Genomic DNA, 72089 nt, shown 5'->3' with positions numbered 1-72089 from the left:
TCCCATGGTGAAATTTTCCAGTGATAAGAACTGGTGTATAATCTCACATTTTCTTTCCATGGGAACTGGCGACATTAACAATTAGAATCAATTTAGTTTAAAATACACAAAATATATGAAATATATGAATACTCATATATTGAGAGCATAACTTGAGGTGAAGGCAGACTTTTAACCAACTGAGCCACCCAGGTGCCCTCTTTGCCACGTCTTAGAACATCTAGAACATTCTTTCCACTTCATCCTACACCCATCCTTAACTCTCCAGAGAATGGGACTTCTGCTGTTTGTTGGATGAGAACCAGAACCTAACCTTGGCATGCTGACATTGTGGGCAGAATAGTTCTTTGTTGTGGGGTTCTTCTGCGCCAGTAGGGTATTCATTAGCATCCCTGACCTCTACCCACTGAATGCCAGTAACATCCCTCTTCGCAGTGGGACAACCAAAATGTCTTCAGACATTGCCAAATGTCCCATGGGGGACAAAATGGCCTCCAGTTGAGAACCCTGAATTAACTGGTCAGATGTGAGGGCCAATACTCAAAACCCAGGGACCCAGCTCCCACTTGTTTCCAACCCATACAAGTTTCAACATCCCCCTACTGATAGCAACTGAGAAGGGAACAGGAAAATATGAACTCCATGACTCTGTGATTGTCACTGGGTGCAGTGTGGGTAGAAACATTTAGATATAAGAAAAGAAGAAAACAAAATGCAAATTTCATGATAATATTCTGGTGTCCAGGACATCTTTTGCCTGTAGGCAGGCCACAGAGAAATCACAAAGGATTGTGGAGTTGGTGAGACCAAGGAGTATGATGTTTCACAAAATCTTCTTAATCAAATCTAAGAGCTAGAACATCTTGGTGGTTATTATGTTATAGAAAGAAGGGGGAACCTAAGAGTTCCCTAGTGAAATGTTTTCTCTTCTTAGACTTCAAAGACTACCCAGGGTTTCTGCAATGCCCACATATCCATAGGGTATGGGTGAGGTGGCAATGAGGTTGCCACACATTTGGGGTGTGGTGGCAATGAGCTCAAACCACGAGATGGTCCCAGCCCTGTATCAATTGCACATTTCCTTGGCCCATTATTGCCTACTTTCACTACTGCTTTATGTCCGGGAGTCTCATCTTGCCGTAATGACTGTGTGGTGACTTGATTTTGTCTCACACCCCATCCTCTCTCTTTCTCATAAAGGCCCCTACCTATGTTCCTTAGCTATAGAGGGAATATAGTATCCAGGATGAGTCCATCATAAAACTTTATGTCTGGCCCTAGTGAGTAGTAGCCAAAATTCTTTTTTTTTTACATTTTCAAAGTTGGGAAAGAAGCTCCCTTGCCTCTCTGGTCATGGACTAGGTGAAAGTCATAAGTGAGACTGGATATACCAGGCACCATGTGGAAAAACCCATCCACACCAGGAGACACTAAAGCAATGCCTGGAGAGAGGAAGCTCCGTTGACTTTGAGTCCCTAGTTCTGATCTTCACAGTTCCCAGAATCCTGGTTCCCGGTCTTCTTCACTTATATATTTAGATCTTCATCTGACTGCATAAACTTCCTGGATGACTCCGTTAGGTGTCCCTCCATTTTCTTATCCTATGCAAGTGTGATTTGAAGTCTTGTTCATTGTAATAAGAAAGTGCTGGCAATTATAGATTGTTAGGATGGACAGGATGCTGTCTTACCATTTTTGTGTATTACTTGAAGTTTCTATCACAGATGACCTCAGCACAGGTTTCCAAGAGATTCTTGTTGATTCATTCTAAATACTGAAGTCTGAATAACAGTAAATCTTAAACAACAGTCTTCACATTGTTGGATAAGCCAGAAATTTTCCTGCTTTACTAGCCATAAAACTACATGCCTTTAGCTTGGCTGAGAGGGATTGCACTGACATAAACCATGTTCACGTTTAAGGACGATGGGTCTGAACATGTCCCTTTGTTCATCACCAAGGTGATTTGGCCAATATCCCTGGGACATAGTGTCTTTCCTGCTTTCATGAGTGTCACTTCTGAGGTTGTTTAGTCTAAGAGGATAATCTTTAAAGCATGGAAAGACTGATTGTCTGAAGCAACTTGCTAGAGCCTATATTCAACGGATAATACTATCCTTTTAATACCTCTACTGGTATTTGATCAGCAGTGCATAAATATATACATTTAATATAATTATATTATATATAATTATGTCAGGAGATAGCATATGGAAATTGAGAACTTAATCCAAGACTTATATCACTCATAGAGGCCAGTAAAATATGGGGGTTATGGGGAGGAGTTCTCTCTCCCATCTGGCCCCCTCATCCACTGAAGGCCTACCAATGTGGCTCCTCTAGGCAGACCTTTTTCTCCACTATTGTGATCTTTGCCTCTAGCCCTGTAGGGATAGAAAACTCGACATTCTCAGTCTCAGTCTCTGTGGTTAGTTGGGTCCTCTGAATTTCTCTAAAATCCACAACTCGCCAAAAAATAAAATAAAAAATTTATTAATTATCAGGAGAAAGACCAACTTCAGTGTTCTTTTCCATGGGCCGCCATCTTTGTTTTTCTGATATGTGCATCTTACTTTTTTCTTGCTTAATGCAAAGGACAGGCAATTGTAATATCTGTACTTCTGAACTATAATCAAATTATAAATTGTTGTCAACGGGGGCAAGAAGAAAAATGACACCTTGGAATCCCATATTATCACACCTTATTTCTCCTTTGTAATCCAAAGTACAACTGCTGGGTCATTTGGGAAAAGGTGGGTGTGTTTTAAGAAACACGCAAGAACTCACCCAAACTTCCACTGTTTAAAACCTATTTGAGGGATGCCTAGGTGGCTCAGTCAGTTAAGCGTCTGCCTTTGGCTCAGGTCCTCATCCTAGGGTCCTGGAATCAAGTCCTGCATCAGGCTCCCCTGCTCAGAGGGAAGACTGCTTCTCCCTCTGCCCCTCCCCTTTGCTTGTGCCTATTTTCTTTCTATGTATCTCAAATAAATAAATAAAATCTTAAAGGAAAAAAAAAGCCTAATTGAGAATTTAGTTCGTTCTGATTCTTGGCTCAAAAAAAAGATTCAAATAGTTTTGAGAGACAGACAGTTTGCCACGTGGGTAAGATGACTGTTCTATAAGACAGAGGGTTGGCTAAGAGCCAGTGACAAATGCATAGAGAGGAAAGGAAAATAAAAGGAAAAAAATAAGAAAGAAGAGTGAGTGAAAATAAAAGGAGCAGATGAAAGAAATTTCAAAATATAGGTCAGAAGATTTCTGTTTCAAAGAAATATTCATCCTTTCTCCCTCATAAAGTTCTCATTAAAGATTTTTAAGAACTATAATTTCATAAATTTTCTGAATCATGAAACTTAGAAGCCCCACAGCACAGCAGAGCTACTCTCAAAACACAAACAAACAGAAAGTGACAAGTGTTGGTGGGGACAGAGACCCCGGGACCTGTGCGCACCGCAGGTGGGGATGGGACATAGTAAAGCAGCCGTGGGAAGAGGTGTGATGTTTCCTGGAAAAATTCAAAATAGGGTTACCATTGGATCCAGGAGTTCCACTTCTGGCATATACCCCAAATAACAGAAAGCAGAGACTCAAAGAGATATCTGTACACCCCTGTTCACAGCGACATATTCACAGAAGGCAGAAGCAACTCAAGGGGCCATCAAGAGAGGAGTGGATAAACAGTGTGATGTATGTATATGCAATGGAAGAGATATATGCAATGGAATATTATTCACCCTTAAAAAGGAAGGCAAATCAAGGGCTCCTGGGTGGCTCAGTCGTAAAGTGCCTGCCTTTGGCTCTGGTCATGATCCCAGGGTCCTGGGATCGCGTCCCGCATCGGGCTCCCTGCTCTGTGGGAAGTCTGCTTCTCCCTCTCCCCCTCCTCCTGCTTGTGTTTCCTCTCTCACTGTGTCTCTCTCTGTCAAATAAATAAATAAATGTCTTAAAAAAATAAAATAAAAAGGAAGGCAATTCTGACCTGTGCTCCAACATAGATGAACCTTGAGAACATAGTGTTAAGTGAGATAAGCTAGTCACAAAAAGACAAATGCAAATATAGCAGTATGATTCCACCACTTTCAAAAGAGAGAAAGTAGAATGTTGGCTGCCAGGGGCTGGAAGGAGTGGACCATGGGGAGTTAGCGCTTAATGGGTACAGCATATCTAGTTTTGCAAGATTCAAATAGTTCTGGCGATGGATGGTGTTGGTGGTGGTGTAACGTACTTCACACTACCAAACTGTATGCTTACAGTTGGTTAGGACTTTCTGTAAATTTATGTTATGTGTGCATTATCATCATTTTCCAAAAAAAGGCCATAGCCCAAGAGTCATGGTCTTTTCCTGGAGTCCAGCACCCCACTCTGCCCAGTCTCCATGCATTGTGCTGGAATGCAGCAGGTAACATCTGGGACCCCATTGGAAATGTGTACCATGGGTCCCAGCTCAGACCTCCTGAATCAGAAACTCTGGGCTCTGGAATTGTAGTCTTAACAATGCTACCAGGTGATTCCAACATCCCTCAAGTCTGAAAACCTCTTCGCTAGAGTAACTGAAGTGGAGACAGAGGGGAGATGTTTTGAAATTCAGGATATGTTCTGAAGACAGAGAAAATATGATTTTATGGGGGACTGGCTACAAAGTAGAGAAGGAGAAGAATCAGGGGGGTAACAGTGAATGGATACCTGTTGGATGAATGAACACTTTTCAAAACTGTCTGTCCTTAATTTGTTTTCCTAGAGTCAGAAGGGAGGATGGGGAAGGCATGCTTTCTTAAAGCATTGGGTTGGAGAACAGGAAATAGGCCAGGATGTTTGACCTGTAATCTTCAGAAATCCATGTAAGGTAGGTTTTACCCAAATGTATACTTAACTATACACATGGCAATTATGTAGCAGGTGAATGGTGGCGTCATGAAGCTTACCAGTAGCCATAAAGTCACACACAACACCCTCCCATACCCAACAACCTACCCCAACCAGAGAGCGGTGAACACACCTCTCTTCGTTCCTGTTGTACCGATGTCAGAGGGGGAATGATGGGGCTCCAACCTAGGGTTTTCTGGGACAGGGGACTTTCAGTTTTAAAGCTGGGACAGTACTGGGTGAATCAGATGGTAGGTCACCCTGCTTACGACACAGATTCATAGAATCTTCAAATTTCAGGAAAGCAGAGTTCATCTGGTCTATTGTTTGACACTTTGGCTACAGATTAGAATTACCAGGAGAGCTTAAAAAATCTATGATCCCTGGGCTTCACAGTGGACCAGTTAAAGTCAGTCTCTCAGGGGCGCCTGGCTGGCTCAGTCGGTAGAGCCGGAGGCTTTGATCTCAGGGTTGTGAGTTCAAGCCCAATGTTGGGTGTAGAGATTAATTTAAAATAAAATCAATATCTCTGGGTGACATTCCCAGGTATCAGTATTTTTTCAAGTTCCCCAAAGGAACATGGAGAACTGATCTAATCCAACTTGTTTTACTGGATAGATAAGGACTCTAACACCACTGAAATTAATTATCTGAGGTCACACAATTAATTAGAGGCAAAACTCGGGGTTCCTGATTCCTAGGCCAATGTCCTTCGCACACACCACAATCTTTTTATAGATAATTAATGATTAATTACTTGCAACCGAGCCCCTGCCCAGTGCTATTAGGACAACTCACACACACACCTGTCTGGCTCTTAATAAAACAGACCTTTGAACTTCCAGCTGGGTGCACTCATGGCTGAAATCCCCAACTCTCTTTTCTTGCTCCCTTCTAACTTTCTTCCCTACCACCTGTTCTGTTCCTAAGTCCCTCTGACTCCTGAGAGATACAGCTCCGTTTCCTTGCCACCCAGGATCCCCTTTGCTCCTGTTTGCTGATTTGGCCTCCACTGTTTTGACCCCAGCACCCTCGCACTTCCAGCAGCCCCTTCACCCCTGTGCGGTGGGCACCCAGCATCACTCCCCTGGGTCCAGATCCCCCCCCCCCCCCCCCCCCCCCCCCCCCCCCCCGGCAGCAGCAGCCCACTTGACCAACACTCCCACCAGGAAAGGCTAAGATGAAGCTCCCTTAATCACAGAGCTCGTTCTGTAGAACAGGCTAAATGCACAGCAGCCGGCCATGTACACCCGTCCTCCCTGTCTGCTACGGGAGGGGAGAACCTGGCTGCCTGACCACTCGCCATCCAGCATTAAACAGGCACCACGGCTGAAGACGAGTCCAGAATGAAATGAAACACCTCTGAAAGGTTAGGGCTGGAAACCCAAAGCTCAGGCCTGGCAGTTCGTACCAGGAATGGCTGGACTGTGTCCCTGACCAGGAAAAAGTACTGAAAAATGATGGTGGTGAGTTGACTGCAGCAAAGGAAGCTTCCATCATTCAGGTAAGACACAGTCAAGTCTCAAAAAGGAACGAGTACAGAATCAAGTTGAAATAGGGGCGCCTGGGTGGCTCAGTGGGTTAAGCAACTGCCTTTGGCTCAGGTCATGATCTCAGGGTCTGGGGATCGAGCCCCGCACTGCGCTCCCTGCTCAGTGGGAAGCCTGCTTCCCCCTCTCCCTCTGCCTGCAATTAAATAAATAAAATTTTTAAAAAGAGAGAAAGAAAAAGAAAGAAACTGTTTTTGAGATAAATTTCTAGGCTCCAGATGGAGTCGCTCGTGCCCAGAAGCAAAGAGACTCTGGAGTCCTTGCAAACGGTCCCGCGTGGCCAGGCGTCCCACGGACCAGGCAGCGGGTCCCCACGTGGCAGCCACCTGCGGGCCTCCTCACCCCAGCAGGACGGCCAGGCCGATATGTGAGGATGTGGCTCATCCTTGGCCTTTTCTCTTTACCCAGTAAAAGCTTCCTACCTCCCCCTCCCATTTTGCTCCGACAAGCCTGACCACTTCGTGACCTGTGACAAGCACATCAGCGAAAGTGTCTTCTGTAATCCTGTTTCTCAGACGAGAGCAGGAGCAGCCCCTCCTCCGCCGGGGTCCTCTCTGGCCCTGGGCAGTCCTCCTGGGGAGGAAGGGGGGACCCTGGGGCCTCCGGGGGCCGCCCCCACCGCCGCCCTGGGCACCCCGCGGCCCTCCTCCCCACGTGGTGGTCTCATGCGGTCGCGTCCACTGTCATTGAGGGTTTCCTCCCGGTCCTTGTGGCGGCCTGACTTGGAGGACGATGCTGGCCCGTGGTCTGCGGCCGTAAACCCGGCTTCTCGCCAAAACCACGCGGGCCCCACTCCAGACCCCGGGTCCAGAGTTCCCGGGGAGAGCGTCCAGCGGCGTGAGCTCCTCAGACGCACGGCCAGGTCTGGGAAGCGCCGCTGTGTGCGGTGAGGCTGGCGATGGCTTCTCGGGGCCAGCCGGCCTCCCCACGGGGACCGCCGAGGTTGCCCCGCGGCAGGCGCTCCCAGCGCCCCTGGGCCTGACCCCCAGCGCGGGGCAGCCTGCAGCTCGTTCCAGCAGCCTGGGGCGGCCTGCACCCCCTGCCTGTTGCCTTCTGGTGCTTACGTTTGAATTTAGGCAGGATGCTTTTTTTTTTTTTTTTTTTTTTTTTAATGTGTTAAATTGAAAATTTAAGGAACAAGTAGTATGTAAAGCTCACGTCTTTTAAAAGGGAGCAAGTCGGCCTAAGCCCGCAGTGTGCCCGATCGGCCACCAGGGGGCCGCCGAGTCCCGCAACGCACCTCGGTCGCGGCTAAGTCCTTTCTCGGGCTCTAGCGACTGCCAAACCTGGGGAAAAGCAAAGCATTTCCCGGAGCCCCTTGGCTCCTGGATTGATCTCAGGAAATAATTTGACACGTGTTTAAAAGCCGTGAATTTCAAATCTCTGAAGAGGACGAGAAATGTTCCTATTGGGAGGATGTCTCACAAACCAGGAGAGCAAAGGAAAGAAAAGGGTTGAAACTCTTTGTATTAAAGGGTGGTGCATCCCAGGCTCTTGGAATTTAATAAGTTTGAAACCGAGAGAATTATCTTTAGAGTGAAAAGTGACCCATCAAAGGACGGGAGATTATTTGCGGGGGGCGGGGGCAGTGAGACTTTCAAAGTCATATACTATGAAATTCTAGACCTTTCCTATGAATATGAACACCCCGTCCTGAATCCGTCCCACAAAACAACCCCCTGGAGATAAGAGTATTCGAAGTTGTAGTAACGCTGGCTAGATGGAAAGGCAGACAGGCAGCAGCAGGTAAGAAGTAGGGAGGAGCCAGAAGAAGAGGGTGTGATGAATCACGGGGGAGAGCCGGAGGTGATGAACCTGTAAAGGCAGGGTGTGTGTTCTCTCCACCCCCATTTCTCTATAGATCAATAGAGTCTTGCTAATGGGTATCTTATTAAGTGGCACGTACATGATTCTGGCCCTGCTTCTACTATCATCCAGCTGCGAGCCTCGAGACCACGACTCCGCCTCTCTGGTCTTCCCTTTCCTTGCTTGTCGTATGATGCTGGTGTCCAGGGGTTCAGGTCACACAGCAAGACTTTTCACGGCAAAAAGAATTCCCTAGGACTCCTTCCCCCCCAACCCCCTAATTGAAACTCCATGCTCTTTAATCGTTACTCATAAGGTGTACTTTCTAGACCCTGGATCTCTGGACTCCTCGAGATGAGTTTTTTAAAGCATGTGGCTCTCCGTGAGGTGGTTCCAGGTGCTTGGGGCAAGGCAGAGCTGCTCTGGACATCATTCTCATCGCAACCAAGATGTTGTCAGTGTTATGAAATTGTAATAAAGGCAATTCATAATGAACACCTCAAGATATTCAATGTTTCCAAGTGTTCAAAATTTTCTTGTAGCAATGCACATATTTTGTCCCAATTAACATAAATGTCATCTGAAACCATTTTACCTTGTCAGTATGGGCTCAGCATCCCAGTTTTTTGAGGTCGTTCTCAATCTCGACTCTACCACAACAGTGGATGACAAGGTTTTACGGTTTAGTATTGCAAGGGACCTTGGCAATCAAGTTGATCCTCACATTTTTGTGTTAATTGCAACTCTGATGGCATATCTTCCATGCCTTTAAGAAAGCATGGGAAAGATGTTGAATGTGTCAGAACCATGTTGCCAGAGGAGAAAATGTCACTAGAGACCTTCCTTTCGGTTGGCATCCACTTGTTAATCAACACCCTGTCTGTGGTTGTTCAGTTAGCTCTGAGTCCACTCAACTGTACTCGAACCATCCATAATTCTCCCTTTTGTCTTCCTGCAGGTCATGAAATCATTACTAAAAGTGTGTTTTTTTTCTCGAAGTTGATATTAACACATTCTCCTTTTTAATGTATTTTTATTTTATATTACAAGTTTTATATTACAAATAGTAACAGTTCTGCTGAAGGATAAACTTGTCTATCAGGTAGACAAAAAGTATGCAATATTGTATGTGTGCGTGTGTGTGTGTGTGTGTGTGTGTGTGTGTATGTAGACCAAGATCTTGATGGTGGTTAGATTAGGAAAATGAATCATAAGTGTTCTTAAGTTTACAGTTAGGATTATACTACTTTCACAGTGAAAACAAGTACTGATCGGAGGCACCTGGCTCAGTCCACAGAGCACGCAACTCTTGATCTTCAGGTTGTAAGTTCAAGCCCCACATTGGGTGTAGAGATTACTTAAAGAAATGAAATCTTTAAGAATAGTAAATAAATAATAAAAAATTCTGATCGTAACTTTTCAAATCTTCAGTTGAAAACACATCTGCTTTCTCTCATGTTCAGTTCTGGTTTTGTGACTATCATGAGTATGTGTCTGGAGAGCATTCCAGAGCCTCAGAATGAGTGAGCTCACTCTTCCCTTGGAGCACATTTGGTCAGTGATGGATGAACAGGGGTTTTGCTTGGGGTCCTACGTTGCAAACTTAAACTCCATGGATAATGGAGACCTCTGATTATTTCTGCTTTGATAGACCCAACACCACAGCCCAGGCAGCTGCCTGGCTCATGTTTATTTTTGGTTACAGAATGGTTGAGAGAACATGGGCACACTGGTTCAAAACAGGATGATTTTTTGAGGTAAGGATTTGTGTTTTGTTCTCTGTAGATTTTATTCCTACATTTTCCAAGAAAGGAGCTGGGCTCTGGGCTCCTTATGTTTGCAGGGACCCAAAGCAGAAGCTGCTTAAAGACAGCTTCTCTTCTTGTTTATTCGATATCTGCTGTCACTCAGTCTAAACTCACTGAAGAGATTATTTGCAGTTTGTAGAACGGGACAGAGACAAGAGGACTGTCTTTTTTTTTTTTTTTTAAGATTTTATTTATTTATTTGTTAGAGTGAGAGAGAGAGCACAAACAGGCAGAGTGGCAGGCAGAGGCAGAGGGAGAAGCAGGCTCCCCATGGAGCAAGGAACCCAAGGTGGGACTTGATCCCAGGACACTGGAATCATGACTGAGCCGAAAGCAGCTGCTTAACCGACTGAGCCACCCAAGCATCCCAAAAGGAGTGTCTTTTCCGGGAGAAAGGAAGCTGCAAGGAGAGATAGGTGAGAACTTTGCAAAAGTACAGGAGGAGTCCGGGGCTGGCTAGTTTCTCCGGCAGCCAGGAACATGCTACAGTGGAGGCCCCAGTGGAGGTGGCCATCCTCGGGAGGCAGTGGCTTCGTGGATGCTCCGAAAGGGGGGCCTCCTATCACCCAGACTTCCAGTCCTGGCAGAATCCTGGGCATTCAGCCAAGCAATGTGTAGTAGAAGTGCCACTTCCAAGGGACCACATGGGCTGGCCACCGATCCATCTGCTGTGGTCAAGATGGACTGGAGCCAATAGGGCCTGCCCTGTATCGAAGGCACCACATAAGCCTTCCCAATTCTTGTGCTACCCTAACGCAAGAGGATTGAGACTGATTTTTCTGCCTGCTCCCTGGAATGGAAGGCTTCATTTTATTTGATTTACTGACATAAAGAAAGGTGATACTTTCTGCACCTCTGGGTTAGTGGCTAATTTATTCCTGAGACAGTTGTAAATTCACAGCAGGCCCGGAACACGATTCAGATGCATAGGAAATCAATGTCTGATTGTTTCCTTCCTTTCTTCCAAGAACAACGCTCTTCAGCATTTCGTGGGAAAGGCACCGGAGATAAAATGGTTATATACAGGGACAAAAGAACACAGCCCCATCCTCGGGCATTCTCAGAGAGGATCAGGGAGGTGGGCATAAGGAGGGCTCAAGGCCCCCCCCCCCAGCCAGGGCCCTTTTGATTATATATTGGTACCTTATCGAGAGGCAGTGGTGTTTGAAAGTTGCTAATGGCACCTAGTGGGAACCTAGTAAGATGACATCAAGCAAATTCTAAATTGGACTAAGTCAGTGTTAGAAGGGGAAGGAGGGTCAGGAATATGCCCTCCAGACTGAGAAGGCACTTCAGTACTGAAAAACAAAGCAAGCCGCTCCACGCACAGAGTTTTATTCAGGGTCGCTTAGTGACAGGGGCAATCCGGGCAGCGAATGGACCAACCATCCAGGCTACTACGCTGCTGTCCTCCACCCCTACACTCAGCCTCGTCTCTGAAGCTACCCATTTCTTCCTCCCCAGATTTTATGGCGTGAAGGGCAGCGGGTGTGGTCAGAGGATAGTTATCAAAGACGGAGCCCCGGCACCCAGATGGAGTCACTGTTGTCCAAGTGCCGTTCCCAGCGCCCTGGAGCCGGTTGCCCCACGCTCTGTCCCCAACCACGCACCTGTTCCCACCTGCGTTTACACTTGCTCATTCATTAGATTTGCATTTCTGAGGGGCCCACTGGTTGTGGACAGCCCAGAACTCCATGAAAATCTGATCCGCTGTGAAGAAAGTGAATCAGAGGAAGGGTGACATTTTCAGCCTCCAAGTTCCGTGAGGGAAACAAAACAAGACCAAGCACTGAGCACACTTTCTTCCATAGAAGGATACTCTGACATTAGACATGCGAGAACCATGAGATGTGGGAGCTAAAGGACACACTCATTCTTCTCTCTCTTTTTTTAAATCGCTGTGTAATAGACATCCAACATTATATTAGTTTCAAGTGTACAGCATAATGGTTCAGTATTTGCATGTATTGGAAAATGGTCACACTATGTCCCGTTACCATCTACAGCACACACAGTTAAGACTCCTTTTCTTGTGACAAGAACTTTTTTTTTAAAGATTTATTTATTTATGTGAGAGAGAGAAAGAGAGAATGAGAGGGAGAAGGTTAGAGGGAGCAGCAGAGTCCCTGCTGAGCAGGGAGCCCAATGTGGGACTTGATCCTGGGACTCTGGGATCATAACCTGAGCTGAAGGCAGTCGCTTAACCAATTTGAGCTACCCAAGTGCCCCATGACAAGAACTTTTAAGATCTACTCTTCTAGCAACTTTCAAATATGCCACAGCATTATTAACTATAGTCGCCATGTTGCACGTTACATCCCCATGAGTTATATTATAACAGGATTTTGTACCTTTTGGACCCCCTCATATTCATTATTCTGAAGCTCCAAGTCCAACATGAAGACACAGGAAGGAACACTATGTGCGAGAAACTTTAACGTCTATGCTGCCTGTGATAAAATGCAGTCTTTCTCCTTTGCTCAGATCTCCAACTGTGAGAAAAATACCACAGAGCACTCAGAAGTTGTCTAGCTTCATCCTTTCTCTTCTGCCCTGCATCTCTTGTGAGAGAGCAAATTAATAAGTCAGGAGTTAGGACCCAGAGCTATGTTTTAGACTTACACAAGCTGACAGCTGACTGGAAATCAATGAAGTGGAGTTTGAGAAACATCGCCCTGATGTGAGGTGGTTTGAGACTCCCTTATCCCACGTCAGGTGTCTACTTTCCCCTTGGGTTCCGCTTCGGATTTGAACCCCCGCATTTCCTTTTCAAAACCTTCCTTTTTTGATGGAAATACTTGTTTAAAAGGAAGGAGTTATCTTTCCTAAACTGACATCATGAGACTGGCAAGCTTTCTCCTCGCGTTCATCGTCCTTGGTGTCACTCCCTCAGGTAAGCTCAAGTTAAAGTAAATTAAAACTTCACCATTGCAGATTGATTTAAGCATGGGAGGTGGAAATATGGTGTTGATAATGTTAAAATTACAAAATGTAATGTATAGATATCTTTCGGATAACCTCTAGGATGTGGCTGTACTGAGTAATTCTAGGAAATCTGTATATATTGCTAAAGAAATCCTACCTATGGATTCCAGCATATTTAAGCTGTTGTCATTTTCTGGACTATTCTTTTTGAATCATGGACTTGGTAGGAAGATATGAAAGCAGGACAAATATTCTGAGAAACACTGAATGCTTCTGAGAATTGTTAAAATATTTGGCACAGAAATTTACTCCGTCAGCATTTTTTATATCATGTCTACTAATAATCATTTTATCTGTGTGTAGGTACTTAATTTTATCTAATATAGCCTATAGATCTATACTAACCTTGGTGAATTTGTGTGCAGGTATACTTAGTATGTTTGTATAACACGATTAAACAAAAATCGACATCAAAAGTCTATGAACATGTGTGAGTTTTCTGTGACTATTATCCACCTGCAAGTCAGAGAATTGTGAATAAAGAAAGAGGACAAATACAAGGAGAGAGGGAGAGACAGACAGACAGAGAAAAGAGGGAGAAGATGCCAGGCTTAGGGGAAAATGGTCATTTGTACCTGCCAGCTAGTGGGTTCGGGAATCATTTCACTTTTTATGTAACTTAAGAACATAAAGCTCTTTGCTTCCCGGTGGAAACCATTTGGAGCCAGGAGCCAGATGGTGAGAAAACCCTGCTGTCCCATTAGCAATTTGCATTTATTTCTCCCTAGTATTTTTGCCATGTTTCACTATTGCTACTTTCAGATGGGGAACCAGAGGCACCGACTGAGATTCACCCAAGTCCTGAAGTAAATCTTAGATTTAATAAATCCTAGATTTCAAATCTAGGCACACACACCTAACAGTATCATATCTTTAAAAATGTAGCCTTTCTTCATACTGAGGACTTAAAAGCAGCCCTTTCTAAGTGCTGATGGCATCAGAACGACTTTCAAATATCACTAAATTTGATCTCTGGAGTCTGAAATGCAATTTGTCAGTCATAAAAATGATAATCAACTTCTGTGTGTTTTAGCATACAATTAATATCCATGAGTCTAATGTTTTTCTGCCTTTATTTACTGTTCTACTTACTTTGAAAGAATGGATTCTTAGCATCCTTTCCCCCAGGGAAATCATCTCACTGGTGAGCAGGGGTGGTCGCATAAACCCTCTCGCTCACCTGTGCACCCTCTTCCTTGCACAACAATGGTTACATAAGAAAATTGGGAATGAAAGGGAGCCTGAGACTTGTTCTCCATCAAGTAGGGCAAGAGTTTGGGAATGTATACTGTGCTGTATGCATCTGTCAGAGATCTATAATAAAGCAATAACCTGTAGTCACTCTCACATTCGTGAACATTTCTAGATCTATTTCATAGAAATAGAACATTTCATAGAGTCTATGTCTGCTCTTAGATCTGTGCCACCTTTCCTGAGGATCTTTAACTTTACGGCTCCTTGCAAAGGAAATAGTTTCTTTTTGTTCCCCAAAGCTACCTTTTCCAAATTTCCAGAGGCAACCCCTCATTTTTAGATTTCTGGCTTTGGTGAAAAGGATGATTGTGTATGGGCATGTGACATTTCCTGTGTTACTAATTCATGCTTTGTGTGTTTGTGTCTGCTCCCAGAAATAGGGACTGTGTCTTAGTCATCTTCCCATCACTCTTACCGCACGATGACGTGTATGTGTTCATTCAATAAATATTTATTGAGGATCTACTGTATCCTAGGAATGATTCCAGCATGGGGGTTGCAAGAGGGGAAAAAACAAGGTCATTATAATAAACTCTCACACTAGCAAGAATCCATTCAATATTTATTATTTATTTCAACCCGAGGGCTAGTTCTATGTGTTGACAGCAGAGGCCAACATATTTGTGGTATGATTTTTTTGGACAAGGTGGTGATAATGGAACGACAGAACCAAAATATACCAAGAGGCGTCAAAACAAAACATGGGTCTCTCCCAGCCGTATTTGCTGAGGTTTAAAAGTCTTCAATTCCTTCTTTACTCTCTTAACTAAGGATAAACAATGATGTTGTCATCAGTGAAACTATAAATAAGCATGTGAATTATCATCAATTAAGTCTTATCAGTTATTTATACCTCTACATGTATGAACTTGTCAAAATTTTGCAGAAAGTGGTTTTGATAATTGGGTGAGGAAAGAGCAGAAGGTCTGCGAGCCTGAAGAAAGGAAAGGAAATATGGTTAAGAAGAGTAAAGATGGGGCACCTGGGTGGCTCAGTTGGTTAAGCAGCTGCCTTCGGCTCAGGTCATGATCCCAGCGTCCTGGGATCGAGTCCCACATCGGGCTCCTTGCTCCGCAGGGAGCCTGCTTCTCCCTCTGACTCTGCCTGCCACTCTGCCTGTGCTCGCTCTTGCTCTCTCGCTCTCTCTCTGACAAATAAACAAATAAAATCTTTAAAAAAAAAAAAAAAAAGAAGAGTAAAGATGGGGCACCTGGGTGGCTCAGTGGGTTAAAGCCTCTGCCTTTGGCTCAGGTCATGATCTCAGGGTCCTGGGATCGAGCCCCGCATCAGGCTCTCTGCTCAGCGGGGAGCCTGCTTCCCCTTTCTCTCTCTCTGCCTGCCTCTCTGCCTACTTGTGATCTCTCTCTGTCAAATAAATAAATACAATCTTTAAAAAAAGAGGAAGAAGAAGAAGGAGGAGGAGAAGAAGAAGAAGAAGGAGGAGGAGGAGAAGAAGAAGGAGAAGAAGAAGAAGAAGAAGAAGAAGAAGAAGAAGAAGAAGGCAGGAAGTTCAAGTTGTAGGTTCCAAAGAAAAATTTCTTGTCTGAAGCTGGTATGGGTACCCTATCCAATCTCTTCTGACCCCACTTACAGAGGTTGAGGGAGTCTTAACCTCCTCGTGGGGAGTAAGTCCTGTCTAATCCCTTCATAGCATTAGTTTCCTTGCCTGATGCCTCCTCTGTTGCAGTGAGTGGCAGCCGGGAGAGAAGTTCTTGAAGTTACATCTTAAACGTTGCCTCTGTTTTGTGTTCAGAATAGCAAATATTGGGCGTAAGAGATCACATTCTGTGGCTGTTTCATGGACGTGAAATCCTAGAAGTGTAGGGCATGTGAGTTAGTAAGTGTTTACCAATCATCCACAAACTATTTTTACTAGGAGAGGTTAAATGCTTTGCTTAATTAAGATTGCCTGGATTGGAACAAAGACCAGAACTCATGTCTCTACATCTAAGTCCGGTGGCTCTCGATGTTAAATAAATATTTGTTGGATTCTCATTCTAACAGTAACGACTTTGGCCAGTGACTGAGCGTCCAGAGCCAAGAGCAGAGTGCCCTCCTAGAGCACTTTCCCGGCCTGAGTTCTCCATGGAAAAAATTACTCGAATCAGGCAGGGGGTTCTCCTACCTGATCGGCTGCATGTGCTCTCCCTCTGGGTCTCCCTCTTCTTGTCCTCCACCTGTGGAGTGGCTTATGTAGTCCCAAGAGACATGTTTTGACAAAGAAAAAAACGAGGTGAAGATTAAGTAGAGAGAACGAAGGGGGGAGAATTGAGATTTTGGAGAGCAATGGTGACAAACTTTAACAGCCAGCACATAACCTCTGGGGATGTGCTTTAGACTGTGTGAGTGTGTGTGTGTGTGTGTGTGTGTGTGTGTGTGTGTGTGTGGTGCAAAGCACGACTTAATGCAAGGAGATGTGAGGAGACCATGATCAAGTCTGAAGTACAACTACTCCCACCTAAAGCACCGGGTGTCCACCTCCAAGGAGAGTGACCACAGTGTCCATCCAAGAGGCCCCTGGGGCCAAGTTCCACTGCAGCAGAGGGAGCTTGCATAGGATTACGGGACACCATCACCATTGCTGAGTGTCTCCCTACCACCAAACATTACCTGTGACCTGGTTTTAGGATATCATTCTTCCCGGCAATAGATCGCTTTCGACAACAGTATTTTGGTAAACGTAATGCTAACAGCAGCACAACAGCAGAAAAACAATAACAATGAAATTATTGGAAGTTTTTATGTAGCTGTAAAGTGAATTGTTGGAAGTTTGTTGTTTTTTTTTTGTTGTTGTTGTTGGAAGTTTTTATGTAACTGTAAAGTAAGGAGACCACAGCACAGGGAATAGTCTTTTGCCTCCTCAGTCCTCCAAAGGACGAGCTGGTGGCAAAATCGACAACGTGGGAGTCAGAAAACTACACCTGACCTTCATTAATTAGGTTGATGTTGGAAAAGTCACTGGCCTCTCTGCAGCCCAGGATCTCCATCTGTAAAATGAGGGACCTCGCTCATCGTACAAGTCCTTCCCAACACCACTGCCTTCACTTCCTCCTCATTTCTCTTGTCCTTCCTCTTTCACGCTGAAATTACTTCTGTATACACATGGTCTCCCTCCCCTTGCCTTCTGGAAGCTGACTTTGGGAAATGCAAGCACCGGCTCAGGGAGTCACTCATCTTCTGAGAGAGAGCGTCTTCTCAACTCATCTTCTGAGAGCGGTTTCTCAACTCGTCGGTGTATTGCCGAGATAGATCTTAGAATATCAGTCTTGTCGAATTTGTTTAAAATACAAGCCCATTTGCAAAATTTTGGCTTACACACATTTCAAGAAACCATTTGTTCCTTAAAACAGAGACTGCTTGTCCTGGAAATCCGGAGAACATCTGTGATTCTACACCCTCCAGAGCAGTGAGCCGGGCTTGCTCTGCCTCCTTGCTCTATGCATGGAAAGTGCAGTTAAAATGTCTTTGCATTTGTTCCTTCCCCTAACATCATCAGGTGTTTACGGAGGCCCTAGGCTCAGCAGGAGAAACGCTTTCCCTTCCTTACCACATTCTGTTTTACAAGAAGGACAAAGCAGAAACATCTGCAGGGCTAGTCTCTGCATCTGCTCCAATAACACCAATGACTTCGGGCTTTATTTGGGGAAGTGGAGGAAGGTTGGAGATATTGGGCAGAAAGTATTAAACCTTTGGCTTTCTTTCTTTCTTTTCTTTTCTTTCTTTCTTTTTTTTTTTTTTTTTTTTGGTTTGGTCTGTTTCAGTCAGTACAGATTTGTGCTCAGGCTGCCGTAACAACACAACAACACAGACTGTGTGGGCATAACAGAAATTCATTTTCCCACAGTTCTGGAGCCAGAAGCCCACGATCATGGTGTCAACAAGTTCAGTTCCTGGTGAGAACTCTCTTCCCAGCTCAGAAACAGCCGCCTTCTGGCCACACCTTCACCAGGCTCTGTCTCACACACACCTGGAAAGAGCTTCTCTCCTGTCTCTTCCACGTATTCTAAGGATACCGGTCCTTTTGGAGTAGAGCCCTACATGGATGACTTCATTTAACCTAAATCATGTCCTTAAAGGCTCTGTTTCCAAATACAGTCACACTGGGGGGACAGAGCTTCAACACAGGAATTTGAAGGGCTGCAAGTATTCGGCCCATGACAGGCAGCACAGATTTTCCCTTTCCGTTCCCTGATTCAGACAGGAGCTCACCCTCTGACGCGGGCCAGAGTGGGCAAAACATACAAAGGTCCCTGAAAGAGCGGATCTGCTCATTTCCCTCTGGAGCCCAGCAAAGAGCAGCGATCCCGCCATTGTCCCCGAGGGTGTAGCTTGGAAAGTGGCAAGTGCTGGGGATGGCCAAGGTCAACCTTTTAGAAGATGTCTCCCTGTGGGCAACACCAGCTCCCTGCAAATTGTCAAATCGTCCTGCCAGGAAAGGAAATTCAAAAGTACAGTTTCTGTTGTCAGGACCCCTCTCTCAAGTCCAGAATCATAACGGCAGGGTTGTCCAGGCTATGACGTCCGTGTGAGTGTGCGTGGATCCGTGTGTGTACACATGCACACTGGTTCAGACATTACGCCTCAGTTGTTCTCAGCCTTCCTGGAGGGTCTCCGTCCATTGTGAGATGGTGTCTTAAGTAATTAGTTCTCACTGGCCTGAGCGGGGACACAGGGTCTCTCGGGGAGGGCAGAACTCTGGTGCTCAGCCCTTAGGACCACACTCAGATGGGTGTAACAGTGGCTATAACAGCCAATCCTGAAAGGAGGGCCGCTTTCCTCACACACCAAGAAATTTGGAGGTGGGCAGTCCTGGGCTGGTTGGCCGTCCTATAGTGCTCTCAGGGACCCAGGCTCTGACGGTCTTTCTGGTCCGCCATCTTATGCGTGGAACTTTCATCAGGCTTGTGTGTTCAAATCCCTAGATGCCATGTTCCAGCTCCAGGCTGGAAGGAGAGAGAGCAAAGGGTAAAAGAGGAAATGTGAATGCTGCAGGTCAGACGGAGTCTGTCCTCTTCAACAGTATTTCCTACAAACCTCGCCCCCAGCTTCTGCTTGTATCTGAAGTAGCTAGTGTGTAGGTCACATGGCCATCCCTAGCTGTAAGGGAGCCTGAGATGGGATCATTTTAAGCTAGCGCCATGCCATCCTGAATAAATTTAGCAACTGTTGCAGAAAAAGAAAGGGCAAATGGGTTGCTGAGCAAAAAACCAACAGTCATTGCCACGGTGCCCACGAAACAATATTCTTCTTCTTCTTCTTCTCTTTTTTTAAGATTTTATTTATTTATTTGACAAGACAGAGATCACAAGTAGGCAGAGAGAGGCAGGTGGAGGGGCAGGGGGTGGGGGAAGCAGGCTCCCCAGTGAGTAGAGAGCCCGATGCAGGGCTCAATCCCAGGACCCTGAGATCATGACCTGAGCTGAAGGCGGAGGCTTTAACCCACTGAGCCACCCAGGCATCCCAATATTCTTCTTCTTACTGGAGGTCTGCTCACACAAGGGAAGGCCAAGGGAGGACAGCTGTGGCCTCCCTGCCTCTCTCTTCTCCTGAGTAATTCATCTCTGGCCCAAACTCTCCAAATATCACTCAGCAAACAAAAACCAAGTAGCTCACTGCATTGCTGCACAAGTGTTGGCTCAGCAACCACAATGTGCCAGGCCCCACAGAGCTGGGGGGCAGTAGTGGGGAAGGTTTCCCAGAGCTGCCATTTTCCCATGCGACAGACAATAAGCAAAGACACATAAAATACGTCCAAGTGCTCCAAAGCAAGATAAAGTATCGTGAAGGGGATAAGTTGTGAGCAGGGATGTTTAGATTTCATAACCCAGAATGACCTCTTCAAGGAGATGACATGTGAGCAAAAATAGGATAAAATGAAGGAAGGAGGGTGGGGTTATGGGGTCTGTACAGGGCAAGAGACTGCCCCAAACAGAAGTACACGGACATGTTCCGGAAAGAGCAGTTGGGCCTGAAGCCCTGGGGAGGAGGGCTGAGGGAGGAGTGGGAGAGAATAGGGACCATACACAGCCTGAGAAACAGCAGTAAGAACATGAGACATCTCTTCTAGGTTTGTTTTTTTTTGTTGGGTTTTTTTTTTTTTAAGTATTTTTAAATTAGGGGATCTACATTTTTTAAAAAATATTTTACTTATTTGTCAGAGAGAGAGAGAGAGATAGCAAGCACAAGTGGGGGAGCAGCAGGCAGAGGGAAGAGAGAGAAGCAGACTCCCCACTAAGCAGGGAGCCCGACGTGGGGCTCTATCCCAGGACCCTGGGGTCATGACTTGAGCTGAAGGTGGAGGCTTAACTGACTGAGCCACCCATCTGTCCCTCTTCTGGGTTTGATGGGAAGCCATTTGGAGGGTTTGGGCAGGAACTGAAATGGTCTTCTTCTGCTTGTAAGAGATGGCTCTGGAGCTAAGCAGAAAATCGGCTGTGAAGGGGTCACGAACGGAAACGATGAAGCAACACATGAATCCAAGAGATGACCCTGTGACTTGGGTGGGACCAGTGGGGATGGTGGAAAATAATCAGAGTGCAAAGGATTTTGAAAGAAGTGAAAACAGATATGGGGGAGGGAAATTCATGAAGTATATCCCGTCCCTCAGAAGGCTTCAGGGAATGTCAACTCCCACCCTCTTCACTTCCAGTAAGGTTTTAGGGAGTTTACGGAATGCTATCCTGGCGGCCACCCAGCTGACCTGCTCCTTAGTGGAGCTCTGCTCGCTGAGAACAGCTCAAGTTGCAATGTCTCAGAACAGCTGGATTTTTTTTTTTAATTTTTTATTTTTTATAAACATATATTTTTATCTCCAGGGGTACAGGTCTGTGAATCACCAGGTTTACACACTTCACAGCACTCACCAAAGCATATACCCTCCCCAATGTCCATAATCCCACCCCCTTCTCCCAACCCTCCTCCCCCCAGCAACCCTCAGTTTGTTTTGTGAGATTAAGAGTCACTTATGGTTTGTCTCCCTCCCAATTCCATCTTGTTTCATTGATTCTTCTTCTACCCACTTAAGCCCCCTTGTTGCACCACCACTTCCTCATATCAGGGAGATCATATTATAGTTGTCTTTCTCTGCTTGACTTATTTCGCTAAGCATGATACGCTCTAGTTCCATCCATGTTGTCGCAAATGGCAAGATTTCATTTCTTTTGATGGCTGCATTGTATTCCATTGTGTATATATACCACATCTTCTTGATCCATTCATCTGTTGATGGACATCTAGGTTCTTTCCATAGTTTGGCTATTGTGGACATTGCTGCTATAAACATTCAGGTGCACGTGCCCCTTTGGATCACTACATTTGTATCTTTAGGGTAAATACCCAGTAGTGCAATTGCTGGGTCATAGGGCAGTTCTATTTTCAACATTTTGAGGAACCTCCATGCTGTTTTCCAGAGTGGCTGCACCAGCTTACATTCCCACCAACAGTGTAGGAGGGTTCCCCTTTCTCCGCATGCTCGCCAGCATCTGTCATTTCCTGACTTGTTGATTTTAGCCATTCTGACTGGCGTGAGGTGATATCTCATTGTGGTTTTGATTTGTATTTCCCTGATGCCAAGTGATATGGAGCACTTTTTCATGTGTCTGTTGGCCATCTGGATGTCTTCTTTGCAGAAATGTCTGTTCATGTCCTCTGCCCATTCCTTGATTGGATTATTTGTTCTTTGGGTGTTGAGTTTGCTAAGTTCTTTATAAATTCTGGACACTAGTCCTTTATCTGATATGTCGTTTGCAAATATCTTCTCCCATTCTGTCAGTTGTCTTTTGATTTTGTTCACCGTTTCCTTTGCTGTGCAAAAGCTTTTGATCTTGATGAAATCCCAATAGTTCATTTTTGCCCTTGCTTCCCTTGCCTTTGGTGATGTTCCTAGGAAGATGTTGCTGCGGCTGAGGTCGAAGAGGTTGCTGCCTGTGTTCTCCTCAAGGATTTTGATGGATTCCTTTCGCACATTGAGGTCCTTCATCCATTTTGAGTCTATTTTCGTGTGTGGTGTAAGGAAATGGTCCAATTTCATTTTTCTGCATGTGGCTATCCAATTTTGCCAGCACCATTTATTGAAGAGGCTGTCTTTTTTCCATTGGACATTCTTTCCTGCTTTGTCGAAGATTAGTTGACCATAGAGTTGAGGGTCTATTTCTGGGCTCTCTATTCTCTTCCATTGATCTATGTGTCTGTTTTTGTGCCAGTACCATGCTGTCTTGATGATGACAGCTTTGTAATAGAGCTTGAAGTCCGGAATTGTGATGCCACCAACATTGGCTTTCTTTTTCAATATCCCTTTGGCTATTCGAGGTCTTTTCTGGTTCCATATAAATTTTAGAATTATTTGTGCCATTTCTTTGAAAAAGATGGATGGTACTTTGATAGGAATTGCATTAAATGTGTAGATTGCTTTAGGTAGCATAGACATTTTCACAATATTTATTCTTCCAATCCATGAGCATGGAACATTTTTCCATTTCTTTGTGTCTTCCTCAATTTCTTTCATGAGTACTTTATAGTTTTCTGAGTATAGAGTCTGTGCCTCTTTGGTTAGGTTTATTCCTAGGTATCTTATGGTTTTGGGTGCAATTGTAAATGGGATTGACTCCTTAATTTCTCTTTCTTCTGTCTTGTTGTTGGTGTAGAGAAATGCAACTGATTTCTGTGCATTGATTTTATATCCTGACACTTTACTGAATTCCTGTACAAGTTCTAGCAGTTTTGGAGTGGAGTCTTTTGGGTTTTCCACATATAGTATCATATCATCTGACAGCTGGCTTTTTAAATAACTAAGCACAAACGTAAGTTACAGCTCTCTCCATCTCTCTCTATCTCTTTGCACTTTAATACGCTTTATAACATTAAGAGTGGGTTTCAATTCATTATTTTGTAACTGGAGGGACAGACTTCCAATGGCAGAATAAAAAGGTCAGAGAGATGAAAAGTATGGCATAGGGAATATAGTCAGTAAGGTGGTAATAATATTGTTTGGTGACAGACGATGACTTCACATATGTTGGTGAGCCCTGAGTCATGTATAGAATTGTTGAGTCATTATTTGTACACCTGAAACTGCACATTAATTATACTTCCATCTAAAAAGAGTGGATTTTTTAAAAAAGATTTTATTATATATTTGACAGAGAGATAGAGAGAGGGGCCACAAGTAGGCAGAGCAGCGGGCAGAGGTAGAGGGAGAAGCAGGGTCCCCACTGAGCAGGAAGCATTCCAATGCTGGGCTTGATCCCAGGACCCAGGGATCATGACCTGAGCAGAAAACAGCTGGTTAACCAACTGAGCCACCCAAGTGCCCCGAAAGAGTGGGTTTTTAATGGCTACTCCCTGAGAAATTGAAGGTCTATGCACATACAGGGGATGTACGCTCTTCTTCCTACTAATAATTTTTACATTCTGATCGGGAAACTTTGGGGTGTGTCTTGCATGGGATCACTGTCCATCATGTGTCTCTCAGTGGGAAAAAAATTCTCTTTGGTAAACCACACAGTGCAGAATGGGTTGTTTAGGAGATTAATAGGGTACTGAATATACAAGAGGGGCTATATTCAAAATGACAACCACAAAGCTTCCTTGCTTTAAATTTGATGGGAACACTGGAAAGATACGAAACTTATCTCTAGACTCTAGACTCTTTATTTAGCCTGTGGGTCAAAGCTTGAAACTAGGGTGTTTCTTAGGCCCTCAGTCGTGGAGGTGTAGAGAAGAGTGTTAGAACCTGGTCGTTAGCCAGGGAAGGTCTTTGTAAGGGAAGACGTCTCAGGAAGATGGCAAGGGAATGAATAACACACAGGATGTGGTAGGTATTCCATGGATATGTGCCAAATGCGTGGAAAATGGCTCCAACGTATTCCTTTCATTGGTTCATTCATTAAATAGATATAACATGGGTATGTGCTTGGGCAGGCACTGCTCCAGGTGCTGAATAAACATCATCAAGTAAAATGCATACCGTGCCTGCCATCATGGAGCTCAAGGAAAGGACAGACAGTGACAAATTCACAACACATTGTGGCAAGGGACATGAGGGAGCCAAAGAGGGTGCAGTGGTGGACAATCACACATGGGCAGAGACCATGTCTGTGAGGAGGTGGCATCTCAAGTGAGATGTGAGGTAGAGGGTAAGTGGGTGGTTGTAAGTGATTCTTTGGTGCTCAGGTCATGATGGGAAAACCCTGTGAGAGAGCCACGTTCTGGATAAAGCACAGAGTCAACTTTCAGCCCTGTGTTGTGGGCATGGAGAATGGTTCAAGAACCCCTGTTCACTCAAAGCTGCCTTTGCTGCACCGGGCTGTGTAGACTATATGATGATTCCGGCTGTGGGATGCTAAGCCAGCTATTATGACTTCCCCATTAATTCGGGTTTCCCTCATGATTCTTACAGCCGCCGCAGGATTCCAATCAGTTGCGGAAAGTGAAGATGCCCTCCTCAGACACTTATTCCAAGGTTATCAGAAATGGGTGCGCCCTGTATTAAATTCTAATGACACCATAAAAGTATACTTCGGATTGAAAATATCTCAGCTCGTAGATGTGGTGAGTGGTCCTTGGCACGAAGCTGAAAAGAACGTGCATTCCTTAACCTGTTTGTGAGTCTGAGATTTCATTTTGATTTCTTTCCCCATGGCTGCCATTTCCATTTTAAAAATAGCTTCCTGTGAGAGAAAATCTGCCCCAAGAGGCCAGTGAAATGACCCGAGGAAGGAATGTGAAGTGTCGTGGAGTAAATTTTCATTGCGGCACTATTCGTGTGGAACCTTTTGCTGGGGGTCGGATGTGGTTGCTGGGACAGGCACTGTCCCTGGCGGGTTGGCTGAGCACCAGAAGGAGCATCCAGGGAAAAGCGAGGGGCAGGAGAGAAGGCAGAACCGAGCCCGCCCAGGGTTCATCATTGTTCCCCAGGCCAAGTCGGTGTCACCTGGACTGCATGAGGGTGTTGGGGGGCGGTGCTGGCAGGGAGAGAAGGCGGATGGTGCTGGCACCCGAGTAAGTGCCCAGTGAGCTCATCACCCTCTTGAATCCCCTCAGGACCCTACATTTTCCCCTGCCCCACCCATACCTTAACATTCTCCACTCAAAGTGTTCCTGTTTCCCACTTCTGCCATGATTGGCATCCTGGGAAATCAGTGAACTTCAACAAGCCCATGACTGCAAAGTCATCCTGCAAAGTCCCATGACTGCAAAGTCCCCAGAGTTCCAGAATAACCCATCTTGCCCCAATCCCTGTCCCAACACTCACACACTCACCCACCCCAGCTGATTCAATGCCCAAAGATTCCTTCTAGAAAATCACACAAATCCAATCTCTGATTTAGTTCATATTCATTCTGCTTTGCCACCTTACCATGCTTTCTGGGTTATGCAATTTTAGATAAATATCACCACAATGAACTACTACTTGCTTTAATTATTATTTTTTTGTTTTAAAGAAAATATGCATAGTATTTTAGGATCCCAGGCTGTTTAACTGTTTCAGTTGAGAATCCTTTATACTTTGAATACTTCAAATGTATGTGTCAGAGAGGTCTTTCTGACAAAAGAAAAAAAAAATCTAAAAGACAACTTCATTTACTTGAATTTACATCTTCCTAATTGTCACTTTCTTAGGATGAAAAGAATCAGCTGATGACAACAAATGTGTGGCTCAAACAGGTAACTGTCAGTGCAAGCATTATATCTGCTAACCTAATTATTTCCATGCTTTTCTATTTAGAAAGACACCCATTTGAAAAACAATTATTTTACAGAGCATATTGGGTTCCTTGGGGAGATATTTGGGAATGGCTGGGAAGGGTCCATTACTTAATTTTCTTTTGCGGGAGTTGGAGAGCAGAGAACAGGTGCTAGAAGCCCAGAGGCCTGCCTGGCGGGGACTCTCTGACACCGAGGCCTCGGCCCTGCTCCCTGGCTACCTGGAGAAGGAGGGGGGGGAGTTCCAGATTGCCACTGTCCCCCTCTTTAAGGTACCACATCTGGAATAGGCAATCAGCGATCTTAAATTCTCCCTCATCCCTACGGGTCCTCGGTGGGAGGAATGTTTCCCATGGCTCCCTAGAAAGAGAAACAGGGAAGGCCGAAGGCCTCTCACCGTCAATTTCAGAACAAAGTGAAGACAAACAAAATGACGATATGTTTTCCTCATATAACTAAAAAGGCATTTTGAATAGGTTCAAATCCCTGCTTAGAGAGCTCGCGTTTAGTTCAACTGGGCCCTGTTTCCTAAAACCAGAAGCATCCGCTCGGAGGAGCTCGTCCTAGAATGATCAGGAAGTAGCTACCCTTCAAAGCCCAATTTTGCATAGGTAATGGAAAGGAGAAAATATTGACACTTCTTTGATAGGAGGTGAAAAGTTTGGTATCATTGTTTATTTTTGCTTGTTGTTGCTGTCGTCAGCAATTACTTGTTTGTTTGTTTGTTTTTTCCCTGAATGTCCAAGTAATTGTCTAACCTGATAGACTTAAATCTTCCTGGTGAGGAATCTTAAATATCTCACTGAATTTTAACATACATACACTCTATTTTTGTTCATTTTTATTGAAATAAGTTAATTACCTTCAGGTTCAGGAGACATTGTTCCATTCTGCTAAGGGTATAGAAGCAGAAGGAGATTCCCTGGGCTTCCTTTATGTCATATTTCTCCCACTCAAAAACTTTGGTCAAAGTTAAAGAATTATTATCATCTTTACCACTCTCTATTCTGCTGATTCTTTAATTGGTAGATATCTTAGCAAGTTATGAAATGGATCTTTATTTTACTTGCGAATAAAGATGTCTAGGAGAAAATAGTAAGCTGGTAATACAGATAGTAGAATACAATTCAAATAAACATGTTTTTCTGTATACCCATCTCCTTCTTCCATGACGTAGCTTAGAGGCTGTGGAATTCAGAAATATTTTGAGTTAATAAAAATCAGTAAGAAGTGCTGTATTTGAGTTTGCAGGAGAGAGGATAAAAACTTTTAGAGTGCAAATGGGTTTAGGAAGTTAACAAAAATAGAGCAGACAAAAAACCTCTCAACTGCTTTACACACAAGTCCTTCTCCAACTGCTCCTTGAGATTAATCTTCCGTTAAGCTGTCACATAAAACAGCAATCCAGGGACTCTTGGCCTTCGAAATTTATACTTTTCACTTTGCCTGAGATTTTGAAAGCACGAGGTCACTTCAGTGGAAGCAAACAAGAAGCCACGGCTCCTCAGACCTTAACTACGACTATGGAAGTGACTTCCAGCAAAGCTGGGCCACGAGAATCCCAGGGGCCTGGTGAAGGCCTCAGGTCAAGACAGGGTCACAATCTAAGCATCTCCGGTACCCAACACAGAGCAAGAGAAATCCATAGGAATGGGGCAAGCTGATGCTTGGAAAAGCCAGCCTGGGGACTCAGGGTCCCATTTTCTAGAAGTAATGAGGATAACAGATTTTTTTTTTCATTAAATTATAGTTGGTACACAATGTAACATTAGTTTCAGGTGTACAACATGGTGACCTTATGCCGCACTCGCACAAGTGTCGCTCCCATCTGTCACCGTATACGCTATTACAATACCATTGACTACACGTCCTACGCTGTATTTTTCATCCCCGTGACTTCTTTTTTTTTTTTAAGATTTTATTTATTTATTTGACAGAAAGAGATCACAAGCAGGCAGACAGACAAGCAGAGAGAGAGGGGAAATAAATAAAATCTTTTAAAAAAAATGGGTGTGTTATACAGATCTCAGTTTTAGAGTAGCTAATGATAATACCTAAGGATTATTAAAGCACGTCCTAAGTGTTAAGTCGCCGTGCTTGGGTGTGTCATAGGAATAAACTCAGTTCATTCTCACAACCACCCTATGAGGTAGGTCCTATTAGGATTCCCACTTTGCAGATGAGAAAACTGAACATTGGAGAACCGGAGTGACTTGTCCAAGGTTGGGCACTTAAGTGAAGTTGGGCTCAGATGAAGAAATCCTTCCCTTGCCTCGCACTAGGGCGTGCATGGAAGATGTCCAGTGCTCCGCTCAGTGCTGTCCCTGTGGAGACTAGCTCCTTCCTAGTCCTTGTCTTCTTCCTCTTTTCTTTTTTAAGATTTTTTTCATTTATTTATTTAACACACAGAGAGAGAGAGACAGCAAGAGAGGGAGCACAAGCAAGGGCAGAGGGAGAGGGAGAAGCAGGCCTCCCACTGAGCGGGGAGCCCGATGCGGGGCTCGATCCCAGGACCCTGGCATCATGACCTGAACTGAAGGCAGACGCCCCACGACTGAGCCACCCGGGCACCCCCAGTCCCTGTCTTCTAAGGTTTTGGTGCCTCAACCTCTGCGACATCTGGTCTAAAAAGGCATTTAGGAGGGAATGAAGTAAGGATTACTCCCTCTTCCATTCATTCCACAAGGTTTATTGAGAACCTACTAAGTGTCAGTCACTCTGCTAGATCCCAGGTATATGAAGAGTAAGATACAGCCCTGCCTTCACGGAGAGGACACAGCGGAACTTGTGTGAAGAATAATGATGGCGATATAATAAACAAACACCCTAAGGAAAATCTACATAAGTACTGGGTCATTACAAAAATGACAGCGAGAAAGGGAGAAAATCAGGGAAAGCCCCCAAGGGAGGAGGTATTTAAGTTAGGTCTTAGATGATCAGTAGAGGTTCCACAATCCAAAAAAGAAGAGAAGTTGTGAACCCCTGTATGCCCTTCCCAATCACTTAACTTCCCAAAGCTCTCACGCCAGAACAGACCTACAGGAAACTCTTCCCAGCCACCCTTGTATGCCTCAGCCAGAGCAAAGACCAAAACGAGAAACCCCTGTTCTTTTCTCATTTCCCACCCAGACACTGTAAAATGCTCCCTGATTCGCATCACAGAGAGAATAAAACTTCGTATTGAAACAAAAACGTGTTCCACACAGTTTCCGTAACTGAGATGCTCGGTTGGTTTTTTTTTAATGCAATTCTTCTGTCTTATCCTCTATTTCCATAGTTCTTCTCTGGTATATTTAGATGTTCTTCCTCCATCCTCTTAACCAAAGACTTTATCGAGCACAAATTTAGTGACATCCTGAGAAAGTCCTCTCTGTGGAGCTATTTTTATTTTATTGATCTTATTTTGGAAACTCATTTGTCTTCCTCCTTCCTACTTCCAGGGAGTAATCAAAACCCCATAAATCATAAATAGATTATTAACACTGACTCACTAAAACTACATGAGAAAGTACTTAGTGCCTCACTGCTCAGATTCTGCTCCGTCACGTTCAAGGTTAGGAAAACTGCATTGCAAACACCTTAAAGGAAAATGGGATATGAAACCACCCTTTCTTTGATGATAAAGGGTTGAACCCCTGGCCTAGAGACTGTCATGTGAGCAATCTCTAAGACAACAGATGTCAAAATTACTCACTCAACAGCATTTACTGGGCACCTACTATGCACTGGGCACGGCGTGTAAGACGCTGGGCTAGGCACCGTCAGGTGTTAACACCAATAAGACAGTAAGATTCTGAGCAACCGCACTTCATTACAGCTGAGAGCACGTTGCTGTCCTACCCCCTTCATTTTCCCCAAGGAAAAGAAAACTGCCTGAATGTCTGCCAAGGCCAGCATCTCAAAGTAGCCTTGTTTCTCCAACAGCTGGTTCCCCTTTTACACCAACCAAAAGTTCAGTAAACATATGCAGGCCTCAGAGGCTAGACCCCTGGAGCTGGTCTCGAAGGAGAAATCAGAAACAAACCTGCCATGGAAGGCTTGGCCTTGCTCTAAAGGTCAGGGGGATCTTCGCTCAAGTCTAATTCCTTCCACCACCTGTATCTCTGACCTTTACTCAGCATCTTCTCCTTTCTTCCTTTCTTCTCCCAGCCTCATGCAGACCTTAGCAAAGGAGGCCGGTTGGGTGGACCCTGAGTGAAAGTTGAGGAGGAATTAGGAGTTAGGAATCCGAAATCCTGCTATGTAAATCTGGGCAAGTCATTTTGCCTCTCAGACCCTCAGTCTCTTCATCTATAAAAGAGCGGCGATGCCTAGCTCACAGTGTTGTTAAGAGGTAAAATGCGATCGTGTGTGTGAATGCGACTGGTATATTATCTGGTGTGTAGTGGGGACTCAATAAATGTCATTTCCTCCTGCCACCTTTGGAGGCTTTTTCATCCTTATTGACAAATCTCATTTCTTGGCCCTGACCACTTATGGTTATAATGTGAATATGAGATATATAATATGGCATGTTGTTGTCTTTAAGAACCAACTTTAACTTGTTTTAAAAATTTCACACTTGAGGGCACCTGGGTGGCTCAGTCAGTTAAGTATCTGCCTTTGGCTCAGGTCGTGACCACAAGGTCCTGGGATGGAGCTGCATATCGCACATTCGGACTGCCTGCTCATCAGGGAGTCTGCTCCTCCCTCTCCCCCTCTCCCCCGCCCGGCACTAGTGCTTTCTTTCTCATTCTCTCTCTCAAATAAATAAATCAAATCTTAAAAAAAAAAAAAGAAGATTTTCACACTTGATTTTTAGATAACTGAAGATCCCAGGGAGGTCCCAGAGGCTACAAATCAAGGCACTACTTGTTCCTTACCATCTTTTGGACTTAGTATTAAACTAAGAATAAGTAGGAGAATTTTTTTTTTTTGGTTTTTTTTTTTTCAGTGAAAAGTCTTTGATTTCAGTTTAAGTGAAATTTTATTCTGGATATTAGCCAGACATCTATGAGTGATATTTCAGATAATGTATGTAAGAAAAATAATTTAAGGGAATATAAATAAATAAAAATTAATAATAATTTAAATAAATAAATAATAATTTAAATAAATTAAATAAAAATTAAGGGAATATATATGATGTGGATTTGAAATTGCACTTTTCACAATTAAGAAAGCTATTTTCCCCTCTTTTTCTCAGTCACAGATTAACTTTGCTCTTTGGCCCCTGACGTAGCCTGTGCTCTCCTGTTTCCTGCAATGACACAGCTCTCCACCGGAGAACTGCTTCGTGATAGTGCTGATGTTTGTCAACGGCTTTGAGAATGTTGGCTGGAACATGCTATATGAACACAGGGTATTATTTGTAATCTCTTACTTGAAGAAGGGAGAGACAGGAGATTAGTCTCCAGATGCCCCCAGGCTTTCAAAGAGAACAGGAAGTAACCAGAAGGTCTCAGAGCTCCTTAGCCAAGACAGAGGTTGGGGGCTCAGAACCCTCACCCTGACACTCTGACCTAGCACGTGTTGTGGTCCCGGGACATGGGGCTCTGTCTGCATCATGATGGATGTGTATGTTGGTAGAAATTCAAGGAACCCCTCTGGACGGATGTGGCAGGGAGAATCTCTGATTCCCCAGGTCTGGTTCTGAAGGACACCTCAGAAAGGAGTACAGTCAGTAAAGGACCATACAGGTGGAGGACTCAGGGATTCTGACTCCAATTCAGTACACTTGCTCTTCTGGGTACTCCAAAGTCAACAGCATTGACCAAAGCCCCATTTGGCCTCTTTCTCTTTACTGGTCTGGGATGAAACCTAGGGGATACCTGGGTGGCTCAGGTGGTTAAGTGTCTCTCTTCGGCTCAGGTCATGATATGGGTCCTGGGATCAAGCCCCTCATTGGGCCCCTTGTTCAGTAGAGAGTCTGCTTCTCCCTCGCCTGCTGCTTCCCTCTGCTTGTTCTCTCTCTCTCTGACAAATAAATGAATCAAATCTTTAAAAAAAAAAAGAAAGAAAGAAACCTAAATCCCTGTAGATCTCTTTATGTTCTCCTTGAGGATCCAATGCACCCCTCCTTCATGTTCACTCATTTCTGCCCCAGCACCTTCCCAAGCCCCCTTCCTTCTCCCTGCCTCACGCTGCCACTCACTGCCCCTCCTTACCATTCAGGGCTCAACTTCTGAAGGTTGTCTTCTCAGAACTACCTTCCCTGTCCACCCTAATGTTCCCTGCCATTATATCCAAATGGCACCCTCTTCAGAGCAATGACCACTAGGTGTGCTCATTTGTTTCCGAGGTGGCCCCAGGCCAGGAATACAGAGCAGCAGCGGTAGGCTCTGTGTGAGTACATGCCTTGCATACTAGTGGAATGCATCATTCCCCCCCAGACCGTGAGCCCAATAAAACACCACCGCTCTGTTCTCTCTGGCTGCAGCTGTTCATTCTGCAGTTAGAGATCTGGTGAGCAAGGCAAACCTTTCTGACCCAAAAGTCCCACACCCTAGGGCTTGCCCTAGTTCCCTTAGAACAGCTTGTAAAACCAGGTATGTATTTGCTGGGATTTGCAAAAAGGCAGGAGCCCCAGCGTTGTAGCTATCCACCCTCCCTACAGGGTGGAACCAGGCATGGGAAAAGACAGCTGTGCCTGGAGCGGAGAGGACACTGTATCCAAGAAGCAGGCAATTTTGTTTGCAGCAATCTTCACATTCCAAATGGAGGAAGTATAAGATTGTACTCTGTGGCTGAACTCACCAACATTGTCCATTCAAGACAAGCCAGTTCATAAGCACACAGTTCCAGCCAATCTGCCCAAGTCTGTGTCTGCACCTGGGGCTCACCACCTGCCTTCTGGCAGCCCACTGCTTGTTTGAGAGCTACTCAGATTCTCCCAGGATCACTGAGAACTTTTCAGTTGCGCATGACAGAGAACGCAACCCAGACTGGCTTCAGCAAAAATAGAATGTATTGGCTTTCACAGCCTAGAAAGTAGAGGGACAAGGCCAGCATTACATGCAGCTTGATCCAGGGGCTCAAGCACTATTTGGTGTTCCCTGTGCACGTCTCTGGGCTCCTCGTCCTCTGGATGACCCCAATCTCATCTCAGCCCTCCTTTAGTGGCTGTATCAGCTTCAGCCTCAAAGTGCTACCTGTGTTCAAGTTCAGCAAGAGAGAGAACGGCCAACCTCTTTTCCAGTTGTTCCAGAAGATTCATGCTATCCCACTTTTTTGTTTCCCATTTGGTCACCTGCCATCTCTGAAGATCACAGTGGGCAGGTGTGAGGTACAGCCCCCTTTCTGGGGCAGAAGGAAGAGTTAGATCCACCCACATCTGGTGAGTGACAGTGCAGTAGGTAGTTCCCCAAGAGGAAACTGGGGTGCTCTTACCAGCAGCAAGGCAGGTGAACTTGAGGCAGCAAGCAACATACATCCACTTTATTTCTGAATTCATTTTTCTCCTCTTTCTATAAAGAGCTCTTGACATGCCACTTTCTTCTCGAATGAAGTCTTGCCTAAGTGGAGGTCAGCTGAAGGCTCCTGTCATTAACAGTTCCTCTTCATCTTGTAATTTCTCTTCCCTTGGTTGTCCACAAACTTAGACACAGTGTAACATGTCTATTTGCATAATTCCTTCACCTTTGGACAGATATTTTACCATTAAGGCCAACCAGATTTTCTGTTGTTATTATCTTCATATTCTTTTTTTTAACAGAGGAAAAGATGGAATAAGCTACTGTTTTAGCTTGAGTACAAAGTTAATAAGCCTTACAACGTTCAACACTGGAAACATCCTTGAGAGTGGAGCCACCGAAAGCTTCAACAAACCATTGACATTATGAAGAATTTTAAATCACAAATTTTTTCACCCTAAGGTAGCATGGGAAGAGGGAAAAGAGTACAGGATATGGCTTTTGCTGGACCATGGCACACCTCCAGGGAGTTCCCTTCATGTCCTAGTCAATGTGGAAGGCACTTCCTGGACTTAAGATGCCCTTAGCATACCCAGTCATATACAACAGACTTGATCCTGTTTTCCCTACTGATCAGCTGTGTGGCCTGGGACAAGTCACTTGAACCCTCCGAGCTACAGGTCCCTCATCTAATATAGCACTATTAATAGGTCATTGTAGGTTATTAAAGAAATCAGCATTAATAAATATAAAGCACTTAGGTCAATGCCTGGCACATCATCGGCACTTGGTAACTTCTCTACTTTGCCATTTTTATTCTATTATCAGCACAGCCACAAAATAGGTTTTTAATGTATGTTACAGCTGTACTGAAAAATCATAGAAACACTCCCAAAGAAAAGAACTCCCACTGCTAAGAGGGTAATGTATGTGTTGCTTTCCTCTCTTGTAATTAGCCCAAATTTGTGTTAGATATTTGGTGAATTATTGGAATGTAGTTTTTACATCTACAAACAAATGTTGTTTTAACAATGCTTTAGTAGCAAAAACATAAAGGTGCCTGCCACCTATTTCACTGACTTTGTCTTTTCTCAAGGAAACCTCACTGTATTTTTATTTGAATTCAAACATCAGGAAAACAGTTAGAGCGACACCCTCCTTGCCAGGGCATCCTTATTCTTTGTAAGGCAGTGGTCTACCTATTTTTTTTTTTCTTATATAACAAGAAGAAGTATTACATAAAACTGTGATACATTAAGACTATGTGGGGTGGATCCAAAGAATGCAAGGCTGGTTCAACATCTGAAAATCAATCAATATAGGGGCACCTGGCTGGCTCAGTCGGTTAAGCATGTGACTCTTGACCTTGTGGTCTTGAGTTTGAGCCCCACGTTGGGTGCGCAGCCTACTTAAGGGAAAAAAAAAAAAAAGGAAAAGGAAAAGAAAATCAATCAATATAATTCATTTCATTAAGAGACTAAAGAATAATCTTGTAATTATCTCCATAGAAGATGGAAAGCTTTTTATTTAACTGAGGATCTGTTTGTGATTAAGAAAAAAAGAATCTTAGGGCTCCTGGGTAGCAGCTGTTGAGTGTTCAACTCTTGATTTTGGCTCACATGTTTATATCAGGGCTGTGGGATCCAGCCCAGTGTAGGGCTTCACACTGGGCTGGGAGTCTGCTTGGGATTCTCTCTTTCTCCCTCTCCCCCTTTCCTCACTCACACTCTCTCTCTTTCACTCTCAAATAAATAAATCTGTAAAAAAAAAAAATCTCAGCAAACCAGAAATAGGAAGAATCTTCCTTAATCAAATAAAAGGCATTTAAGAAGACCAGCAGCTAATGTAATACTTAATGGTGAATAACTAAATGCTTCCCACCCAAAATTAAGAACAATGAGAGGGAGCGCCTGGGTGGCTCAGTGGGTTAAAGCCTCTGCCTTCAGCTCAGGACATGATCTCAGAGTCCTGGGATTGAGCCCCACATCAGGCTTTCTGCTCCGCGGAGAACCTTCTTCCTCCTCTCTCTCTGCCTGCCTCCCTGCCTACTTATGATCTCTGTCTGTCAAATAAATAAATAAAATCTTTTAAAAAAAATTTCATAAAAATAAAAAGAACAATGCGAGGATATCTACTCTCCCACTCCTATTTAATGTCATACCGAAGGTCCTAGCCAGTGATTAAACACAAGGAAAATACAATAAAAGGCATTCAGATTGGGCGCCTGGGTGGCTTAGTGGATTAAAGTCTCTGCCTTCAGCTTAGGTCATGATCCCAGGGTTCTGGGATCGAGCCCTGCATCAGGCTCTCTGCTCAGCAGGGAGCCTGCTTCCTTCTCTCTCTGCCTGCTTCTCTGTGATCTCTGTCTAATAAATAAATAAATAAAGTATTTTTTAAAAAAGGGCATTCAGATTGGAAAAAAAGAAATAGAGTTTTCTATTAGTAAATGATGTAATTGTTGACGTAGAAAATCTACCAAAAAACTTCTAAAATTAAATGAGCTTAAACAAGGTCACAGGATACATACAAGGTCAACATACAAAAATCAATTATTTATTTATATTCTAGCAATGAACAATTGGATTTTTTCTCTTGATGTCAAAGTACCATTTACAATAACGTCAAAAAACATTAAATACTTAGGTATAACTCTAACTGAATATGTACAGGGTCTAATAAGCTGAAACTACAAAACACTGATTAAAAACATCAAAGAAGACCTAAACACATGGAGTGAGAAATGATTTTCCTAGGTCAGAAATCTCAATATTGTGATGTCAGTGCTCCCCAAACCAATCTATAGATTCAAGACAACCACAGTTAAAATTTCAGAAGGATTTTTCTTATAGATAGCAACAAACTGATTTAAAATTTTATGGAGAAAAGCAAAGAAACAAGAATAGCCAAAATGATTTGAAAAGGGGGAATACAGTTGGAGGACTCACACTACAGAATTTCAAAACTTACTGGAAAGTGATGGTTAAAAGAGAGTGGTACTGGGAAAAGGAGGGACACAGATAAACAAGACAGAACAAAGAGCCCATAAATAGACCCACACAGTTAACAGTTAGTTGATTTTTGACAAACATGTATAGGTAACCCAATGGAGAATATTTAGTCTTTTCAACAAAAGGTACAGGAACGATTGGACAGCCATATGAGAAAAAAACCAAAAACCTCATTCACACCATAATTAAAAAATTAACCAAAATGGATTTTAGATCAAAATGTACAACCCAAAACTATAAAATCTCTAGAAGAAAACATGGAAGAAAAATTTCTGTGACCTTAAGTTCAGCAAATATTTCTTAGGTATGAGATAATTCATAAAAGATAAAATTGGTAAAATAAACTTCATCCAAGTGTAGAACTTCTATCTTGTGAAAGACACTGGTTAGAGAATTAAGAAACTACAGACTGTGGGAAGCTATTTGCAACTCAAATATTTGATGAGAGGCTTTTATCCAGGATATATAAAGAAGTCTAAAAACTCAGTAATAAAACAAACAGCGTGATTTAAAAATATGCAAAAGATTTAACAGCCACTTCACTAAATAAGATATACAGGTGACAAAAAAGTACATGAAGAAATACTCAACACCATTAGTCATTAGGAAAATGCATATTGGAAACCGAGAATACAATTTCACAACTCTTCTAACCAAAGTAAAAAAAGGAGACAATACCAAGCACTGGAGAAGGTGCCAAAGAACCGGGTGTCTCGTACGTTGTTAGTGGGAATGCAAAATGAGACAGCTACTCGGGGACACAGTTTCATATAAAGTTGAATGTACACTTAGGATATGGCCCAGTCATCCCACTCCTGGGTATTAACCCAAAAGAAGAAAAGAATGCTTTCTACTCAAAAAGCTGCACAAAATGTTTATAGTGGCTTTGTTTGTAGTCATTAAAAACTATAAGAATCCAAACATCCTACCCAGAGAATGGATAAATCAATTGTGGTATATTCATACAAGGGAAAAACTACAACTAATAAAAATGAACAAATTACTAATATAGAAGAATCTAAGATGCATTATGGTAAATAAAAGAAATCAGGATCGAAAGGCTGTCTACCTTATGATCAGTTCTATTTTTATGACCAAAGGCAGCATTATAGGATCAGAAAGTAGATCCTGGTTGCCTGGGGTGGGGGAGGGGAGGAGTTGATTACAAAGGAGCAGCACAAGGAAAACTTTTTTGGGCAACAGAGTTGTTCTTGTACCTTCACGGTGGTAGAGATTACACAAATGTTTGCGTATAGAACCATACGCAAAGAGTGAACTGTATTGTATGTCAATTTTTAGAAAGTAAACAGAATGCAAGGGAAACAAAGAGTTCCTTTCCACGTTTCTAAGATTGAGACCTGCTGCTGGTAGTACAAGTCTCCTTAGCAGGAGACAAATTATTCATAGAAAGGAAAATGTATTTGCTTTTCAAAATGGGCAGAGGAGGAGGAAAAATGAGAGAAGCCTGTGAGTACCAAGTAAACATGATAAATACTTTATAAGTTTGGGCTCTTAAACTGTCCATCTTCATGTGCGTGCTTTTCCATAAATAGGCATGCAGTCTTTTATCCTTTAGATCATAGCTTTTTAATGACCCATATCATTTTCAATTTGTTTTTCCAGGATCAAGCCTCACAAATATTGTCTAGGATAGACAACGTCATATCTGGGGTGTACGGTCTCGTACTTTTTCAGGCATCATGCATATTTCAATACTTCACCATCTAGTGAAGTTACCCATCTGCTGACTCCTGATTTTTTAATGACAGGAAGGCTTGCACTGGGCACACTCTTCAGACTTTCTGAAATGTCACTTAATATTATCCTACATCATTACTCAGCTGTCTACATGAGGGACAGTAGGATAGAAGAATTTAATTTTCAGGTCAGATTTCATCAGATTCTGGACCCAAATCTTTTTAAGAAAGTCCATCCTGCTATAATTGGATCATCCATACATCATCCTCTTGACCTTCATAATCCAATCAATTAGGGGTCAGGTTTGTTAACCTGGGTCCATTAGCTCCTGTAAAATATGCTAAATGATTTCATTCTATTATGAGGAAAAATATGTAGGTATCTGGAGGCTAACAATATTAGGGATATAATTTAAAACTATAATTGGGTGGTCACAAAATAAATTCAGATTAGAACTTAAAAGGAAGTTCTTGGAAAATATTTTTTCATTGGATTAAAGTTATAATGTCATCAAGACTAGTCAGTGGATACTGAATGTTTCATAATAACATAGTGGGTGGATGTTTGCTCAAGACTCTTGAGTGATATTCAAAATTGTTTGTGCCCATTATCATGAGATGAAAATATTACTGGACCAACTCTTCTAGAATAAACTGAGTTAGAATTATCATTGCTTTTCTTTTGCTTCTTAAGAGAAAATAGGCTGAAAAAAAAAAAAAGAGAAGAAGCTGAAAAAATAGATCACAGATCAGTGGTGTTTGTTGCCAGGACTCTTCATTGGGAGGTAGATATATGGCAACTTTGGAAATCCCAGGTAGGATGGCCGTGTGGGCCAGGCAAGATTGGAGGCCAGGCTAGTTCAACCTGTATCTTGAGAAGTGTAATGAACCACAGGCAAGGTCGTAAGATCTAAAATGGATGGATTTCCTTTTTTAAATAAAACACTAGGATTTGGTAAATAAACATAAATTTGAAGATTCCAAAGTCCAATACACTGAATTTTCAGAATGAAATGACAGTGCGCTCCTTTGATGCAGGAATGGACAGACCACAAATTACGCTGGAATCCTGATGAATACGGTGGAATTCGTTCAATTAAAGTTCCATCAGAATCTCTCTGGCTTCCTGACATAGTTCTCTTTGAAAAGTAAGTATCCCAGAAGAAAAATACCCTGGTCCACTGAGGACCAGAGATGGAAAAGCCTGACTTTGGCAAAATAATTAAGAGAAATGTACAACTTTGAGTAAGAGGAGAACCGTTTCTTTTCTAAAATATTGTTTTGATTCTGTGGTAGAAGAGTAATAAATGTGAAAAGTAGAGGGACGGGTGGGCAAAGACTCAACTCATCAGTGTTCAACCGCTTTCACCACAGTGCCGATGGCCGGTTCGAAGGCTCCCTCATGACCAAAGCCATCGTGAGATCCAACGGCACGGTCATCTGGATGCCTCCCGCCAGTTACAAAAGTTCATGCACCATGGACGTCACGTTTTTCCCATTCGACCGGCAGAACTGCTCCATGAAGTTCGGGTCGTGGACTTACGATGGAACCATGGTTGACCTTGTTCTGATCAATGAAAATGTTGACAGAAAGGACTTCTTCGATAACGGAGAATGGGAGATCCTCCACGCAAAAGGGATGAAGGGCAACAGGAGAGACGGCGTCTACTCCTATCCGTTCATCACATACTCGTTCGTCCTGCGCCGCCTGCCCCTGTTCTACACGCTCTTCCTGATCATCCCCTGCCTGGGGCTATCTTTCCTGACTGTGCTCGTGTTCTATCTCCCTTCTGATGAAGGGGAAAAGCTGTCCCTGTCAACCTCAGTGCTGGTTTCCCTGACTGTGTTCCTCCTGGTCATTGAGGAAATAATCCCGTCTTCCTCCAAAGTCATTCCTCTCATTGGGGAGTACCTGTTGTTCATTATGATTTTCGTGACCCTGTCGATTATTGTGACTGTTTTCGTGATTAACGTTCACCACAGATCCTCTTCCACTTACCACCCCATGGCCCCCTGGGTGAAACGACTATTTCTGCAAAAACTTCCTACATTGCTTTGTATGAAGGACCACGTGGATCGCTACTCTTTCCCAGATAAAGATGAAAGGCAGCCAGTGGTGAAAGGTAAAACTCTAGAAAAAAGGAAACAGAGACAGGTGAGTGATGGAGAAACCGTTCTTGTTGCTTTCTTGGAAAAGGCAGCTGATTCCATCAGGTACATCTCAAGGCATGTGAAAAAGCAGCATTTCATCAACCAGGTGAGTCCATCCCAACAGGGCCACCAAGGTGTGCAAGAACCAACATTCCCACATCTCTTGACAATACAGTGTTTAGACGTGACACTGTTAACTCTCTGCTTTTCACATGTACAATGTTAAGCGAGCCCTGACATCAGTAAGAATCTTAATATGGATTTTTAGGATGCATTCACAGAAACAGAAGGAGCAAAAGTGAAGGAAGTGTAAATTATGCACCATTCCTTATAATTAGACAGGATTCTATTTAAAATAATTTAATTTTACATTTTAAGTTGGTTATCCCGGTCTCTGGTAATATATCTCTCATTTTTAGTGCGATGATGGTTATTTCCATCTGTAGTATTTGGAAATAAAGGAACAGAATTTGGGGATTAATATACAGAAGAATAGAATAGATTTGGGGATTAACATAATCCTAAAATAGACAAATGATCCCAGTAATAGACAAAGAACCCCAACAAAAGGCAAAGACTACAGACAAAATAGACAAAACAAAAGACAAAAAAATTCCAATAATAGACAAAAGAACAGAATAGATTTTGGGATTAATATACAAATATAGTGTGCTAACAGATAGAATACTGTTCCTTTGGTGAGAGAAAAGGGCATAGTTATTTAGCTTACAGATTAAAAAAGAAGAAGAAGAAAGAAGTGTGGTGAGACTGTGGATTTCAGACTCAAGGCAATTGTGGACTCAGATAGTATCTGCTGCTTAAAACAAGTTACAGACCAATTTAGAGCGTTCGATTACTTTACTCTAAAGTCAGTGAAAATTAGTGCCAAGAGCCTGATCCCATAAACAAAATTATGAAAGAATTTCTTATTTTTATTTATTTATTTATTTATTTAAATTTAATTAGCCAACACATTGTACATGATTAGTTTCAGATGTAGTGTTCAATAATTCATCAGCTGTGTATAAGGCCCAGTGCTCATCATATCATGTGCTGAAAAAATTTTTATAAAGAAATATCCTTCTATTATTCTATCTAGATGCTACCTAGTATATTGTCTCTCACTATTTGTTCTGTTTTTCATCTACTGAAAAACATTTTTAAAGCATTAGGAAAAATGCTGGTATAGAACAGACATTTCGGCTTTTCTTAGGGTTGTTTGTTGTTGTTTCTTTACAGTGTTTAAAAATTCTAATTCCAAGATTCAAATAGCCTTTTAAAAAATTATAGAAGTAACATCTTATCAGGGTAAGGAATTTGGAAATTACAAAAAACATAAACAAGAAAATTAAAATCATTAACAATCCCACTACTTAAGGTTGACACTTGAAACATTCCCATGTGTCTTCTTTGTGTTTTTCCCCCAGAGTTTTACTCCTAAAGCTCTATGTGTGCTGAATACTTTCAGGCTCTCCATCAGTACCTACGCCCCTTCAAGAATTCCTGTTCGGTTCCATCTTTACAAACTCCCCACAGAAGAGAAATGGAACATTTCTTTTCCTTCGAAAGGGAACTAGCCCCTGTCCTCCACACCTCTCAACTTGTTCGTGCTCTGACCTTGTTCTGATAGCGTCCTGCCCACTGTCCCCTAACTTCCTTTCCTCCAAAGGGACCCAGTCTCCCCTCTCCCTTATGGATTGCCATCCTGTCCTGATCACCGCTGTCCTTGGTGGCTTCCGGGCATTCCCGAGGTGCAGCAGCCACACTCACACATGCGTTTTTGAGAACAGAAGCCCTGCACATCTGAGTATTACCCCTTTCTGATCCCTGGAAGTGAGTTCAGAACAGTTGCCCTGCATCTTGAAAGGAAGGCATCTTTTTCTCTTTTGCAGGTGGTTCAAGACTGGAAATTCGTAGCCCAAGTTCTGGACCGAATCTTTCTGTGGCTCTTTCTGATAGTGTCAGTTACCGGCTCTGTTCTGATCTTTACTCCTGCTTTGAGGATGTGGCTCCACAGTTCCCACTAGCAATCCAGAGCCGTCTAAAATACTATAAAGACAAAATTACACCTTAGGACTGACCTCCAGCTAGCTGTACATACAGTATCCAAATGCATGAGCTGCTTAGAAGGGCCTGGGTGGGACTCAGGGAAACTAAACATTGGCAAATGTGGGTTTGCCCACCGTAAACTCATTGCCACTGGAGCTCCTCAGGGACCCTGCCTTGGCTTCCCCAGACGTTCAGGGACTCGTAGGTTCCAGGCCTGACATCACAGCCAGAACGCACTAGGCGTGTTGCTGGTGGACTGGAGGAGCCCCCAGAGAGCCGCACTGAGGCCCCGCCAAGGACGCACACTGGGAATTCAAGACTGTCTCCTCCTGGTCAAGCTCTTTGTTTGCTCAGACCTGGGCCTCCTGCGTCCGCTGGTGTCCTGGGTGGTTTTGCCCGAGTTTGCAGACTGGTGCTGTGTGTCATGTTGCTGCAAATCTCAACAACCATCAGGGGGAATTGCCTCGCTTGGACAGACCTGGCACAGCACACTGGTTTTCACGAAGATTCCAAGATGTCTGGTAACTGAAGTCCCTCTCCTCTCCCTACAAACATGGTATTTGTTGAAAATAATCTCTCTTGTGGCACCTGGGTGGCTCAGTCGTTAAGCAGCTGCCTTCAGCTCAGGTCATGATCCCAGAGTCAGGCTCCCTGCTGAGTGCAGAGCCTGCTTCTCCCTCTCCCTCTGCCCACCATTCTGCCTCCTTGTGCTCTGCCTCTCTACCAAATAAATAAATAAAATCTTAAAAAAAAAAAAAAAAAGGAAGGAAGAAAATAGTCTCTCTTGAATGTGGTGGCCTCTCAGGTAGGTGGTATTCATGAATTATTCAGAACATTATAAAGGTTTTCTGATGCTGAAACAAGAGCCTACTGTGAGTTGCGACTTGCTTAAAGGGTCATATCAAAATAACTGACAAGAGAAACAGTGCCGTCTGTTACCGGGAGTGCAGCCATTAATACCCGTTACCTTTTCCTAGAAAATACAAGGACCAAACATTCTCTAATGATGGGTTTTTATGTCCCTGAACCCAATCTAATCCATTTCAACAGTACACTCGAGGCTTTCCATTCTCTTTCTTTTCTTTTTTCTTTTTCTTCTTCTTCATTTTTTTTTGATGAGAATATTTAAGTTCTACTGTCAGCAAATTTTAATTATGCAATGTAGTGTGACCAGCTTGTCACCATGTTGTGCATCAGATCCTCAGAACTCATTCATCTCATAACTGACAGTGGATACCCTTTAACCAACCTCTTCATAACTTCCCTCTCCACCGGCCCCTGGCAACCTCTTTTCTACTCTCTGTTTCTATGACTCTGATCTTTTTTTCAGCATTGTATTTCTCTGTCAGATTTTTTTCACTTTTAGGCACAATACCCTCCAAATTCACGTGTTGTTGCAAGCGACAGGATTTGTGTCTTTTTTAAGGCTGAATCACGTTGCTGCGTGTGTGTGTGTGTGTGTGTGTGTGTGTGTGTGTGTGTGATCACATTTCCTCCATCCATTCATTCATCAACAGACACTTCGGTTGTTTCCATACCTCGGCTATGGTGGATAATACTGCAGTGAACGCAGGCGTGTGGATATTTCTTTGAGAAAATGATTTCGTTTCCTTTGGGCACACACAGAAGTGGATGGATGACATCGTAGTTCTATTCCCCATTTCCTGAGAAACCTCATAACTTTTTTTTATAGGAACCATACCAATTTCCATTCCCACCAACGCGCCAGAAGTTTTCCTTTCCTTCACATCCTCACCAGGGGTTTGGCACCTCTTGTCTTTCTTACAACAGCCGTTCTATGCTCTCTCCCTGTGGTCTTGATTTGCACTTTGCTGATGCCGAGCACTTTTCATGGACCTGTTGACTGTCTGTGTGTCTTTGGAAGCATGTCCATTCAGATCCTTTACCCATTTTTTCAGTTGGGTGATTTGGCGTTTTCCTGTTGAGTTGTGTGAGTTCCGTATTGTTTGTATACTAACCTCTTATCAGGGACATGGTTTCCAAATATTTTCTCCTGTTTCACAGGCTGTCTTTTCATTTCGCTGATGGTTTCCTTTGCTGTGAAGTTTAGTTTGGTAAGGTCCCATTTGCTTATTTCTGCTTGTGTTGCCTTTGCTTTTGGTGTTAAAAAAAAAATAAAAAAGCATTGCCAAGACTCTTGCTTTCATGGTTGTGAGTTCAGGACCCATGTTGGGCATAGAGATTATGCAATAAAAAAACGAGGGAGCTGTTCATCCCCTCCCTGCCAACTCCCTCTTGAAGATTCATCAGGGAGAATAAACTCAAATGCTTTTTGCTCTCCAAAATTGTTGCTGCCAAATCCTGAATCTTAGCTTGAAGCAATTGTTCTTTTACCCCAGATTTGTTTTGTTTCGTTTTGTTTTTTAAATATTTTATTTATTTATTTGACAGACAGAGATCACAAGTAGGCAGAGAGGCAGGCAGAGAGAGAGAGCGGAGGAAGCAGGCTCCCTGCTGAGCAGAGAGCCGGATGCAGAGTTTGATCCCAGGACCCTGGGATCATGACCTGAGCTGAAGGCAGAGGCTTTAACCCACTGAGCCACCCAGGTGCCCCAACCCAGATTTAAATCTTAATCCCTCCTAGATTATTTTTGGGGGGCTATGTTTCCCTTAAATAGTTTACAGCTGAGATGGAGTTTCACCCGTTCACATACCTTGTTATCATTGATATGGTTAGTCTCATTCATGTCCTTTCGTTTTGTGTTTCCTGTGTAATGTCTTCTTGATCTTTTTTTTCTTTGCCTCTTTTCAGTCCTGACTGATTTGTCTGTTGTTCCTTCTTCTCTATTGGTTTGAAAGCTATGCACCCATTTCTATTAATTTATTAATGAACATATTCAAGCTTTTTTTTTTTTCTTATTCAGAGAGAGAGTATGGAGGAGGAACAGAGGGAGAGAATCTTTTTTTTTTTTTTTAAGATTTGATTCATTTGAGAAAGAGAGAACACATGAGCGGGTGTTGGCGGGGAGGGCAAGAGGGAGAAGAAGAAGCAGACGTCCTGCAGAGCAGGGAGCCTGATGTGGGGCTCGATCCCAGGACCCGGAGATCTTGACTTGAACCAAAGTCAGATGCTCAACCGAGTCACCCAGGCACCTCAAGAGGCAGAGAAAGAATCTTAAGCAGACTCCATGCTCGGTGTGGAACCCCACATGAGGCCCTATCTCACAGTCCTGAGATCATGACCTGAGCTGGAACCAGGAGTCAGATGCTTAACTGACTGAACCACCCAGGTGCCCCCAAACTTCTTTTAACTGGCATTGGGATTTAATGTCCCAGACACCGCTCTTGAAATGAAACAATTCCTTTAGCACTTTCACTTCCCCTCTTCTTCTACTGCCTTTTATATTTTATCTAAATCACTAGAATTTTAGTTCCAGGTTATTAATTTTTTATAGTATGTGTTTCTTTCTTCTGAATAAGTTACTGACAATATATTCTGTCCACGCCCGCATTATAAACAAGTAATTATTTTACTCATTTCTTGATTCACCACTTTTTTTTCTCCTGTTTTCCTTCCCCGGATTCATTTTATTATCTCAGAGGAATACATCCCCAAGCAATTCTTTTAGATAGTTTTGAGTGGGTTACCTTTCTGAATCCTTGCATTTCTAAGACTTGTTAGGTTGGCCCTCATAGGATAGGTTGGTTGAGTGTGGAATTTTGAATTCAAAATCATTTTCACTCAGAACTGTGAAGATAGTATTCTACAGTTTCTTATTATCTTTTTTCTTTTCAATTTCCCACATTCTAGATGAGAAGTATGGTGAGGGTTGATTCTTATTCTTTTTTCCTGTAGATTCCTGTTTTTCTCTTTATGAAACTCTTGGACTTTTCTTTTTATCTTTGGACTTCGGAAATGTCACCTGAATATGCTGTGTGTATCCAAATGGAGGGCTTGTACTCTCTCTTGCTCTCTTTCTCCCTCTCTGGTTTTATCTTGGCACTTGATAACTAATGTCTTTCTTCACCTCATGCAAATTTTCTTTTCTTCTGTCTTTTATTATTTCCTATCCTCCATTATCCTCCTCCTTTCTTTTTGAAATTTCTAGAAGGATCTCAGTATTTCTGCCTTCCATGTTTATTAACTTATTAGCTTTTGTTTTATACTTTTTATTTCTTTAATTATTTACATTGTCAGCTTGATAATACCACTGACTACTTTGAAATTCAGTCATTATCTACTTTGCAATGCAACGCACCTACCAAGGTGAGGTTTTGTTTGTTTGTGCAAGAATTATGTATTTGATTTCTAAGAACTCAGTTCTTCTTTTTGGATGTCATATGCTCTGTAATAACTTGGGGGGAATACTAATTGTGGTTGTTTTTAAGTCTCCTTCTGTTGTCTGGATTAATAATTTTTCTTTGGTGGTTAATTCTTTTACTGATTTTGTTTAATGCTTTGTGTGGTAGTTTTACCCCCAACGCTTGTTGATTTTTGATATTGTTTCTATATCTGACAGTTATAGGAAACCAGGCTCCAGGTGTTTTCCTTTACTGTCTGTGTCCAAGGAACCATTTCTCTAAGGTGTGTGACCAGTTCGTCTTCTACATTCGAGGAACCCCTTTCTTCTTGGCAGCCATAAAGTATCTGGGGCACAAAACTATTTCTCTGACTCCAATGCCCACTCTAGTTTCTCCTGTCAGAATGTCCACCAACTGGGGCAGACCACAGAAGCCATGATAAAAACTGGAAGACTGCTGCAACTGCTCTTGTCCCTTTACCTGATCACTCAGTAGTTATACCTTAAGTCTCGCCTGCGTATAATCTTATAATTACTGTGGGGTTTTGTTAGAAAGAAAATAATTTCTTTGGTGGTCCCATCTTTCCTTCAGGGAACCAAAATTACCCTGTTCTTTTAGGTTTTTATACCAAATCTGACCTCCTGTCTTAACACATTTCAGCCATTCCCCACCACTTTGATCTATGAAGGTATCTCAGCCGACTTTCCAATGCTATTATGGTTGTATTTTTTTACATTTCTTTTGATACATCAGTAGGACTTGATATATCAATAAGATTTGGTATATCAATAGGAAAACAATTTTAGGAAGAAAAGGAAACATATCAGCCAGCCATTTCATGATCTTTTCTAAATCTCAATCCTTATAGACATGTCCAGTTGTATATGGAAACCAGGACATTATCGTTATATCATGAGAAAGAAAATCTCATGATGTTCTTGATCCACACTCTCCTGAGAAGAGTGTGGATCTCTTTTAAGGACTCTGATTCATCTTAACTTTACAGACTGGTGGATACTGGGCATGATGAGACTGGAAAGATGATTCCGTGGGGGATAAAATTATTAATTATTGACCCAAAAAAGTGAAGCATGTCTTGAAGTTAATGGCTCACATATGTGTTAGTTTGGCAGGAGGGCTGATGGGGTTCTTCACACCTGGCTGCTTACAGTCTCCTGGACATCTGCACTGCCTTCCAAACTGCCTCTCCTGCTTCCAGTCCGATCTCCATCCTGTTCACACCAACTAGGTCCTTCTCGTACCTTGTCCTTCTCGTACCTTGTCCTTCTCATACCTTGTCTCTCCTTCCCTTGTGCCCTTGATCTCTCCTCCTGGAAATGGTGTCTTTAATTACCCTGTCTGTCTTGTATGGCTTTTTTTCCTAGGTCTAAAATGTGCTTAGATCAGCTTTCATTTTACAACAGACACAGACCATAGTGAAAAGAAATAATAGAGTTTGTTTTCATATAGCCTGGAATGCTTTCAGTAGAGAGATTCATGCCATTCAAATCATCCTCAAAAGCAGTTATAAATTCCAAAGCAGAAATCACTTTTATGTATTTTTCAGTGTTTCAGGAATACTTAATGTGGTCAGTACATTTTTCAATAGACACCAAATTTTATACCATAGAATCTTACTTTTCTGCACATTACACTGGATTTTTAAAAGGGAAACAACATGGTGAAGGGGAACACAGGGCACTAGGACCTGTGTGTTCTAGACCAGCCATTACCTAGCTGTGCGGGCTGTGGGGTCTTAGGTGGGTCATTTGCCCTCTGGTTTTCCAGTCAGTTAATTAAAGGTAATGACTCATGGCTCTCTCCTGCTCTAAAATACTATACTTTGGAGATTTTCACAATTTTTAAGCCACACAACTTTTAATCATAACTTTGTTCCTTTGGGAAATGTCATCTGTTTTATCACGGCCTTAGAACAGGATTTGCAGGGATACATTGTGATGAAAATCAAGGCTTCCCTGCCTCAAATCCCTGATCGGATTGTGGACTTAAAGGGCAAATCACTGTCCTTCTTTTTATTGAGAACACTATTGACTTTAACTCATTACTTAACTTTATCTAACTCATTAGTTTGCTAGGTAAATGACAATTCTAATCCTAGAAAAATGCATTTAAATTCAAATTCAGTTTTAAATTTTGAAAAAATACCACATGAAACACTATCCACAGCAAGCCTTTCTGACCAGACACAAATACAGCAAAGGTCAGACATTTGTATGTGTACACAAAGCTTAAGGTGGGACGCAGCAACTGTTTCAAATGCCGGAAAGCATAAATATTTATACATCACAATAACCCAAAGACAGTCACTACAAAAGATTACTTTAAAGCAAAAACAAATTTAATTTCAAATGTATTTCAAGAAAAATCTTTTGTGGGCAAAACCTCCCAGCTATTGCTACCGGAGGGAGGGCAGGGGTCCAAGAGCACCTGGCTCTGGGGGGCTCAAACAGACCAGGTTTGGCCACTCTCTGCTGACAAAACTCAAGGGCAGAGAAATGAGGTGCCTGGGTGGCTCAGTTGGTTAAGCATCTGCCTTTAGCTCCAGTCATGATCCTAGGGTCCTGGGATCGAGGCCCACATCAGGCTCCCTGCTCCTCGAGGAGTCTGCTTCTCCCTCTGCCTGCTGTTCCCCCTGCTTGTGCACGCTCTGTCTCTCTCTCTCTGACAAATAAATAAATAAAATCTTAAAAAACTAAACAGAACAAAGGAATTCATTTCAGTGAGGGAAGACAGTGGATTAAAGTCTCCAAGACTGTCTCCAAAGTGCTGAAAATGCTTCCGGGTTTATATAAGGAAAGTGTGGGACAAGTGTCGGTGGGTACGTGCAAGTGGGCAGAAAAGGTAAAGTCGATCATTACCTTGGGGTCAATCATCTCGAGTCCTGCTGGCATCAGAGCAGCCGCCATTGTTGCTGGAGGGGCAGTGGTTTTGGTCCCCATCAGGGGATGCTTTGCCCACAGCCGAGTCTTCTGCCTGAATTTAGAGATATGCTGGAAAGAAGAACTTAATCAGTTAGAAAGAACAAATGGAGGTCAGAGTAGCTGTAGGTGGTTGAAGTCCTCTTTGACTATTTCCAACAAGTGGATGTTGTGAAACCCATACAACTCTCTATCACAAGTGTGGGCATGTGGGACACACACCCGTGTGGACACACAGAGAGCTGTCCTAAATTGTCCTCATCTTTCAGATCCCTGTTCACACCCTACCTCATGAAGCCTTTACAGAACACATGCCCTCAACTAAGCTCCCTGTCTCTGAAAGCCTATGGTGTTTTCAACCTCTGCTGGATAGTGTAGAATGTATTGTCCCTTATTATTTTATTAAGTGAATTTTATTTCCTTTAGTTACAGCATAGCATATAATCTGTCATATCTCCAACGGCGTCTAATAGGGCTGAGTGCATGGCCAAGGCCTAATTAATATGTGTTGATGAATTAAACCAACACCAGAAGATTTTATTAATTTGTCCAAAATGAGGACACATTTGTTTTCTTGTTCAGCCTCTCTCCTTCTTTCCAGCTCTGTGTCTGGGTTCAGGCAGGTGTAATTTTCAGTACACATCTTAAAGAAACATTTTCCTACATTGAAAAATTTCTAAAATACTCTCAATCATATTTAGAAAAATTAATTATTCCATATTCCTACCTATCCTAACCATAGTTCCTAACTGTCTCAGGAACAGCTTAAATTCACAGACGGCTTGTTTAAAAGATGATTCAACCATAGTGTTAATGCCTCTTAAATGTATTTTCTTGTCTCTGACTTGTTGAAAGGACCAGGTCAATTTTCACCAAGAATGTGCTCATTTGGGGGATTTACCTGGTCACTGGCTTTTGGTGTCATTTTGCTAATTCCTCTGTTTCCTGTATTTCCTACAAATTGGAAGTTACAACATAATCCTGGTTAAATATTTTGGGCAGAACATGTCATAGATTGTACTGTGTGGTAGTAGAAGACATACTGTCAGGCTATCTCAACATTAGTGTTAAGAGTAATCTCAGATCAAGATGATAACTGTCTGATTTCTCCCCCTACCCAGTGGTAAATATTACTGGTATAGCCTATGACACACAGCAAGGTTATAAAGACTCTCACCTATCACCTTGGACCCCTTAAAGCTGGCCTCCAACCAGCTACATTAGAATACCTTTGATTGAGTCATAATTCTTTCTCAGAGCACCTACTATTATGTATTGAAGTGTTTAAAGAACACCCTGGTGACTACAATTTATGTTTAACTTGGTATGGATTCCTCCTTTGTATTAAGACTTTCTGTTCAGTGTGTCAATAAAATAATTGTGAAAATAAAAGCACCATTACTCCTTTGATTCCTACACAGTCTTGGGTTTGGGAAAGTTAGCTGAGACCAGCAGTATACCCACTGGTATAATACTGGTGTATCATCCACTCCAGAGTGACCATTTTCAGGGCAGGGCAGCCTGGCCTGTTGTAAAATCAGATGTACCCCTGAGCTCAAAAGTGGTCCCAGCTTTGGGTAATGAAAGGAGACCCACTAGGCCAGAAGAATGCTGCATGAAAAGGGAAATCATACCAAAAAAGAATATACATTATGAAGATTAACTCAGATAGACTTCTAAATAGCCCTACGAGGAAAGCACTGTCTTCATCCCTGCTTACAGGTCAAGGTCTTCTTCACAGGCAGAAGATGACCCTCCTGGGAAAAGAGTGGGAAGGATCAATCTTACCATTTGTCCTGCAGAAAGGAGGTTCTTGCCACCAAGAGGTACCAGTGAGGGTGTGCCGGCAGTGGGAGGTGTGATGTGTGTCTGCCCAGGCCTGTGCTCCAAACAGAGACCCTCAGGAGGCCTCCGCTTTTTCGTAAGGGGCGTTCACGGGTATTTTGATAATTCTACACTGGTCTGTCCCACACATTGCAGGACGCTTCGCATCCCTCGCCCCCAGGCCTTAAGTGACAATAGTCATTGTGACAAGCAAAAATGCCCTTTTAGAGATTTCCCAACACCAACTGGAAATAGAGTGTGTGTGTGTGTGTGTGTGTGTGTGTGAGTAAGGGGTGCAGTAGCATTTCTGGTTCAGAATGCTGGAAACTGCTGAAATCGCCAGAGGACATTTCAAAGTCAAAAAGAGGGATGGGCAAAGGGAGATGCTCAGACGTTCCCCTGTTCTTGATGCCCTGTCCCCTCCCTGCACACAAGAGGCCCATGCTCGGCCCTGTGGAGAGATGGGGCTGGATGGAGGCATCCCAAGGAGACGCTCCCTAGGCCCTCAGAGGGTGTCTCCAGGTTCTCGAAGTCCACCTTCTCCCTTCCCGCTGCTCACACTTCCCTCCACCCAGACCTCGCCCCCCCTCATAGGACCTCACCCAACAGAAGCAATCACCCAACGCTGCAATGCCTGGCCCAGCACACTGGGCTTGTTTGGTTAACACGAAGACTTTATTCTTGTTTCTTTTTTATTTTTTTAAAGATTTTATTTATTTATTAGATAGAGATCACAAGTAGGCAGAGAGGCAGGCAGAGAGAGAGGAAAGGAAGCAGGCCCCCTGCTGAGCAGAGAGCCCGATGCGGGGCTCAATCCCAGGGCCCTGAGCTGAAGGCAGAGGCTTTAACCCACTGAGCCACCCAGGCGCCCCGACTTTATTCTTGTTTCTTAACTTAGTTGGCATACTTTAAAACTAGGAGACTTTATATAAAAACTGGATTTTCGATTTTTCTTTAAAAATCAGAAGCTCAAGCATCCAAGCCCATACCGGTATCCCCTGCCACTGTTAAAATAAACTTTGACACTAATACAACTTTCCCCAAATAAGAGAGTATGGGTAGCTTCCTCTCCCTAACCTGATTGACTTCTCACTTACATTACATGTCTTCCTCCTGATTCCTGTCAGTGCGAGGCTCTCCCCACCTTGTGAGGCAGAGGTGGGGCTGTTGATGGGAAGAGATGGGCCAGCTCAGGTGATTCCCCTCCCACAAGAGCCACTGAACTGTCCTGGGGCCAAGGAAATGAATAAAGAGTCAAGAGATGTGGAATCTGTTAGCTGTGTGATCACGGGCAAGCCACTCTACCTCTTGAGATTTAAAAAAAAAGAAAGAAAGAAAGAAAAGAAAAGAAAGAGATGAGCTAAACAATCTATGTGTTCCATTCCATCCCTAAAAGTCACTGGTCTTATAGTTCAGGTACACAGACACTCCCACGTGTGTGCACTTGTGTGAGTGTAAGGACAAGCACCGCACACTCCCTGCCCCCCACGGTTATTGATAATGTAATCATAACCAGGATAATTTCAAGCCAATTGTAAAAATTTAAAACATCAGTTAACAAATAATTATTTCTTTCTTTTTTTTTTTTTTTAAGATTTATTTATTTGACAGAGAGAGACACAGCAAGAGAGGGAACCCAAGCAAGGGGAGTGGGAGAGGGAAAAGCAGGCTTCCTGTCAAGCAGGGAGTTCAATGCAGGGCTCTATCCCACAACCCTGGGATCATGACCTGAGCCAAAGGCAGATGCTTAATGACTGAGCCATCCAGTTGTCCCAATAAAGAGTTCTTTAATGACCTACTGTCTTTGTGACTGTCTATGAATTTTCAATCCTTCTTCCCCTTGTTCTTCTGAAAAAACGCTGAGACTTCCCTTTTATTCACATGTTTATCTCATTTCTTTTAAATTCATATTGCTGGCCGTGCCTACCTGTGAGTAAAAGATCCTCTCTCCTCTGAGGATCACTGAGCAAATTCTGGAAAGTCTGAGGTATATTCATGTATAAAAAATGTGTAAAGAAGCCAGGATTGGGGTTTTCTGCTCCTGGCTGAGAGCAGTTTCCTCCCATCTTCCTATTTTGTATTTCTTACAAGTCTTGTTTTTATATCTAATACGCAGTTAATGTCCAGAATACATAGGAACTCCTACAACTCTACAAAAACAACAAAACCCCCTGATTTTTACAAGTGTAGAGGACTTGAATATACATTTCTTCAAAGAAGGTTTGCAAAGAAGGAAGAAGAAGGGGAAGATGAAGAAGGAGGAGGAAGAGGAGGAAGAGGAGGAAGAAGAGGAGGAGGAAGAGGAGGAGGAGAAATACAAATGTACAGTAAGCACATGAAAAGATGCCAATGATTAGGGAAATGCAAATTAAAACTGCAAGGAGATATCACCCCGCACCCATTGGAATGGTTACTATAAAGGGGGAAAAAGTGGAAAAGAAGCAGAAAATAGCACATGTTGACAAGGATGTAGAGAAAATGGAGCCTTTGTGCACTGTTGGTGAGGTTGTAAAATGGTGCAGCCACTGTGGAAAAACAGCATGGCAGCTCTTCAAAAAATTAAAAACAGAGCTGCCATATAACCCAGCGATTCTACTTCTGGGTATATACTCCAAGAAACTGAAACTCAGAGACGTTTGTACACACCTATTCTTATCAGCATTTTTCCTGATAGCTAAAAGGTAGAAGAAACATCCATCCATTGATGGATGAATGGATAGACAAAATGTTGTAAATACATACTGCACAAAATGTTGTAAGGAATATTATTCAGTCTCAAAAAGAAAATAAATTCTTATGTCAGAATTAAGTGTGTACTTCATTAAAATTATTGTTTTTTTAAAGCAAAGAAATGCTAACACATGCTACAGCAAGATGAACCTTGAAGACTATACTTAGTGAGATTAGCCCGTCCGGAGTAGACCAATCTTGTTATGATTCTGCTCAGATAAGGCGCCTAAAGTAGTCAAAATCATAGAGGCCCGAGTGGACTGGTGGTTGCCGGGAGCAGACCATGGTAGGGGAGGATGAAGAATTGCTGTTAATGTCTACAGAGTTTCAGTTTTATAGGATGAAAGAGTTCTGTGGAGGGATGGGGGTGAATAGGCTTAAAATGGTGAGGATGGTAACATTTGTTATGTGCATTTTACCGCTATAATAACTTTTTAGAGGCACCTGGGTGGCTCCGTTGGTTCAGTGTTTGACTTAACGATCAGGTTATGATCTTAGGGTCGTTGTGAGTAAGGATAGCTGGAAGGCAGGCAGGCAGGGAAATGCCCCCCTCCCCAAGAGGAAACCACCCTTAAAAGGATTTTACACCACCCTGGAAGGAGCCCTCCACCCTTTCCCATTGGGTGACAGGGTTCATCAGATAAAAAAAGTCTGCCAACAAGCCCATAGAAACCCCAGACTTCGAAACTCCAGTGGTAACCCTCTGGGGTCCCTTCCCGCCTCGGGAGCTTTGTGCTATCACTTTCCTATCGCTCAGTAAACCTTGCTTTGCTGCCCACCACTCTGTCTGGTCTATCTCTCCATTCTTCCAAGGACTGTGGAAACCGACGGAGGAAAGAATCTTCTAACACTGGGATCCAGCTCAGGGCTCTGTGCTGTGCTGCGTTGAGCTCTGTGCTCAGTGGTGAGTCTCTTTGTCCCTCTGCCCCTTCCTTGCTGATTCTCTCTCTCTCTCTTTCAAATAAATACATAAAATCCTTTTAAAAATAAACAAAACTTTGTAAATAATGATATTAAATATCAATTCAGCTTACTAGTTTTTTAAAAGTATCAAGTAAACCAAACCATTGTAAGACAGATAAAATCTAGATATGATCGCAAATAGGAGAGGCAGTCAGAATACTTTAAAACAGAGCAATTCAAGTTCACAGTCTCTGCCTGGTGTGCCGCAGAATGCCTGAGGCCCCCAGATGAGCTAGACAAGGAAGGAAGAGCATGAGGTGACAGTTCTGGTGTAGCAACACAATGGGGAATATGCAATCATAAAAAGTACACATCAGTGTAGAGGCTGCTGGAAAGCAGCGGGCTTGAGCAATGGAAACTTGAGCAAGGAACAAGGGCCCACTGTGAACTTGGGGCTGAGCGTAAGCAGGCTCTGGAAACAGCATGTCCCCAAACAGCCATAGGCCCTCGTTGACCAATGGGCTTCTTAGGCCCAGGCACGGTTACCAAAAAAGGGAAAATTCCATTCATTCCCATACCTCCCTCATTCCGCCCTGTACCTGTACCCCTCCCCACCACTTCATGGCAGACCATCTGTCCCTCGCTGTCCTGCCTGCTGCTCCCTTGCAGTGTAGTCAATAAACTTCAATCTCCTTTGTTCTGCCTCCCGTGAATTCTCTCACCACCGGCACCACCATCCCTGACCAGCAGGGACACCCCCCCATTCAAGCCTCTGTAACATCATGGAGAAATACTGCGGACATGTTTTGAGAAAACAGCAAAATACAAAATTGAAAGGTAAAAGTGAAGTGTAAAATCGTGTGCGTGCACAGACAAGGACGAGATGGGGAAACGCAAGAACAAAATTAGTTTCTTTGTTAAGTGGATTTATTTTTTTCTGCTTTGAAATACATTTTTTATTACAATAATATTTATACAACAAACATGAAGATAAATTAGAGTGGAATGAAACAGAAATCCCAAAGTGTCCCTCTCAGAGATGGTATTGCTCCAAAAGGTACCAGAACACAATTTCTTACAGAAGAAATAACTTTATTTGGAGCCTTAGCTACAACTAACAGACAGAAACAGCGGACAAGAACAGCCACATCTTTAACCCCCAGTAGAAGGTCCTTCACAGCCACAACACATCATGCTGTCCCACTCTGGCTGCTCTAGGCACATTCCCCATGCACTGCCTGGTCCTAGAGATCTCTGTGTTTATGACTTTTCTGAAAAAGCTGCAAGCACTTGGGAATGGCAGGCTTTGCCATGCCTAGCACAGTGCTGGGTTACCACTTAAGTTTCTTGCCAGATGAAGGCTAATTAATGCAGCCTGCTGGGTTAGACCCTGATGATCTCTTACTTTTTGCCTATTAATATATCAAATAATGTTGACATGTTTAAGTACATCCCAGAGGCATGCCTAAGGAAGCAAGCGTGTAATAGTTCCCCAGAGCTGCAGGAGCTCGCAAGGCACAAGCTGGAGCTTCATGTCCAATGATAAGCGGTGGAAACTGGAGGTACAAGAGTACTCTGTTCTACTGTGGTTTGATGTTGATTACATGGTTGATTTCAGGGTCATTCATGCTCCTGGAAGTCAGACGTATCCAGAAAAGAGAAGCCTGTGGATGTTGCCAACTCTGGGCTCCAGGATTATAAAACATCTTTAGGCACTCCCCTGTGCTACAAAAGAGGGCATTCAGCCTCCTGATTTGCAATAAAGTCCTCTTTCTCCATCTAGCCATCAGCTTCAGTAAATGGGGGACTTGGACAGAAACCTTTACGTCCCTTTCCTGATGGTCGGGAGCATGGAACAAATACAGCATCTGTAAGTTTCAAAAGCTAAAAGGAAAATACATCCTTAAGACTTTCCCGTGTTCCCCAGCAGCGGCTGCAGAAAGAGCCCCGCAGTTCCAAACACACAGACAATTATAAATACCCAAAGAAAGACCCTGTCCACCACCATGGCTACGTATTTCCAGTCGTCTTCTACCTGAAAGGCAAACAAAAAGTTGAAACGATTAAAAAATATATACGGAAACCTTAGAAAATGCACTCATAAATAAACTGCTTCTTTTTCCAAGAAAACTTCCCTGGCAATTTTTAAAGCAAATATTAGTTTTATCCTGGTTAAGCCATGTTGCCTAGAGAGTTCACAGAACTTTTGTCCAAAGAGCGTGGGTATGCAAACCCTTCCACGCCTCATGCGGATGGTAACAGAGTTAGCAGGACGCACAGGGCACAAAAGACTTTTCCTGCAAAAAAAGCACTCCCGAGATAGCTCAACCTTTGCCATTGGCACTGAATATTCTGAGTTGTTGGCAAGACTGGGCACCAGGTTGGAGGCAGGGAGCGCAGGACATGAGGAAGGATGGAGGGCCCCCTTCTCAGGCATAGGCAGCCCTCCAGCCCGCAAGAAATGCTGCTGTGGAGAGTTCATTGCATTTCTCATGTCTTTCTGATGAAGGATAGTTGAAGGCAGGCAGGGAACAGCCCCGGCCCGAGCCTCTCCCCAACCCCCCACCGCCCTAAGAGGAAACCACTACTAAAAGGACTTTACATCACCCTGGAAGGAGCCCTCCATCCTTTCCCCTATGACAGAAGCCTGATTGGGTGACAGGCGCAGGGGGGGCTCATCAGATAAAACAGCCCGCCAACAAGCCCATACAAACCCTAGATTAGAAACTCCCAGGGCAACCCTCTGGCGTCCCCTCACTCCATGGGAGCTTTTATGCTATCACTTTTCTATCCCTCAATAAGCCTTGCTTTGCTGCCCACCACTCTGTCTGGTCTACCTCCTCCTTCTTCAAAGAACTGTGGGCACCGAGAGAGGGAAAACATTCTGTAACATTCCAGTTTCTGACCTCCATGTATTACGCCTCCAGCTTACGCCTGAGACCTAGGTCTCGGGTTGTGTCTTGACATCCCTACCTGGTGATGTTTAAATCAACAACTCTTCCCTCCATGTTATGAAGGTGTCACCATGAGAGCACAGTTCTGGGCTCACCTGTCCCAGGATGCATTCCCCACCCCCTGCTTTGTGACCCGCAGTCACGGTACCCTCCTCTGCACCAACAGGATGGGCAGACTTCAGGTCTCCAGCCGTCCTTTAACTAGGAGATACAGATGCCGGCGGCTGCAGTATGAGGTCAAACCCAGACACCTGGCACAGGTTTTCAGATGCCCTCAGCTGGTCATCCTGATGATGTGGGAAACTGGCATGATTTTCTTGAGCTCTCTCTTTGGAGGATGGGGGAGGTCCTTGCTGCTATAGGTAGATTTGGGGGCAACAAAAACAGAATAGGTTGCTGCTAAAAATAACCCTGAGGCTCATTCAGTCTGCACCTAAATCACTCTACAGTAGCCATCAGTGGGGCTGGAATTGCAGAGGACTCACTCCCCTCTTCCAGCACGCTCAGACTACAGGCTGATTTGTGAGCAGGTCTCCTCATTCACCCTTCCCTCTGACACCGTTGTTTTTGTTTTTGTTTTTTAAAGATTTTATTTATTTATTTGAGAGACAGTGAGAGAGAGAATGTCAGGGAGAAGGTCAGAGGGAGAAGCAGATCCTCGTGGAACGGGGAGCCCGATGCGGGACTCAATCCTGGCATTCCGGGATCATGACCTAAGCCGAAGGCAGTTGCTTAACTAACTGAGCCACCCAGGTGCCCTCTGCCACTGTTTTTAAGAAGCACTTTCATTAGGCACCCGGAGGTGGTTTGAGCAACTGCTCAGGTCATGATCCTGGAGTCCTAGGGTCGAGGCCCACTTCAGGCTCCCTGCTTGCTGGGGAGCCTGCTTCTCCCTACCCTCCCTGCTCTCATGCTGTCTCTCAAATATGTAAATAAAATCTTTAAAAAAAAGAAAAAGAAAAAGAAAAACTTTCATTAACCAAGTTTGTCCTGAATGTTTACTTTAACCAGATTTCACTGGAGTTACCATTTGTGGAGGTGGAGGTTTGCCATGAAGCTGTGGTTTACTTCACCCATAACTGTATAATAACCACTTGGTCTTAGAATAATTCTCCTTACCCTCTTGGAAAGAGAACTCACATATTGCTGATCTATAAAATGCCTCTAAGCCTGCTGCAGGTGGACAGACTAGAGAGGCTATGTACCTACCTCCTTTGTTTCATTTTGGTTCTTCATGTTTTCTGCTATGAACTGAACACTATTAATTACATCTTCGACATCAGGTGAGGGCTCTGAACTCTCAGCCATCCATGGTAAAGGTTGATGGCTTAATCTTCTCTTGCCAGTGGCAAGCTCAGTTGACTTCGGACAGCGGCAACATGCCGTAGGAAGTTTGGTCTCTCTGCGATGGTCAAAGTTGACTTTGGTGGACCTACTGGAAATGCCTTTGGAGTTTTTATCAGAACTCATCTCCCTCTTCTTGTCCAGAGGTCTCCTCATCATCAGGATCTGGGGTAACAGCTGGAGGAAAACCATCTTTACCCACTTGGGCATGGTGTGTGTTGTTGGGGTGCGAAAATGTATGTTCAACACGAACACGGTCACCGCAATGGACAGGGTGACAAAGATCATGGTGAACAGCAGGTATTCACCCACCAGTGGGATCACGAGAGACGTGGACGGGATGGTTTCCGTGATTACGAGCAAGAACACAGTCAGAGAAAGCAGAACTGAAATACAAAGTGTCACCTTCTCACCACAATCAGAAGGAAGGTAAAAGACCAGCACAGTTAGAAATGAAATAAAGAGACAGGGGATGATCAAATTAATGGTATAAAACATTGGCAATCTTCTAATGTAAAAAGAATAGGTTATATCTGTGTATATCTCCTCACAACAGTTGTATTTTATGTCGTGCTTGTAACCAGAAGCATCAATAATTTCCCATTCACTGTTTTCCCAAAAATCATTCATATCCACTTTAGATCCAATGATTAGAAGATCAATTTCCGCTTTGTCATATGTCCAGGAACCAAATTTCAGAGAACAATTTTGATGATCAAAAGGGAAAAAAGTGATATCCATAGGACAGGAACTCTTGAAAATAGCTGGTGGGGTCCAGGTTATCATGCCATCATATTTAAGGAGAGCTTTTGTCTTGCCTTCAACTTGAAAATCACCAACAGCACTGCAAAGTAAACCAGACACCATTAGTAACACTCCCTTTGCTGTACCAAAGGCAACTTCGGAAAGAGACTACTTCTGTCGGAAGCCCATACTTGTTGTAGAGAACAATGTCTGGCTTCCAGATCTTATCCGCAGGAACACGTAGAGTCTCAATGCCATCATATTCCATTGGGTTCCAGCGCAATTTATAATCATTCCAGATCTAAAGGTAGTAGAAGTCAATTGAATAAAAAATTCTTAGTAACCTTCTTCCAGTGTTAATTCTATATTGGTTTAGCAGGGATTTTGGAAAAATTTAAAGCGTACATTGGAGGGCACTTAGCTGGCTCAGTCAGTAAAGCATGCAACTCTTGATTTCAAGGTCATGAGGTCAAGCCCCACACAAAGCATGGAGCCTATTTAAAAAACTAAATAAAGAATATGTTGGTTTTTCTTTTTTCCTTTTTTTTTCTTTCTTTTTTTTTTTTTTTTTTTTTTTGGTGAGAGACAGATTGAGAGGAAGAGAACAAGCAGGAGGAGGGGCAGAGAAAGAAGCAGACTCGCCACTGAACACGGAACCATGCGAATTCCATCACAGGACCCTGGGATTATGACCTGAGCCAAAGGCAGACATTTAACCAACTGAGCCATCCAGGCACCCAAGAATACATTGGTTTCTATCAAAAGTTGAGAGGGTAAATCCGTGTGGAATAGAGGGCTACATAGCTGAGCTGATTTTGACAAATATAACTTAGATAATTAACTATTGATTATTAATTAGCTAGCCAAGTTTAAAAACTCAACTTGTATGTTCCATAGACTATATTCACACTGGAGTAGCAACTCATTTCTAATATTAAAAAGATAGTTCAAGTGTACAATGATGAACATGTTACAAAGTCTGTGTAAAAGATTAAGACAAGAGGGAAGCATGAGATGGTATAACTGATAAAACCAGCTGGTGCTCTCATACTCAGTTCCTGACTTCCTAGGTCTGGCGCAGCAGGACCAAAGGTGGGCAAGCAACTGACTCTGGGGCTCAAGTTACAGATAGAAATAGGATACCTGAGGGCAGAAACCAGAAGGGAGAAGTCTCTATGTCCCGGAGAACTTTATCACTATGTTTCTGCACCTGTGAAGTTTACATCAAGCAGCTGTGACCAGAGCTGAACTTTAGGCTTTGGTGACAGATAATATTTTACGCTCTGTTATAAGTTGGAGATGGAAAGAGGGAATGCTAGCAGAGTTTATCCATTAGACATTGTTAGGCTGGTGCATAAGTAAGACACGTCTAAGGGAAGGACACATACGTGACGTAGCCACAGATTGGTTTCCATGATCTGGTTGACTTCATCCTGGGAAAAAGAAACAGTATTTTTTAGCCTTAAATGTACTTGCTAATACAGGGGGATCGTAGAACAAGAATTACAACAAAGGAGAGCCAAATCTGAGTTATTCATACTAATGGAGGAAGAAAAACAAAGGACTAAAAAAGCAACTTGTAAAATATAACCAGAAATATATTTTCACATCTGGTCCTAACCCTGTTGACTTTGAGAGAAAATGTGGCTTAAAACTGTCTTTCAAATCTGATTTAAGTCTCACGTCTTCTATGAAAACTTTTTTTTTTTTAAGATTTTATTTATTTATTTGAAAGAGTGTGAGAGAGAGCATGAACAGGGGTAAGGGGCAGAGGGAGAGGGAGGAGACCCTCTGCTGAGCAAGGACGTTGACTCCAGGCTCTACCCCAATCCCAGGAACCCGAGATCATGACTTGAGCTAAAAGCAGAAGCTTAACCAACTGAGCCACCCAAGTGCCCCAGTTGGTAAGCTTGGGGAATGCACTGTGGGCCACTGGGAACACCCAATAGCTTCCAAGCTGTTGTGTTGTAAAGTTGATGAAAGTTCTGGATATGTTTTCTGTGGTTTTCCCACTGAAGGCTGTTAGCTGCTTATGAACACATTATATTTGGGATATTGACCTGAACTGTTTTCTTTCAGATAGCTCCATGACTCTCTTCAGACCATTTAGTTACCAGCTTAAACTATCTCCTCAGAGAAGCCTTCTTTGACCATGCTGTCTAAAACAGATATGTGTGCACACATGTGTAGTATGTGTCCATCCCTCTCTATTTTTCTTCATGGGATTTATAACTATTATTGATGTTTTTGTCTCCCCAATTAACCGTTTAGACACATGAAGGTAGGGAATTTTTCCATCCTGTTTACTGCTGCAGTCCTAGCATTTATAGAGCACATAGTAGGTACTCAATAAATATATGAACAATGAATGATTGAAGCAATCAGCATGGCTTGGAAAAGAATTGGGATGTGTTGCCGCGGAGGGGTAGTCCCAGACCATGGAAAACTCCATGGTGAGCTGAGGCTGACATTTCAAGGGGCAATTGGGCTCAGGACTCAGAGCCTAGAGAGTGCTGAGCACAGCTGAGGTTGGGAGGTTTTCAAGGACTGGGGATGAAGATGGTAAAAACGATGAATCAGGTTCTGATACTTATCACCATCTGCAGTAATTCCCCTCCCCGCCCACTGCCCTTCTCTTCCTCCCTTCATGGAATCATAAACCTTTACAAGCAGAGATCAGAAAGGCTTCACAAGGAGCGCTTTGGTGGCTCATCAGTTAAGCAGCTGCCTTAGCTCAGGTCATGATCCTGGGGTCCTGGCACTGGGATCGAGCCCCATGTCCAGCTGCCTGCTCAGAAGGGAGTCTGCTTCTCCCTCTCCTTATGCTTCTCCCCCTGCTCCTGCTCTCTCTTTAATAAATAAATAAAATCTTTAAAAAAAAAAAAAGAAAAGAAAAAGAAAGGTTTCACAAAAGAGGTGAGACTTAAATCAGATTTGAAAGACAGTTTTAAGCCACATTTTCTCTCAAAGTCAACATAGTTTGAGCTCTCTCTCAAATAAATAAATAAAATCTTTTTAAAAAAAATAAAAACTTACAAACCTTGCTTTACAAGATACATGGACACCCTCAGAATAAATGAATTCAACTGTGTTTGACAGAGCTATGGCCAGGACTCAGGCCCCCAATCTGCTGTTTTTCACTGAGCTGCTCTCTAGTTCACTACTGCCCCTGCCAAGCTTCCTTCTTCAAATGGGTTTGTATTAAGTCACGGTAAGCCACAGGGTTTTAAAAGTTCAACAAAGGAGTTACATTTATGGTTTCCTACTAGCCAGGAAAAGCAAAAACAAAACAAAAAAAAAAACCAACAACAAAAAAAAAAACCAACCAACCAAACAAACAAACCAAAAAAAGGTTATACTTATCCATTGGCCAAGCAGTCCATGACTTTATAATTACCCAAGCCTAAAGCTGGTGCCTTCTGCTTAAGAAAAGTTCATGTTGTGCCCTATAGATTCTAGCAGAGCCATGTCAATAAATCCACTGGCTTCCAATCAGGAATGGACTAACTATGAAGTCTAGAAAGGTCTCAGTGGTACATGTCATAAGTATCTTCCAAGGACTGTGTCTTCACTGTACACTAGTATACTGTGTTGATAGAACTAGTGTACACTGTGAACTGGTACACTGTGTTCAGATCATTCACATCCATTGGCAATATCATCCTGACAATATCCCCTTCTGCCCTCCAACACGTCCACAAGCTGGTGAGGCACCATGTGGTGTGGACATCGTCAGGGGTGTCATCCAACTTTATGGATCAGAACTTGTTCTGACAAGTCTTATTTTCCACCCAACTCCAAACCACACCAATGGTCATGGGCGCTGCCATCAGTCAGCACAGCTGGAGGAGGCCAGAGACCCACCAGTCCACATTCCTGGGACCATTGCCCTGTATCTCCTTCTTGGGAAAATAAATTAGTTGACACCCAGCCTGCCTCAAAGGATTAGAGTTACAATTTCAAATTGAGTAGCTTTTGGAGCACTAGAGAATGAGATGAGAAAGGCCAGGTGGACTACACTTTGAAGGCCTTTAAGTTAGTCATTTCAGATATGGGAAGCCATCAAAACACTAGACAGGGGCTTTGTCTTGAATTGCTATTGGGGGGACAGCAGATATGCTCTTACACTGAAAGATCATCCACCCAGAAAACTTTGTGGCCAGAGTCATTCTGTAGGGCAGCAAAAACACTTCTGGGTAGAGCAGCAAAAGACTTAGAGAGTCTGAGAAGGGAATTGGTGGTTGGGCAGCCTGGCTGTACTGCATCAAAGAACCCCCTCAGGGCTCACCATCACTCAAGGACAATAATGTATGGTCCACAGGGACTTCTCGTACCCCACTTGAGAACAGGTGGCGTCTATAGGAATGGCTACATTAATATCCAACAAAGTAGACTTCAGAAAAAAACAATTACAATAGACAAAGAGGGACATTATATAATGCTAGAAGGGTCAATTCACCAGGAAGACATAATGATCCTAACTGTATACACACCAAAACAATAGTCTTCAATGACATGAAACAAAAATTGATAAAGCTGAAAGAAGGAACAAACCCCCATTATAGTTGGAGACTTCAACACCACCTCCCTCAGCAACCAATAGAACCACTAGACAGAAAATCAGCAAAAACAGAGATCTGGAGAACATAATCAATCAACAGCCTCTGACTGACATATATAGAACACTTACTCAAAACAGCAGAATACCCATATTTTTCAAGTATGCATGGACTATTAACCAAGATAATAAACCATATTTTTATCATGAGCCATAAAATAAACCTAATAAAATTTAAAAGAATTGAAAATGTACAGTGTGAAAAAAAAAAGAAAATGTACAGTGTGTTTTTTACCATAATGGAATCCAACTAGAAATCAATAACAAAAGATAACAAGAAAATCTCTACACCCACAGGAACTAAACAATACTCTTCTAAATAATCCATGGGTCAAAGAGGATGTCTCAAAGGAGATTTTTTAAAAGATTTTATTTATTTGCTTATTTAAAAGAGAGAGAGAACACATGCTTGCATATGAGCAGGAGGAGGGGCAGGGGAGAGGAAGAAAGAGAATCCAAAGCAGACTCTGCACTGAGCACAGAGCCCTATGCAGCATTTGATCTTACAATCCTGAAATCATGATTTGAACCGAAATCAAGAGTCAGATGCTTAACTGACTGAGCCATCCAAGTGTCCCTCAAAGAAGATTTTAAAAAATACATAGAACTGAATGAAAATGAAAACACAAAATATCAGAACATGAAGGACATAGCTTTAAAACAGTGCTGAAAATAAAATTATAACATTATATACTTATATTATAAATAAAGAAAGCCCTCAAGTGAATAATCCAAGTTTGTACTTCAAGAAATTAGGGGGGGAAAGCACAAAATGAACCCAAAGCAAGCTTAAGGAAGGAAAAATAAAGATAAGGATAGAAATTATGGGGCACCTGGCTGGCTCAGTCATTGGAGCATGCAACTCTTGAGATCTTGCAAGTTGTGAGTTTGAGCCCCACATTGGATGTAGAGATTACTTAAATAAAAAATAACAAATTTTTTAAACAGAGTAGATATCAATAAAATTGAAAAGGAAAACAATAAAGAAAAATCAGTGAAATAAAAGCTGATTCTATTGGGAAAATAACAAAATTGATGAACCTCTAACATGATTGGCATAAATAAAATCAAGGACACAACTCACCAACATCAGAAATGAAATAGGAACACTACAGATCCTGTAACCATTAAAAATAATAGACAATATTATAAACAACTTTATCATACACCCAAAAATTTAAAAGAAGTGGATTAAAACCTCAAGAGCCACAAATTACCTGAATTCAAAGAAGATGAAGTTGACAGTCTGAATAGCCTATAGCCATTTTTAAAAATTGGATTTATAGTTAAAAACTCCTGGAAAAGAAGTCTCTAGATGTAGTAAGTTCCCCTTGAGAATTCCACCAACTATGTAAAGAAGAAGTATTATCAATTCCATATGATCTCTTCCAGAACATAGAAGAAGATGGATCAATTCCAAATATTTTTTATGAAGTATTATCCTGACACAAAACCCAAAGACAGTACAAAAAAAGAAAATTATAGATCAATATCTGTTGTGAACCCATCAATAAAGTAGTAGAAAACTGAATCCAACAATATATAAAAAGTTATACATCATGACTAATGAGATGTAAGAATGGTTCAACATTCAAAAATCAATCAATATAATTTACCATATCAACAAGGTAATGAAAATTGATATGTCATATCAATTGATGCAAACAAAAGCATTTAACAAAAGCTCAACATCAACTCATGATAAAAACTCTCTGAAAACTGGGAATAAAGGAGAACTTCTTCAACTTGATGAAAAGCTCTATAAAATGCTTACAGCTGGGGCGCCTGGGTGACTCAGTGGGTTAAAGCCTCTGCCTTCGGCTCACGTCACAATCTCAGGGTCCTGGATTCAAGCCCCACATTGGGGGGGTCTCTGCTCAGTGGGGAGCCTGCTGCCTCCTCTCTCTCTGCCTGCCTCTCTGCCTACTTGTGATCTCTCTGTCAAATAAGTGAATAAAATATTATTAAAAAATGCTTACAGCTATCATTATACTAAACGGTGAAGGACTGAATACCTTCTCCTTAAGATTGAGAACAAGGCAAAGATGTCCACTCTCACCACTCTTATTCAACACAGTACTGGGAATTCTAGTCAATGTAATACTGCAAGAAAAAGGGTGGGGGGAGGACAGATTGAAAAGAAAGAAATAAAATTATCTCTATTTGCATATGACATGGTTGCCTACATAGGAAAATCCATGGAATCTATAAAAATACTGAAACTAAGAAGTGAGTTCAGCAAGATCTCAGGATAACAAGATCAACATACAAAAGTCAATTCAATTTCCACATACTAACAATGAACATGAAGAAACCAAAATTAAAAGCACATTATTTTCAATTGCTTCAAATAATACAAAATACCTACATCTACACATAATCCTGCATGAATGGGATCTGTATGCTGAAAATTACAAAATGCTATGAAAAAAGAGCCAAATGAATGGAGAACTATCTTGCATTCATGGGTTGGAAGACTCAACAACAGTAAAAATGTCACTTCTCCCTAAATTAATCTATAGATGTAATGCAATTCCTTTCAAAATCCCAGCAGGGTTTTTTGTATATATAAGCAGCTTATTTTAAGACTTAGACCCCAGAATAACTAATATGATTGTGGCAAAGGAGAATAAGGTGACATGAATCACTCTGGCCAATATTAAGACTTGCTGAGCGCCTGAGTGGCTTATCTGGTTAATGTCCACCATCGGCTCAGGTCATGATCTCATGGTCCTGGGATCAAGCCCTCCATCAGCCTCCCTGCTCAGTGGGGAGTCTAACTCCCCTCTCCCTCTGCCCCTTTCCCTGCTCCTACTCTCTCTCTAATAAATAAATAAAATCTTTTAAAATTAAAAAAAAAAAAAAAGACAATACAGCTACAGTAATCAAGATTGGGTGGTAGTGGTGGAAGGTTAGTCACATAGATCAATGGAATGGAACAGAGGACCCTGCAATAGACCCACACAAATATACTCAACTGATTTTTCACAAAAATGCACAGTCAGCTCAACGGGGAAAGGGATAGACTTTTCAACAGATGATACTGGAGCACCCACCCCACCCCCACCAAACAGACCAAGCCTCACATTTTATACAAAAAATTTTTTTAAAAAAACTCAAAATGGATCACAGTCTTGAATGAGAAACATAAATAAAACTTTAAGGGAAAAAAAAAAAAAAAGAAAATCTCTGGGACCTGCAATAAGACAAAGACTTAGGCTTAACACCAAAAGCAAAAAAACATAAAAGGAAAAATTGATAAATTGGACCTCATAAAAATGGAAAAGTTTGAGTGAAAGCCCACATGAAAAAGATGAAAAAAGAAGCTACAAACTAGGGTAAAATATAGCTGGCTCTTGAATACACAGGTTTGAACTGTGTAGGTCCATTTATATGTAGAATTTTTAGGACATGGTGCTATAAATGTATTTTCTCTTTCTTATGATTTAATAACATTTTATTTTTTCTTCCTTTATTGTAAGAATACAGACTATAACACATGTAACATATAAAATATGTGTTAAATAAGTGTTTATGTAACCAGTAAGGCTTTAGGCCAATACTAGACTATTAGTAGTTAGGTTTTGGAGAAGTCAAAAATTATTTGAAGAATTCTGACTATGGTAGGGGCAGGTGTCTCTAACCCCTGCATTACTCAAAGGTCAACTGTATACGCAAAGCATTTATCTGGCAAAGCATTAGTATCTAGAATATAGCAAGAACTCTCAACACTGAAGAGTTAAAAAAAAAAAAAAAAAGCCAATTAGAAAATGGGCAAAAACCATGAACAAACATTTCACCAAAGAAGATATACAGATGGCAAATAAGCACATGGAAAACTGTTCTATATCATTAGTCATTAGGAAAATGCATATTAAAACTACAATGAAAAAAAAACTACAATGAAATATCATTATATACCTATTAGAATGGCTAAAATTAAAAAAAAAAAAACAGTGATAACACCAAATACTGGTGAAGTTGTGGATAAACTGGATCACTTATTATTGCTGGTAGGAATGTAAAAGGATAGAGCCACTCTGGACAGCATTTTGGCAGTTTCTTAAAAAACTAAACATGCAACTACCATATGGCCCAGTAATCGCACACCTGGGGGTTTATCCCAGAGAAATAAAGATTTACATTCACACAAAAACCTAGACCCGAAAGTTCATAGCACTTGTGTAATAGAATGAAACTGGAATCAACCCAAATGTTCTTCAGCCAATGAAAAGTAAAATGAATTGCAGTGCAAATATACCCACAAAATACTACTCTGTACCAAGAAGAAATAAACTATTGATATAATTAACAACTGGGATGAGTATCCAGAAAATTATACTGAGTGCAAAAACCGATCCCACAAGATTACATACTATATTATTCCATTTTATATAAGTTTCTCAAAATGACAAAATTCTAGAAATGGAAGACATATTAGTGGTTGCCCCTGGGAAAACTGGGTGAAGTGTACAAGGGATCTTTCTATTATTTCTTACAACTGCATATGAATCTATAATATTATTTCAGTAAATAAAATTCAACTCAAAAAATAAATTTCCCAAGTCTCCCTCACAGCTAGAGGTTGCCCATGAGATAGGAAGCCAAGGATGTTAGTAGGACTTCTAACAAAGCTCCTCAAGGAAGTCACAGATGTCTATTATCATGGTCTGTGTGATTGGCATCCCCTGGATGTTGTGCAGTGCCTAACCTGAACAACCGAACACAGTGGTACAGTCACTAACACCATGAATACACCTGATGTTAACCTTCTAAACTTGTTTTATTAAGGCTGTGCTATTTTTTAAAGTCTCTGAGAGCAGCCAAATGCAAATGTCAAAATCTGTATTCTTCTGTCCCCAACCACCATCCTCAGAACAATGTCCTGAAAGAGTATATCAACCAGGAATTTGAAGTGATGCTGTGCAGTGAAATAGACTAACTTTAGGTGAAACTTACTTTACAACAATCCCTCCACAGCAAATTATGGCTCCCAGCCCAGTAGGAGGCCAGTAAGCAGTACAACACTATTTGGGGGTAGAGAGGACCAGGATAGGTACCAAATAAATATTTTTTAAAGGCATGACTGGGTCCATCTAAGCAAAACAAAACATGTGACTTTTTTTTAATACCAATACGTACCAGTATATACATACTTCCAACTTGGGCCAGAAGCCAGAGGACCAGGCCAGGTTCAGCCTCATCCACTGGGAAGCATGGACTGGAGAAATATCATGGGCCCTGACCTCACATCTGTAATTAAAGTCTTTCCCCAGTGAACCTTGAGAACCTTGGGAACCATCACTGTTTCCCAAGGGGCGAAGTCCTCATCCATAGGCTGGGACCGATGAAAGGGGCTCCCTTTGCAGTGCACTGCTGTCTCTCTGGAAACGCTTTATTCTCACCCCCTACATCCTGAGCCTGCCTATTCCTGGAATTTGGTCCAAGCCAGCTCAGCCCCGTCCCATGACTTGGGGCTAGAACCCTGCTCTATGTTGTAATATCAGGGCACGCTACCTCCTCTCCTGCCAACGAGGACATGAAGATTATTCAAAAAGAACTGCAGTCCTACTTGCCCTTGAACTCAGGAGCCATAAATTAAAGTAAGAACTCCAAATTCCCATCTGGTTTTTTTTTTTTTTTTCAGGGCTCGATGGAACTCTATATTAAAGAAGGTGATTTATTCTTTCCTTTCTTGCATAATGTAGAAGACTTAGAGCCATTCTTTTTCTTTTTTTTTTTTTTTAAGGCTTAGATTTTTTTTTTGTTTGTTTTGTTTTTAAAGACTTTATTTATTTATTTGACAGAGAGAGATCACAAGTAGGCAGAGAGGCAGGCAGGGAGAGAGGAGGAAGTAGGCTCCCTGCTGAGCCGAGAGCCCGATGTGGGACTCGATCCCAGGACCCTGAGATCATGACCTGAGCTGAAGGCAGCGGCTTAACCCACTGAGCCACCCAGGTGCCCGAGCCATTCTTTTTCTATGGAGTGAAAATAACATGAGCTTTGGAGTCGGGATGGGCTTGATTAAGACCCCAGTTCCACCATGTTATAGTCCTATCACCTTAAGAAGGTTGCTTACCTGAGCTTCCCTCCAGCTGTGAAATGCAGCTGAAAGCAACTAAATGTAGACACAGTGACTGGTGCCTAATAGATGCACAGTGAAGTTAGCTCCCTCTGTATTCTCCCTTCAACCTCCCTTTCCCCTCTTTGTTTCATCAACTCCCTCTAAAAGCACTTCTGGAAAGACACTGCCTTGATGTGAGTAATTACGGCTTCAATGGGAAAGGGTCTTCTTCCCAACCGGAGGGCTTTGAAGACCCAGCATTCATGCAAATGTGTGTTTGTTCATATTTTTAAATTTTCTATATTTACCACATGCAATAACTGGGACAAGGTCGAGAATTGCTTGGCTGCCCCACCCCCACCCCTGGCAGAGTCAGGGTTCCTCCCGGAACCAGTGGTGAACTGGTGGCACTTACCACGTTGGCCAGCTGTGTGATGGCCACTTCAAAATGCACCGTGACGGGATCAGAAACGTTTTCTACAGGCCTGATGAACTGGTTATAATGAGAAAACAGTTTGTGGAAGAGTCTCTCTTCAGAGGCACAGGCGGCAGAACCTGCATGGCCAAGCAGACAGAGGGGTTAGAGAAGCAGAGAGGGTGCTCACAGATGAAGGGTGCTGGCAGCTTCCATCACCAGGTGACATGGGCAGTGGGATGTCTAAGCCGACGGACCCCTCCCGCCCCTGCATTCTGTCCACCCACACAGACGGCCCCTGGTGCTCATTGTACCCTGCCTCTCTGAGCCTCAGTTGGTCTCCTTGGCCCTGAAGACGAAAAGAGTAATGCCCAGAACTGGTGTGATATCAAATAAAATAATATTGGCAAGAGCACTTTAAAAGTATAATGCACAAGTGTAAAGGGGTAACATGAACTCCAGTTTTTGCTTATGTCACTGAGGATAGCTCATGACCTCTCGGATCTGGTTATTAAGGAAGAGTCCTGCCCTTTCCTGTCAAAATGCTGATCCAACTACCTGTTTCTACAGTCAGTGAGGTGCTTAGCTGGGGAAATCACCAAGCAAACTGAAATAACTAGTGATTTTCTTAAGATCTTAACAAGTGATACTCCTTTTTAAAATCAGCTTTGAATTCAATTATTTCGGAGATTTGTGTAAGTGCAAGGGCTCTGAGGCAAACTTATTTAAATAGTTTTTAAAGAATTCAAAATTAGGAATGCGTGGGTGGCTCAGTCATTAAGTGTCTGCCTTCAGCTTAGGTAGTGATCCCAGAGTGCTGGGATCCAGCCCTGCGTTGGGCTCCCTGCTCAGTGGGGAGCCTGCTTCTCTCTCTCCCATTCCCCCCGCTTGTTTTCTGTCAAATAAATAAATAAAATCTTTAAAAAAAAAGATTTCAGGGACGCCTGGGTGGCTCAGTTGGTTGAGCAGCTGCCTTCGGCTCAGGTCATGATCCCAGCGTCCTGGGATAGAGTCCCACATTGGGCT

The 72089-nt window shown here is 42.8% G+C and overlaps 2 protein-coding genes across 3 annotated transcripts in view; one reads left to right on the top strand and one right to left on the bottom strand.

The window, feature by feature from the left end:
• The first annotated feature begins 12867 nt into the window (after positions 1-12867).
• On the top strand, positions 12868-42260 carry CHRNB3 (cholinergic receptor nicotinic beta 3 subunit). 2 transcript variants are annotated; one of them, XM_082715209.1, is made up of 6 exons: positions 12868-12920; positions 24663-24814; positions 25886-25930; positions 39104-39213; positions 39440-40322; positions 42109-42260. In XM_082715209.1, exons 3-6 carry the CDS (start codon positions 25904-25906, stop codon positions 42241-42243), a joined length of 1155 nt encoding a protein of 384 aa, XP_082571335.1. In that variant the 5' UTR covers positions 12868-12920; positions 24663-24814; positions 25886-25903; the 3' UTR covers positions 42244-42260. The 2 variants fall into 2 exon arrangements, with proteins under 2 accessions (XP_082571335.1, XP_082571334.1); XM_082715208.1 differs by lacking the exon at positions 12868-12920 and having other exon boundaries at positions 24735-24814; positions 39440-40220.
• Positions 42261-55850: 13590 nt separating this feature from the next.
• Positions 55851-72089, bottom strand: part of CHRNA6 (cholinergic receptor nicotinic alpha 6 subunit) — a 17755-nt gene continuing 1516 nt past the window's right edge. Inside the window, exons 2-6 of the mRNA XM_082715192.1 lie at positions 71064-71203; positions 61355-61399; positions 60158-60267; positions 59088-60066; positions 55851-56959 (exon numbers count right to left, since the gene is read on the bottom strand). Coding sequence (XP_082571318.1) covers positions 56828-56959; positions 59088-60066; positions 60158-60267; positions 61355-61399; positions 71064-71203 — 1406 coding nt within the window. The 3' untranslated portion in view covers positions 55851-56827. The remainder of the gene's footprint in view (positions 56960-59087; positions 60067-60157; positions 60268-61354; positions 61400-71063; positions 71204-72089) is intronic.

This window comes from Mustela nivalis (genome assembly GCF_964662115.1).
Source record: "Mustela nivalis genome assembly, chromosome: 20".
In the NCBI taxonomy this organism is placed as follows: Eukaryota; Metazoa; Chordata; class Mammalia; order Carnivora; family Mustelidae; genus Mustela; species Mustela nivalis.
Note: the sequence above shows the minus strand (reverse complement) of the source record. Positions and strands in the feature narration are given on the sequence as shown.

Coding starts and splice junctions, on each gene's coding strand:
- CHRNB3 (XM_082715209.1), top strand. CDS start 25,904: ATGACAACAAATGTGTGGCTCAAACAG. Junction 25,931..39,103: donor CAAATGTGTGGCTCAAACAG/GTAACTGTCAGT, acceptor CCTTTGATGCAG/GAATGGACAGACCACAAATT. Junction 40,323..42,108: donor AGCAGCATTTCATCAACCAG/GTGAGTCCATCC, acceptor TCTCTTTTGCAG/GTGGTTCAAGACTGGAAATT.